A 72,089-nucleotide genomic window follows, 5' to 3' on the forward strand; every position below is an offset into this window, starting at 1 on the left:
TACTTTGAGGAGGAAGCTCTTCCCTAGTTGTAATGGAGTGCCTTCCAACCAGAAAGGCTCATCTTCCTGCACTGTACCAATGTTCCACTGATATTGGCTAATTCTTTTCAGAACTAGAATGTCAGGTCCTTCTTCCTAATCTGTCTTAGTATGGAAGCTCTGTCAGAACAAGGCCAGGCACCTACTGCAGATCAGACCATCAACACTCATATGCAAGTTCAAGTTGAAACTGAAGAAAATTAGAACAAATCTACAAGGGTCAAAGTACGACCTTGAGCTTATCCTACCTGAATTTAAAGACTATCTCAATAACAGACTTGACACATTGAACACTAGTGAAGGAAGACCGGATGAGTAGTAGAATGACATCAAGGACATCATACGTGAAGAAAGCAAGATGTCATTAAAAAGAGAGGAGAGAACAAAGATACCTAAATGGATGTCAGGAAGACTCTGAAACTTGCTGTTGAATGTCAAGAAGATAAAGCAAAAGGCAAAAATAATGAAGTAAAATAGATGAACAGAAGATTTTAAATGGCAGCTTGAGAAGACAAAGTATTATGATGACATGTGCAAAGACCTTGAGATAGAAAACCAAAATGGAAGAACATGCTTAGCATTTCTCAAGCTGAAAGAATTGAAGAAAAAGTTCAAGCCTTGAGTTGCAATACAGAAGGATTCTACAGGGAAAATACAGGAAGCACCAAAAGAAGATGGAAGGAATACAGAGAGTCACCATCCAAAAAGAAATGGTCAACGGTCAAACATTTTAGGAGGTAACATATGATCAGTAACCAATGGTACTGAAGGAAATAGCCAAGCTGCACTGAAGGCATTGGCAAAAAACAAAGCTCCAGGAATTGACGGAATACCAATTGAGATGTTTCAATAAACCGATGCAGTGCTGGAAGTGCTCACTAGCCTATGCCAAGAAATCTGGAAGACAGCTACCTGGCCAATTGACTGGAAGAGATCTATATTTGTGCCTATTCCCAAGAAAGGTGGAAATTATTGAACAACATCGTTAATATCACTCGGAGGCAAAATTTTGCCAAAGATCATTCAAAAGCGATTGCAGCAGCATATTGACAGGGAACTACCAGAAATTCAAGCTGGATTTAGAAGAGGACATGGAACCAGGGATATCATTACTGATATCAGATGGATCCTGGCTAAAAGCAGAGAACACCAGAAAGATGTTTACCTGTATTTTATTGACTATGCAAAGGCATTCAACTGTGTGGATTATAACAAATTATGGATAACATTGCAAAAAATGGGAATTCCAGAACACTTAATTGTGCTCATGAGGAATCTGTACATGAATCAAGAGGCAGTTGTTCGAACAGAACAAGGGGAAACTGCGTGGTTTAAAGTCAGGAAAGGTGTGCATCAGGGTTGTATCCTTTCACTATACCTATTCAATCTGTGTGCTGAGCAAATAACCCAAGAAGCTTTACTGTATAAAGAAGACGGAGGCATCAGGATTGGAGGAAGACTCATTAACAACCTGCATTATGCAGATAACACAACCTTGCTTGCTTAAAGTGAAGAGGACTTGAAGCACTTACTAATGAAGATCAAAGACCACAGCCTTCAGTATGGATTACACCTCAACATAAAGAAAACAGAAATCCTCATGACTGGACCAATAAGCAACATTATGATAAATGGAGAAAAGATAGAAGTTGTTAAGGGTTTTGTTTTACTTGGATCCACAATCAACCTCCATGGAAGCAGCAGTCAAGTAACCAAGCAAAGCATTGCATTGGGAAAATCTGCTGCAAAAGACCTCTTTAAAGTGTTAAAAAGCAATGATGTCACTTTAAGTACTAAGGTGTGCCTGACTCAACCACAGTGTTTTCAGTCACCTCATGTGCACACGAAAGCTGGACAATGAATAAGGAAGACTGAAAAAGAATTGACGCCTTCAAACTATGGTTTTGGCAAAATATATTGAATATACTGTGGACTGCCAGAAAAAGGAACAAATCTGTCTTGGCAGAAGTACAGCTAGGATGCTCCTTAGAATCAAGGATGGTGAGACTCTGTCTCACATACTTTGGACATGTTATCAGGAGGGATCAGTTCTTGGAGAAGGCCATCATTCTCAGTAAAGTAGAGGGTCATCAGAAAAGAGGAACACCCTCAATAAGATGCATTGATGAAGTGGCTGTAAAAATTGGCTCAAGCATACAATAGGGAAGAAGATGGAGGGCCAGGGTCATTCTATCATACATAGAGTCACTATGAGTCAGAACAACAAAAAAGTTTGGAATGTTATAGATTGAACTGTATTCCCTAAAATATATGTGTTGTAAATCCTAACCTCTATGCCTATAGTTATAATTCCATTTGGGAATAACCAAACCAAAAACCTACTGCCATGGAGTCGATTCTGACTCATAGTGACCCTATAGGACAGAGTAGAACTGCCCCATAGAGTTACCAAGGAGTGCCTGGTGGATTCAAACTGACGACCTTTTGGTTAGCAGCCATAGCACTTAACCTCTATGCCACCAGGGTTAGATTGCCTTAATAAGACAGGATTAGTATAGTGTATATCTTGGTTCCATATCTTTTTAAGATATAAAGAAATTAAATGCAAACTAGCAAGCTTAGACAGGGGAAGAGAGATGCCAAGCCACATAAAGATAGCCCAGTAGCAGAAGCTTAAATACACAAGGACCTTCCTCCAGAGGCCACTGAGAAAGAAAGCCTTCCCACAGAGCTGGCACCTTGAATTTGTACTTCTAGCCTCCTAAATGGTGAGAAAATTAATTTCTGTTTGTTAAAGCCAAGTATTTGTGGAATTTCTGTTATAGCAGCACTAGATAACTAAGACAATGCTATTTTTTCTCTCCTTCGAACAAAAAGGTTGGAGGTTTCAGTCCACCCAGAGGCACCTTGAAAGAATGGCCTGTCACCTATTACAGAAAAATCAAGCATTGAAAACCCTGTGGAGCACAGTTCTAATCTGACAGAATGCAGGTTTTCAGTATCAATGCCCATGCTTTTAACAACTATGCTCCATTAGTTCTTCCATGCAAGTACAGAGGTTTATTTTAGTCAGTGTTTTGATAAGATCCTTACATTTTTAGCTATCGTCTCATAATTGACTGATGTTTCTGTGATTTTCCAGCTTTACATTCTTTTGGCACTCAGTGAGACCGAGATAAAACAGACTTTTCTATATTAAAATATAATTTTATAAAATTTATCGTAGCATAATTTATATTGAGGAATTTTTTTCAGTGTCCATTTACAAGTGTATGGATGGGTACAGAAAAATTCAGATCTGTTAATATGGTACCGTTCAATATTAGAAAAATATACGTTTTGAGGTATGCTATGAAAATCAATATAGTAAATGTAAGGACACAGTCATTACATGACATACTATCTCAAAATGTTTGTTTCAAATATTTTCATTCAATAGATAATTCATCTAATTCACAAGGAAGGAAATTAAAGTTGTGGTAAGGATCAGTTCTCTAAATATTTAATTGAAATATAAAATAATGTCATTTCAGTCATAAATAAAATTTTGTACAGGACAGGTTTTAATAAAAATGTGGCCTTTCAATAAGATTTATGTAAATATTTTGAAAATTTAAATATTTAAGATAACTCAAATGAAGATATTAAGTATTTTATTTAAATAAAAGATAACAACATTTTCTCATTGATAATTTTTATATAAAACATGTATTCCAGGTGATATTGGTATTAGTTTCTCTGGTATCATGTCCAACTAGACTACTTTTTATCTTTTGTACTTAAATGGATTTATATCCAAATCAATGAAATTTAGAAAATAATGAAATAATAATGCAGCCATATCAGAACATGTGGGATGCATCTAAAACCGTACTTAGAAATTTAGAAATGTATGTACATACTAGGAATTTAAGTGACTGTTGATTAGTGATTTACGTTCCCATTTTAAGAAGTTATGAAAATAAAACAAATAATATAGCAAAGTAAAAGAAATAGGATGGATTATCAAAAGAAATTAAAAAGACCAGAATTCAATGAAATAGAAGACAAACATACTTTAAAGAAAATCAACAAAAGCCAGAGTCATTTCTTTGCAAAAGCTAATAAAATTTGCAAACCTACAGCAACCTTGATCAAGAAAAAAAGAGAGAAAACACAAATTATAACATCAAAATGAAACAAAGTTCATCGTTACTGATCTCATGGATATTAAAAAAGGTAAAGGCCTAATTATGATCAATTTTTTGCCAATAATTTTATAATTCAGATGAAATGAACAATATTTTTTAAAAACAATTCATCAAAACTGACTTGAGAAATAAATAGAAGCTCTGAATATTACTAAATTTAATAAATATATCAAAATGTGTAGCTAAATACCTTCCCACAACAGGATAATCAGATCAAGATGGTTACTCTGGTGATTATTTTTAGATAATTAAGGAAGAAATAATACCAATCATACATAAACTCTTCTAGCCAAAAGAAAATAAGGGAAACCTCTCAAACTTGTTACATGTTCAGTATAACCTTGATAACAAAATGAGGCAAGGATATTAAAAAATAAGAAAAAGGCTAATCTCTCACATGAAGACATCTAAACAAAATATTAACAAATCAAATTTATTTATCTTTCTATCTACCTATCTAAAAGAAAATATATCAAAACATAGTTTGCTCAGCTTCTAACTGAATGGCTGGCAGATCAAACCCACCCAGAGGCATCCTAGAAGAAAGGCCTGGCAATCTGATTATGAAAGGTTAGAGTCTTGAAAACCTATGGAGCACAGTTCTACTCTGATGCACATGAGCCAGACTCGACATTGACTGGCTTTTGGTTTGGTCTCTGTGCAGTCTTGGCTTTAGGGGCCCTCAGGGCAGCAGATGTTCCCAAAAGGATCCTTTTGCCTTTTAGTTATGTAGTCAAGTGAGACTGTCTATCCTTTTATTCCAGGTGAACAGCATGAGAAAAAGGCTGGTCCTAGAGTGACCAGGGAGGTTTTGGACTTGAAGCAGCATAACATTAATTCTACTACCCTTATACTGGCCCAGAGTCAAAGACATATGCCCAAGCATGCCCTAAGATACGAATAGAACTTTCCAAATCTAGCTGTAAGTTAACTCTATCCTACACAGGCCACCCTCTGACTCTTGGCTAAGTCTTTTTCATTATAAATTGCCCACTATCATTCCTTCTCCAGCATCTCTTACCGCACTTTAGAACACAAGAAGCAAAAAAAAAAAAACAATTTCCCAATCTAGTCTATTGATGTCATTAAATTAGGTGTGGTTACTGGTTTAAAAAAGTATTTCTGTTTACCAAATAGTCCAGCACAAAGTTCTTTATAAATATGCAAAAAGTTGACATCTCTTTTAGATCCTTATGCCACTGATATTTTGAACTTTATGAAAGGTATCAGAAGATCTCCCTCCCTTAACATATAACCAAAGCATTATAGGAGGTTCCCTAAGACCAGCAAATAGAACAAGGAGAGTCTTGTACTTGGTTCATGGATGAATGCACTTGATATATGGACTGATTCTGCACTGCAGCTCCACTCAGGGGTAGCTCTTAAAAATCCAGAGCTAACAGGAAAGCCTACTAGTTGTCAGATTCTCAAGTGGTACACTTGGTCATCTCCTTTGTGTAGAAGGAAAAGTGGCCTGAGATACAGACATACCAGACTCTTAGAGAGTGGTAGATGATTTGGTTTCTCTGTCACAGGTTTAGGGAGGGCAAGATTTGAGTATCAGACAATGATATCAGGAGAAGAGGCGTACAGGTAGACCCACTGGAATGTTGGTACAAAATAAGGAATGGTTATTTCTTCTTTGACCCTTTACTGATATTTTTTTCATTAACTTGATCCCTATACTTAAATTTTCTTAAGTGTTGTTCCTGGATTTAAACTTTGAGAAATACAATCTGTAGTAGGTTGGACAGTGGTCCCCAAAAATATATGTCCGTGTCCCTAAACCCAGGAACCTGAGACTGTTACCTTATTTAGAAAAAGAATCTTTGTCAATATAAATAAATAAAGATCTTGAGATGAGATTGTTCTGTGTTATATGGGTGGACTCTAAATGTAATGACAAGAGTTCTTATGAAAAAAAAGAAGAAAACACCAACCCAGAGTAGAAGGCCGTGTGAAGGCCAAGGCAGAGATTGGAGTGATGCAGCCACGAGCCCAGTAATGCCAACATTCACCAGAAGCTGGAAGAGGCAATGAATGGAACCTCCCCCAGAGCCTCTAGAAGGAGCACGGTCCTACTGTCACCTAGATTTTGGACTCCTGACCTCCAGAACAGTGAGAGAACAAATTTGTGTTGTTTTAAGCCACCCAGTTTGTGGTAGTTTGTTACAACAGCCACAGAAAATGAATACACTGTGTTTAGTTTGTTTTATTACAATGAGAGGAAAAATGTACTTTTCACAATTTAAGGAAATATAAAAAATACTTATGCAGAATTTAAATGATTAAAGTGCTCCAGGTTTTAATGACATCCTTAATGTTATAATGTAAAAAAAAAAAATTATAATGTAGTTATGTCTTATTAACTGCTTCAGAGACAAGTTACATGTTCCCTCCCTTTTTTTCTATTTTCTTTTATATATTTCTGAAAGGCTTAAATATTGGCAATTTCTTAGAGAATGTTTACTGTAAAAACTTGAACTCATCAGGTCAGAAACAAAATAGAGGTGTCAAGTATTAAAGAAAGATAACATCCACTGCAACTTTGGTCCCCGATGAATGTTGTAGATATATAATTTGTGTATTTATTTACTGTGACAATGGATTTTTATAGCACTGTCTCGAGTATTAAATGAGTCCATCATTCATTTGTTCACTAAACCATTGCTTATGTGCCAAAAAGAGGGGGGGAAAAAAAAAAAGATGAGAAGTGGCCAAAACAGATGGCAGCTATAATAGCTCTTTTGCTTAGAATAAATTATATATAGGAAAAGAGCACTTATTGTGTATTGCTGCAATTTGTCTGACAGGATGGGCACATCTGCAGAGCACTTTTAGTGAGGTCATTTAAAGTGATAGAAGAGAAAATATTATGATGTCTTGGAAAGGTGAGAACTATTTTCTCAGTTTTATAAATGTGATCTTAAAGTATTGCTCAATAACCCTTTGATGCAAAATATATGAATACAAAGGGGGAATTATTCTCATTTAAATCAGTTAAATAAGGAAATATTGTGTGGGCCAGGATCATTGTACACCCAATAAGGCATCATAATTCACGTTCTAACTTCATATAAAAAAATATTGACTGTAATGATTTTGTTAAAATTCCATCGAGTCTTCTTAGTTATCTTTGGTGATAGAATTTCTTCCAACTTTCCCTCAAACCTTACTCCCAAATATTTCTTTGAGACCAAGGAAAATATGCCAATGATAGCTTAAACTATCCTATGCCATTGACTACAATAGTCAAATTTTATTTAAAAAATAAAACATTAAATCAAAGGATTAATTACGAGGAGGGGAGGGATCTGTTCTAATATATAAAAGGGTCTTCATAAAACCGCAGTGTACTCAACCCTGCTCAATGGGTGTTTGAATAACAGGGTGTCTTCTCTGTTTAGCTTGATTCAAATTTACCATTTGACATTGCAATTCCTTCCTTGGCAATTGACCTATGAATAGTCAATCTGAGCAATCATGCGAACAAAAAGTCTGATTAAGTTGGTATATTTAGCTTCCTTGTAAGCATTTCAATACTACTTCATGATGGTAATAGCAGTAATAATTGCTTCATTCTGCAGGGATTATATTGACTCAGAAATGTTTTATATATCAGAAAAATACCTGCTTCCCAGAGGATAGAGAGGAAATATGTCATCCTTGGTTTGTTTGCATGTGCAGTTATGAGAAAATCTTAAGAAGACTGTCAACGATAATGATCATAATTCTGTATTGCTAACACAATATTTTACAAGGAGAATAAAAATGAGTTTTTTTTTGTGTTTGACACAAATGTACACTTAATGCCGTTAGTTATTGGGGACTTTAAGAAGTGTTTTAGCAATGCCTGAAGCTATATTCTAAGCATGTTAAAACATAAGAATTATAAAGTAAGGCATATTATAGGTGTGAAATGATAATAATCCACTCATTTTGTCATACACTTATTTTTATGGAACTAAATGGACAATCTGTTATACTACGCTCTTTTAACCAAATATGATTGACCTAAATATGTTGATAAGCTGACTCTGAGAGGGTTCATTAACTCTTTCATGAGCTTACAACGGAATTAGAGTGCTATCAGTCACTACAGTAATATGAAAAATAATTAAAAAGAAAAAAGAACATTGCATACATTTTTGATAGTCAATTAGGATTCCAAGGCAGTCTCAAATTTGAGTTTTATTGCACTAAATACTACACAGTATTTTAAAAGTCAATGAGATTTAGCAAGTTTAATTTCACCTGTGTAGAGTAGAATACGAGTTCAATTAACTCCTCCAAATCAGAGGTTGTACGTTCTGTGGGCACGGAGCAAAAAGACCCACTTCTTGCCACATACGAGGTGCAACTGTAATCCTGAAATAGCGATAAGCCAAACCTTAGATGCCTTAAGAGGATCTGATGCTACAGTGGCCTGATATTTAAAGAGAATATGATGGAGCGTGACTTTTTAAAAAATAATTTTTATTGTGCCTTAAGTGAAAGTTTACAAATCAAGTCAGTCTCTCACATAAACTTATACACACCTTACTACAGACTCCCATTTACTATCCCCCTTATGAGTCAGCTCGTTCCCTCCTTCCGGTCTCTCCTTTCGTGACCATTTTGCCAGTTTTGAACCCCCTCTACCCCCCCATCTCCCCTCCAGACTGGAGATGCCAACATAGTCTCAAGTGTCTACCTGATGCAAGTGCCTCACTCCTCATCAGCATCTCTCTCCAACCCATTGTTCACTCTAATCCATGTCTGACGAGTTGGCCTCGGGAATGGTTCCTGTCCTAGGCTAACAGAAGGTTTGGGGACCATGACCTCCGGGGTCCTTCTAGTCTCAGTCAGACCATTGAGTCTGGTCTTTTTATGAGCATTTGGGGTCTGCATCCCACTGTTGTCCTCCTGCCTCAGGGGTTGTCTGTTGTGTTCCCTTTCAGGGCAGTCATCGGTTGTGGCTGGGCACCATTTAGCTCTTCTGGTCTGAGGATGATGTAGTCTCTAGTTCATGTAGCCCTTCCTGTCTCTTGGGCTCATAATTACCTTGTGACCTTGGTGTTCTTCATTCTCCTTTGATCCAGGTGGGTGGAGACTCATTGATGCATCCTAGGTGGCCCTTGCTAGCGTGTAAGACCCCAGACGCCACACTTCAAAGTGGGAGGCAGAATGTTTTCTTAATAGATTTTATTATGCCAATTGACTTAGATGTCCCCTGAAGCCGTAGTACCCAAACCCCTGCCCCGGCTTTGCTGGCCTTCAAAGCATTCAGTTTATTCAGGAAAATTCTTTGCTTTTGGTTTAGTCCAGTTGTGCTGCCATCCTCTATATTGAGTGTTGTCCTTCCCTTCACCTAAAGTAGTTCTTATCTACTATCTAATCAGTAAATAACCCTTTCCCACCTCCCTCCCTCCTCCCTCTCCTAACCACAAAAGAATGTGTTATTCTCAGTTTAAACTATTTCTCAAGATCTTTTAATAGTGGTCTTATACAATATTTGTCCTTTTGCAACTGACTGATTCCACTAAGCATAATGCGTTGCAGGTTCCCCTCTGTTATGAAATGTTTCACGGATTCATCACTGTTCTTTATTGATGTATAGTATTCCATTGTGTGAATATACCATGATTTATTTATCCATTCATCCATTGACAGACACCTTGACTGCTTCCACCTTTTTGCTGTTGTAAACAGTGCTGCAGTAAACATGGGTGTGCATATATCTGTTCGTGTAAAGGGTTTTATTTCTCTAGGATATTCTGAGGAGTGGGATTGCTGGGTTGTACGGTAGTTCTATTTCTAGCTTTTTAAGGAAATGCCAAATTGATTTCCAAAGTGGTTGTACCATTTTACATTCCCACCAGCAGTGTATAAATGTTCCAGTCTCTCCACAGCCTCGCCAACATTTATTATTTTGTGTTTTTTGGATTAATGCCAGCCTTGTTGGAGGGAGATAGAATCTCATAGTAGTTTTAATTTGCATTTCTCTAATGGCTAATGATCATGAGCATTTCCTCAGGTATCTGTTAGCCGCCTGAACGTCTTCTTTAGTGAAGTACGTGTTCATATCCTTTGCCCAATTTTTAATTGGGTCGTTTGTCTTTTTGTGGTTGAGTTTTAGCAGAATCATTTAGATTTCAGAGATGAGGCGCTGGTCGGAGATGTCGTAGCTGAAAATTTTTTCCCAGTCTGTAGGTAATCTTTTTACTCTTTTGGTGAAGTCTTTCGATGGGCATAGCTCTTTGATTTTTAGGAGCTCCCAGTTACCTGGTTTCTCTTCGTCATTTTTCGTAATGTTTTGTATTCTGTTTATGCCTTGTATTAGGGCTCCTAACGTTGTCCCTATTTTTTCTTCCATGATTTTTATCATTTTGGACTTTATGTTTAGGTCTTTGATCCATTCGGAATTAGTTTTTGTGCATGGTGTGAGGTATGGGTCCTGTTTCATTTTTTGCAGATGGTTATCCACTTATGCGGCACCATTTGTTAAAAAGACTATCTTTTCCCCAATTAACTGACACTGGGCCTTTGTCAAATATCAGCTGCTCATATGTGGATGGATTTATATCTGGGTTCTCAATTCTGTTCCACTGGTCTATGTGTCTGTTGTCGTACCAGTACCAGGCTGTTTTGACTACTGCAGCTGTAAAATATGTTCTAAAAACAGGTAGAGTGAGGCTTCCCACTTTGTTCTTTTTTTTTCAGTAATGCTTTACTTATCTGGGCCTTCCTTCCCTTCCATATGAAGTTGGTAATTTGTTTCTCCATCACATTAAAAAATGTCATTGGAATTTGGATGGGAAGTACATTGTATAGATGGCTTTTGGTAGAACAGACATTTTTACTGTGTTAAGTCTTCCTATCCATGAGCAAGGTATGTTTTTCTGCTTATGTAGGTCCTTTTTAGTTTCTTGCAGTAGTACCCTGTAGTTTTCTTTGTATAGGTCTTTTACATCTTTGGTAAGATTTATTCCTATGTGTTTTATCTTCTTGGGGGCTACTGTGAATGGTATTGATTTGGTGATTTCCTCTTTAATGTTCTTTTTGTTGATGTGGAGGAATCCAACTGATTTTCGTATGTTTATCTTGTAACCTGAAACTCTGATGAGCTCTTGTATTAGTTGCAGTAGTTTTCTTGAGGATTCCTTAGGTTTTTCTGTGTATAAGATCATGTCTGCTGCAAATGGAGATAATTTTACTTCTTTCTTGCGAATCCAGATGCCTTTTATTTGTCTAGCCTAATTGCTCTGGCTGGGACTTCCAGCTCAGTGTTGAATGAGAGCAGTGATAAAGGGCATCCTTGTCTGGTTCCCATTCTCAAGGGGGATGCTTTCAGGCTCTCTCCATTTAGGATGATGTTGGCTGTTGGCTTTGTATAAATGCCCTTTATTATGTTGAGGAATTTTCCTTCTATTCCTATATTGCTGAGAGTTTTTATCATGAATGGGTATTGGACAGTGTCAAATGCCTTTTCTGCATCAATTGATAAGATCATGTGGTTTTTTCTTTTGTTTTATTTATATGGTAAATTGCATTAATTGTTTTTCTAATATTGAACCAACCTTGCATACCTCGTATAAATCCCACTTGGCCATGGTGGATTATTTTTTTTTTGATATGTTGTTGAATTCTATTGGCTAGAATTTTGTTGAGGATTTTTGCATCTGTGTTCATGAGGGATATAGGTCTGTAATTTTCTTTTTTTGTGGTGTTTTTACCTGGTTTTGGTATCAGGAATTTCTGGCTTCATAGAATGGGTTAGGTAGTATTCCATCCTTTTCTATGCTTTGAAAAACCTTTAGTAGTAGTGGTGTTAAGTCTTCTCTGAAAGTTTGGTAGAACTCTGCAGTGAAACCGTCCGGGCCAGGGCTGTTTTTTTGTTGGGAGTTTTTTGATTACCTTTTCAATCTCTTTTTTTGTAATGGGTCTATTTAGTTGTTCTACTTCTGATTGTGTTAGTGTAGGTAGGTAATGTGTTTCTAGGAATTCATCCATTTCTTCTAGGTTTGCAAATTTGTTAGAGTACAATTTTTCGTAGTAATCTGATATAATTCTTTTAATTTCAGTTGGGTCTGTTGTGATATGACCCATCTCATTTCTTATTCGTGTTATTTGTTCCTTTCCTGTATTTCTTTAGTCAGTCTGGCCAATGGTTTATCAATTTTGTTAATTTTTTCAAAGAACCAGCTTTTGGCTTTGTTAATTCTTTGAATTGTTTTTTCTGTTCTCTAATTCATTTAATTCTCTAATTTTTATTATTTGTATTTTTCTGGTGCCTGATGGATTCTTTTGTTGCTCGCTTTCTATTTGTTCAAGTTGTAGGGACAGTTCTCTGATTTTGGCTCTTTCTTCTTTATGTATGTGTGCATTTATCGATATAAATTGACCTCTGAGCACTGCTTTCACTGTGTCCCAGAGGCTTTGATAGGAAGTGTTTTCATTCTCGTTGCATTCTACGAATTTCTTTATTCCCTCCTTAATGTCTTCTATAACCCAGTCTTTTTTGAGCAGGGTATTGTTCAGTTTCCAAGTATTTGATTTCTTTTCCTTGATTTTTCTGTTATTGATTTCTAAGTTTATGGCTGCATGGTCTGAGAACAGACTTTGTAATATTTTGATGTTTTGGATTCTGCAAACGTTTGTTTTATGACCTAATATGTGATCTATTCTAGAGAATGTTCCATGTGCACTAGAATAAAAAAGTATACTTTGCAGCTGTTGGGTGGAGTGTTCTGTATAAGTCTATGAGGTCAAGTTCTTTGATTGTAGCAATTAGATCTTCCGTGTCTCTATTGAGCTTCCTACTGGAAGTCCTATTCTTCACCGAAAATGGTGTGTTGAAGTTTCCTACTATAATTGTGGAGGTGTCTGTCTCACCTTCATTTCTGTTAAAGTTTGTTTTATGTATCTTGCAGCCCTGTCATTGGGTGCATAAATATTTAATATGGTTATATCTTCCTGGTAAATTGTCCTTTTAATCATTACGCAGTGTCCTTCTTTATCCTTTGTGGTGGATTTAAATTTAAAATCTTTTTTGTCAGAAATTAATATTGCCACTCCTGCTGTTTTTTGATTGTTGTTTGCTTGATATATTTTTTCCATCCTTTGAGTTTTAGTTTATTTGTATCTCTGAGTCTAAGGTGTGTCTCTTGTAGGCAGCATATAGACAGATAGTGTTTTTTTATCCATTCTGAGACTCTCTGTCTCTTTATTGGTGCATTTAGTCCATTTACATTCAGTGTATTTATAGATCAGTATGTTTTTTTATGAGTTTAGTGCTGTCATTTTGATGCCTTTTTTGTTTGTTGTTGACAATTTAATTTTTGCACTTTTTTGTGCTGAGTTTTTCTTTGTAAATTGTGTGTTCCTCATTTTCATAGTAGTTGAATTTATTTTTACTGAGTTGTTATGTTTATCTTGTTTTTTTTTTTTTCTTATGTATGGAATTGTTAGACCTCTTTGTGGTTACCTTAATATTTACCTCTTTTTCTAATTAAAAACCTAACTTGTATCATCCTATATTGCCTTGTTTTCCTCTCCATATGGAAGATCTATGCCTCCCGTATATAGTCCCTCTTTTTAGATTATTGTAGTCATTTACAGAATGACCTCAGTGGTTCCCTGTTTTGAGTTTTTTTTTTTTTTTTTTTAGATTAATCTTATTTTGTTTTTGTGATTTCCCTATTTGAGTTGATATCAGGATGTTCTGTTCTGTGCCCTTGTGTTGTGTTGTTATCTGATATTATTGATTTTCTGACCAATTTCCTTTAGTAATTCTTGTGGCTTTGGTTTGGTTTTTGCAAATTCTCTAAGCTTGTGTTTATCTGTAAATATTTTAATTTCACCTTCATATTTGAGAGAGGGTTTTGTTGGATATATGATTCTTGGCTGGTAGTTTTTCTCCTTCAGTGCTCTATATATGTCATCCTATTGCCTTTCTTGCCTGCATGGTTTCTGCCGAGTAGTCTGAACTTATTCTTATTGATTCTCCTTTGTAGGAGACTTCTCGTTTATCCCTGGTTGCTTTTAAAATTTTCTCTTCATCTTTGGTTTTGGCAAGTTTGATGATAATATGCCTTGGTGATTTTCTTTTTGGGTCAATCTTACATGGGGTTCAATGAGCATCTTGGACAGATATCCTTTCATCTTTCACAGTGCCAGAGAAGTTTTCTGCCAACAGATCTTCAACTATTCTATCTTTATTTTCTGTTATCCCTCCCTGTTCTGGAACTCCAATCACACACAAGTTATTCTTCTTGATAGAATCCCACATGATTCTTAGGGTTTTTTCATTTTTTTTTAATTCTTCTATCTGATTTTCCTTCAAATATATTGGTGTCATTTGCCTTATCCTCCTGCTCCCCTACTCTGCATTCCAATTGCTCGATTCTGCTCCTCTGACTTCCTACTGAGTTGTCTAATTCTGTAATTTTACTGTTAATCTTTTGGATTTCTGAATGCTGTCTCTCTATGGATTCTTGCAGCTTATTCAGTTTTTCACTATGTTCTTGAATAATCTTTTTGATTTCTTCAACTGCTTTATCAGTGTGTTCCTTGGCTTTTTCTGTAGATTGCCTAATTTCATTTCTGGGATCAAATCCCTGATGTCTTGAAGCATTCTGTATATTAGTTTTTTATATTCTGCATCTGGCAATTCCAGGATTGTATCTTCATTTGGGAAAGAGTTTGATTCTTTAATTTGGGGATTTGTAGAAGCAATCATGTCTGCTTCTTTATGTGATTTGATATTGACTGCTGTCTCCGAGCCATCTATAAGATATTGTAATGATTTATTTTATATTTGCTCACTGAGTCTTATCTTCTTGTTTTTTTTTTTTGTTTCAGTACACCCAGATGGGCTACTAGATTGCGCTGTCTTGACTGTTATAGCCTTTGAATCACTTATGTCCTATTACCAGCTGGTTTGAGCTGTTACCAGATATATGAGCCTATGAGTCCATTCACTATTCTTAAACAGAATCAGCTTATGTGTCCTGATTGTGGAGCAGCAAGTGTAGGGTGTAGGCTGTTACCTATTAACCTAGAGGAGTAGTGGTGATAGCTGTATGCACCAGATTTAGTAGTGGCAGAGGATCACACTCCAAAGTGGGCAGGATGCTGACAGCCTTCCCCCAGGTGCCAGTGATGTAGGTGTGTCTCTATTTCTAGAGTACTTTGGTGGGTGGGCTCTGCAGCTGTACCTTAAACACCCAATGCTTGTACCTCTAAAGATTGGTAGGCATCACTATCCTCAGATCCCTTTAGCAGGTGGCTATGTGATGTGGTTGGAGCTTCAGCCCTCAGTTCCCTGCTGTGGATCAGTGAGGGCTCTGTTTAATAGGGAGAAAGGTATCATGCCTCCAAAACTTGTCTTTCTACTGCTCCACTAAAACATTAACAGTTAGATCTCTATCAGAAATGCCTTTGCATTATAATAGCCACCTGGTTCCCTGTAAGGATGAAAGCCAAAGACTGTGGATCTCTTATGCTTGGCTGGAGCTGGTTCTGTATTATTTTTCCAGTTTAGGGAAGTCAGAGAAGGATACCACCGCCCGCCCCCCCCCCCCCCCCCCCCCGCCCAGATTGTTAAGTGCTGCTTTTCTCAGGCCAGGAGAATGGGTTAGGAAAAAAAAAAAAAAAACACAGAGCACTTCACTCCCTGGCCCAGGGAATTCCAGCGTTAATGAAGCCAGCTGGGGCAGGGAGGGGAGGGATCAGAAAGAGTAGCTCTGCAATATAGACAGTTACTTATCTTGTTTTGTGAAGACCGATTTATCTGAGATTCCAGAGTGGCCTGTAGCCTGTGTGCAGGGGCTTGGTTGAGATTGCCCCCCATGGTCAGGCCTGCATCCCCTGCTTGCGCTGTCTCAGGAAGCTGTGATAGCTTCTTCGCTCCTAGTCCAAAGCCCAGCACCAAGGTTTTCTAGCTGGGACAGTGCACTCCAGGCTCTAAAACCAGTCGCTGCTTCCCTGAGGTTTCTCCTTCTCCTATCAGCCACATCAGTGTGGAGCCTGCATGTGCTGGCTGCATTTCCACAGAGGTTACTTCAGGGGGTTAGAGCTGCGTCTGTGCTTGCACCGTCTCAGGAAGCCATGATCAGCTCCTCTGAGTTTAGTCCAAAGCCCAGCGCCAAGGTTTTCTGACTGGTTCGCTGGCTCCTGGCTCCGAAAATAGTCGCTGCTTCCCCGTGGTTTCTGGGTCCCCTGTCAGCGGCATCAGCGTGCAGTCTGCTTGCACTGACTGAGTCTCTGCCAAGGTTACTCCAGGGGCTTAGGGCTGCGTCCCGTGCTTGCCCAGTCTCAGTGAGCTGCGATCAGCCCCACCATTCTGGCACCAGGGAACCACGAGGTCTCAAGGCTATGGCACGGGACGCCGATTCCAGAAGTGGTCGCTGCTTCAGCACGCGGCTTTTCACTCCCGTGTCACTCAGGGTAACACCTTAGTTCTGTGTTCGATGGTCAGGGTTCGTAGATTGTCATGTATGTGATCAATTCACTTGTTTTTCCGAGTCTTTGTTGCAAGAGGGAGCCACGGTAGCTTCTACTTAGTCAGCCATCTTGGCCCCACCTCCCTGGAGCGTGACTTTGAATGTCATGTTTATTTCTTTGGGAAAGATTCATATACTGATATGGATGTTATCCTCTCACTGATAACTTAGTACTTCAGGATAGATCTCGAAACGTTCTTTTTGACGATGAACACAACACCATTCCTCATCAATTTGTCATTTGCAGCATAGGAGACCACGTGATTGACCGATTCAAAATGGTCAATATCAATCTATTTCAATTTGCTAATGCTTAGGATATAGATGTTTATGAGTTCCATTTCATTTTGTACAACTTCCAATTTTCCTAGTTTCATGTTGCACGTTTCAATTATTAAAAGATGTTTGGAGGTGTTTGTTTTCATTTTCATTCAAGCCACATCAGCAAACCAAGGTCCCAAAAGCTTGATTCCATCCATGTCAATAAGGTCGACTCTACTTTAAGGAGGCAGCTCTTCCTCAGTCATCTTTTGAGTGCCTTCCACCCTGAGGGGCTCATCTTCCGGCACTGTATCAGACAATGTTCCTCTGCTATTCATGAGGTCTTCACTAGCCAATTTTTTTCAGAAGTAGACTGCCAGGTCCTTCTTCCTAGTCTGTCATAGTCTGGAAGCTCAGCTGAAACTTGTCCACCAAGGGTGATCCTGCTGGTATTTAAAATACCAGTGGCAAAGTTTCCAATATTATAGCAACACGCAAGCCCCCAAAGTAGGACAAACTGACAGACACGTGGTTGATCTTAAGAATAGAGAACTGCTATTTGTTCTGCAAAGGTAATATTGATTGTGACTTTTCTTCCTATTCTTAGGTAGTTTTCCATGTTGTACACATCCCTTCTTTGACTTTATTATAGCTCTCTGAAATGCCAGTTAGAAAATTAGAAAATAAAATTTTCCGAGGAAAAATTGATAAGAAGATAGTATAGGTTTTTTAAACAATTACTTTTAATTCTAGAACAGTAGTTTTTAACTCTGGCTATGCATTATACAGAAACACTGGTGACATAGTGGTTAAGAACTATGGCTGCTAACCAAAAGATCAGCAGTTCGAAACCACTAGGTTCTCCTTGGAAACTCTATGGGGCAGTTCTGCTCTGTCCTATACGGTCTCTATGAGTCAGAATTGACCCTGCAGTGATGGGGATGCAGTATACACTTATCCTTTAATCTTTAAAAGATCTGGGAATTTTTAAATAGAGGTGTTTGCTTTTGGGATTTGTGAGTGATATTATACTGTATTAAATCTTTGCAGTATGTTCTATCAACCCACATTTTTTCTCTAATTTTTAACCATGGTGATTAATGCAGTTGTAGTTTGTTTTCATTTTTGAGTCATAATTCTATTGTGTAAATATATCCCATTGTAATAATCTATTATCTACTGTATGGATTCTTGGATTGATTCCAGTTTCAGTGGTTTGATATTGTAAGTGATGGACAATCCTTCAAATATCCCTGGTATACAAGGTGGAGGTTGAATTACTAAGACAGAGCTTGTGTATAGGGTCAGTATGAGTTGGAATCGACTCCTTGGCAAAGGGTTTTTTTTTTTTTTTTTTTTAAGCTTATGTGTGTTCAATCATATAAGATAATGCCAGATGGTATTTTCAAAGGGGTTGTTACAGTTTAGCTTCCTACAGGAATTATACGTGGTGCTCTAATTCCTCCACAATGCTTGAAATAATCAGATAGTCTATCTATCTATCACTTATTTATTTTTGCAGTTCTAGTGGGCATAATATAATAACTCTCTGTAGCCCTTAATTTTCATTTTCCTGATGAGCTATGAAATTATGTATATTTTCATATGTTTTAGTGCATTTGGTAATGTTTTGTATTCAATGTTGAATTCAGGGGTATTTGTTTTGTTACTATGTTTTTTAGATGTTATATAGTCTTCAATTTATTTTCAAATAATTCAATCTTGACAGTTTGAAATTGTGTGTGGTGTTTTACACACATCATTAGGGTATATTTTATTCATTGAAATGCTTTCATTATTACTGCACTGTTTGATGAGCAAATAATATACATAAATGTCTATATATATGTATAAATATATATGTAACATCAATAAAATCAACATATAGAACATTTTAATAACTCTAGATACTCCCTTGTCCCACCGGTTTTCTTGTTGTTTACAGTGAGAGAGTTAATTCGTATCATTTTGCTCCATCATGGCCAGTGGTAGAAGTCTGTACATTACTTTTAATTTACACTCTAATCTGGGTTACCTGAAGTATGCAACTCGTTAATATACACCACTGGGGTATTTATCAGCATGAAAAAGACCATAAGCGTGAGTTCAATCAGTAGAGCTAAATAACACACGTACTTTTATTAATCACCATAAACCCAAAATCCAGTCCCGTCGAGTCGATTCCGACTCATAGTGACCCTATAGGACAGAGTAGAACTGCCCTATAGAGTTTCCAAGCAGTGCCTGGTGGATTCGAACTGCTGACCCTTTGATTAGCAGCCGTAGCACTTAACCACTCCGCCACCATTAACAACATTCATGGTGGGGGCGGGGTTAATCACCATAAATGTTGTTAATTTTCATTTTATAATAATTGGTGTTCATAAAATGGATTGTACAGGAATTTTTATCCTTGCAGGAAATGGATTTTAACATCTGATGGGCCAATGCTTAACATTTCTGAGTGTCACATTACATTTAGTGCTCTTTAGTTCTCTTTTTAGGCCTATGTTCCCCCATGGAATACTAAATGAAAGATTTTATGGCATTCTCAGACTAACACATATGGAAACTCATATATATGGGGGCCCCATGAGTCAACAAAATCAACTGAATGGCAATTGGTATGTTGATGTATACATATATATATGTATATATCAATGAAACTTACAAAGATCAACAATTATATATATATAAATTTATCAATGAAAATTATGATACCCATTACACATTACTAAAGTTCCAAAATCTCTGGAGGGGTATTAACATCTGTAATTTTCAAATCTCCAAAAGTTATCCTGATGCATAGCCATGATTGAAGAAAATAAACATTTTCAAGAGACCTAGCTGTTCATAACCTGCCACGTGTCTGTCAGTTTGTCGTACTGTGGGTGCTTGCGTGTTGCTGTGATGCTGGAATCCATGCTACTGGTATTCAAATGTCAGCAGTATCACTCATGGTGGACAGGATTCAGCTGAGCTTCCAGACTAAGACAGACTAGGAAGAAGGACCTAGCAGTCTACTTCTGAAAAGATTTAACCAGTATAAACCTTATGAATAGCAGTGGAACATTGTTTGATATAGTGCCAGAAGATGGGCCCCTCAGGTTGGAAGGAACTCAAAAGGTGACTGGGGAGGAGATGCTTCCTCAAAGTAGAGTCGACCTTAATGATGTAGATGGAGTCGAGCTTTTGGGACCTTCATTTACTGATGTCACAAAACTCAAAATGTGAAGAAACAGGAGCAAATATCCGTTAATAATCGGAATGTAGAATGTACTCAGTATGAATCTAGGAAATTTGGAAGTCATCAAAAATGAAATGAAACATATAATTAATGATATCTGAGCCATTAGTGAGCTGAAATGGACTGGTATTGGCCATTTTGAATCAGATAATCATGTAGTCTACTATGCTGGGAACAAAAAGTTGAAGAAGAATGGCATTGCATTCATCTTCAAAAAGAACGTTTCAGGACCTATCCTGAAGTACAGTGCTGTCAGTGATAGGATAGTATCCATAAACCTACAAGGAAGACCAGTTAATATGACTATTTCTCAAATTTACACACCAACCACTAAGGCCAAAGATGAAGAAATTGAAGATTTTTACCAACTTCTGCAGTATGAAATTGATCAAACATGCAATCAGGATGCATGGATAATTACTGGTGATTGGAATGCAAAAGTTGAAAACAAAGAAGGATCAATAGTTGGAAAATATGGTCTTGGTGGTAGAAACAATACCAGAGATCTCATGATTGAATTTTGTAATACCAATGACTTCTTCATTGCATGTACATTTTTTCACTAACATAAAAGGCAACCATATGTGTGGACCTCAGCAGATGGAATACATAAGAATCAAATCGACTACATCTGTGGGAAGACATAATGGAAAAGCTCAATATCATCAGTCAGAACAAGGCCAGGGGCCAGCTGTGGAACAGACCATCGGTTGATCCTAGGCAAGTTCAAGTTGAAACAGAAGAAAATTAGAACAAGTCAATGGGAGCCAAAGTATATCTCACCAGAATTTAGAGACCATCTCAAGAATAGATGTGACATGTTGAACTCTAATGGAGGAAGACCAGAAGAGTTGTGGAATAACATCAAACACCATACATGAAGAAAGCAAGAAGTCTTTAAAAAGACAGGAAAGAAAGAAAAGACCAAATTGGATGTCAGAAGAGACTCTGAAACTTGCTCTTGAATGTTGAGTAGCTAAAGTGAAAGGAAGAAAGGATGAAATGAAAAAGTTGAACAGCTCGAGAAGACAAAGTAAAGTATTACAATGACATGTACAAAGACCTGGAGGTGAAAAACCAAAAGGGAGGAACACACTTTGCATTTCTTAAGCTGAAAGAACTGAAGAAAAATTAAAGCTCGAGTTGCAATATAGAAGGATTCTATGGGGAAGATATTAGACGACTCAGGAAGCATCAAAAGAAGGTGGAAGGAATACACACTCACTATACCAAAAAGAATTGGTCGACATTCAGCCATTTCAGGTGGTCCCATATGAGCAGGAACCAATGGTACTAAAGGAAGAAGTCCAAACTGCATTGAAAGCACTGGCAAAAAACAAGGCTCCAGGAATTGATGGAATACCAATTTGAGATGTTTCAACAAATGGATTCAGCACTGGAAGCTCTCACTTGTCCATTTCAAGAAATTTGGAAGACAGCTAGCCAGCCAACTGGCTGGAAGAAATCTGCATTTATTCCTCTTTCCAAGAAAAATGATCTCACCAAATATGGAAATTATAAAACAATACCATTAATAAAACACGCAAATAAAATTTTGCTGAAGATCATTTAACAGTATATCAGCTACAACAGTATATCTACAGGAAACTGCCAGAAATTGCAGCCAGATTCAGAAGAGGACGTGGAACCAGGGATATCATTGCTGATGTCAGATCGATCTTGGCTGAAAGCAGAGAATTCCAGAGAGATGTTCACCTGTGTTTTATTGACTGTGCAAAGTCATTCAACAGTATGGATCATAACAAATTATTGATAACATTGTGAAGAATGGGAATTCCAGAACACTTAATTGTGCTCATGAGGAATCTGTACATAGATCAAGAGGCAGTCTTTCAAACAGAACAAGGGGATGCTATGTGGTGTAAAGGCAGGAAAGGTGTCCGTCAGGGTTGTATCCTTTCACCATGTCTATTCAATCTGTATGCTGAGCAAATAATCCCAGAAGTTGGCCTATATGAAGAAGAAAGGGGCATAAGGATTGGAGGAAGACTCATTAGCCACCTGCATTATGCAGATGACACAACCTTGCTTGCTGAAAGTGAAGAGAACTTGAAGCACTTACTGATGAAGATCTAAGACCACCTTCAGTATGGATTACACGTCAACATAAAGAAAACAAAAACCTCATGACTGGACCAATAAGCAACATCATGATAAACAGGGAGAAGGTTGAATTTGTCAAGGATTTCATTTTACTTGGATTCATGATCAACACCCATGGAAGCAGCAGTCAAGAAATCAAAACATGCATTGCATTGGGCAAATCTGCTGCAAAAGACCTCTTTAAAGTGTTGAAAAGCAAAGATGTCACCTGGAAGACTAAGGTGTGCCTGACCCAAGTCATGGTGTTTTCAGTTGCCTCCTATGCATGTGAAAGCTGGACCATGGATAAGGTAGACTGAAGAAGAATTGATGCCTTTGAATTGTGGTGCTTGGCGAAGAATACTGAATATCCCGTGGACTGACAAAAGAACGAACAAACCTGTCTTAGAAAAAGTAGAAGTAGAATCCTCCTTAAAAAGCAATGATGACGAGACTACATCTCACATATTTTGGACATGTTCTCAGTAGGGATCAGTCCATGGAGAAGGACATCACACTTAGTAAAGCAGAGGGTCAGCAATAAAGAGGAAGACCCTCAATGAAATGGATTGACAGAGTAGCTGCAACAGTGGGCTTAAGCATAACAATTGTGAGGATGGCGCAGGACCAGGAATTGTTTCATTCTTTTGTACATAGGGCTAGTATGAGTCGGAACCAACTCGGTGGCATATAACAACAACACACAGTTCATATAATTCAGTCCCTTTTTTTTTTTAGCATGAGAAAAATGAGTCAAAATGACATTTTAAAATCACTCACCAAGATAGTGCCAAATTTGGTTTGATTTCTAAGAACTTTCAGCCCGTTTCTTGTTTCACTACACCATGCTATTCATAGTCTTAGAATTTATAGATTTATAGATTCATTACTGAGAGAAGTGTTTAGATAAAAAGCTTCACTGTTTCTGCATGAAAATGCTATCCTTTTGAATTCAGTGTTAGAGTCCCCAACATCTTTGTCAGTTTTTTTTTTTTTTTAATATCAGAGTGACGGTAACAGTAAGAATAAAGAAAAGTAATCTTGAGTTATAAATGCTTTTTTTTTTTAAGACACAATTTCAGTTATAGCTTGCTGCTTATCCTCAATTCAAATAGCAAGGATGCATGTTTTTTTATTGTGACTTTTGTCACATAAATGTGTAAAGAATTCATCAAGTTAAATATTTTCCAGACATTTATTTGACCAGTTGTGGAAAATTTTTTCTTAGGCAGAACACATCTACTTCACATTTTAAGTAGCATGACACTTTATCTTATTGCCATATTTTCAAAAAGACACAGCATACCATTATTATGAGAACAGAATGCCAACAAACTGGTAAAACTGTAATTCTGGTTTGGAGAATGAGATGAGATGGCATGTCATTCAAAGCCCTAGTTTACTGAAATATGGTTTTAGAAAATAAATTTTCTGAACAATAACATTGAAAGGCCTGAATTTCGACAATCAAAAAACATCAGGAAATATTGTGTCTTTTTAACACTTTAAGTTAAACTTTTTGTAAATACATTTAATATTTGTTAGTAAATTATAAATCAATGCAAAAAAAAAAACTTACCGTAAACACTTCACATTAAGTCTTGAAAATATTAGAATATTCACATGGTATTGACCAGCAGGTGATCATTCTAGATATTTTACTCAACTTTCTGGGCTCTGAGTCTTTTTCACCAAGATTTAGGGCAATAATTTCTGTTCATAGGTCTAAATGTAATAAATATTGGAAAGAATGTTGATGGAAATTCAGAAAAACACAGAGCTATGTGCCATAAATGTTATGTCATTAAAATCTGGATGAATACGTTAATGAGAATAATAAAATGCATTTGAAAATTGGACAATATGTATTTGATTTCTTAAGGATAAGATTATATTTGTGACATTTATCCATACTAAGTAGTAAATTATTAATTTACCTCAGCTTGCTTTCTTGTTTTGTGTTTATTAGACTAAGCTAAAAATTATTAGTGAGAATACTTTTGTTCTTAGAATTCAGATTTTCTTTTGAAGTGTAAAATTGATAGGAAACACGAATATAAAATCTCTATAGTGAGCACATTTAAAATACTACCTACAATTCATAAGCCTTCGAAATATGTTTTTTTAAATCTAAGCAATAAAGATTTGCATATTCAGAATGTAGTCTTTTTACAATACCATTTGAATATCAACTGCAGAAAATGTTTTACATAAGTTATTTCTTTTAAAAATAACTCATCCAGAAAAATAATGCAGTCTTTAAAGTTTAAATAGATGAAAATCGTTTTTTCTTTTATAATTACTGTTAAATGATTACTTTTACAACTAAAACAATAGAAATCTTCATCAACCATTATTGTTTGTTTTTTAAAAGTGTTCAAGTAAATTACCCACCACTTGTCTGTCAGTTTGTCCTACTGTGAAGGCTTGCATGCTGCTGTGATGCTGGTAACTGTGCCACCTGTATCTCAAATAACAACAGGGTCACCCATGGTGGACAGATTTCAGTGGAGCCTCCAGGATAAGACAGGCCAAGAAGAAGAACTTGGTGGTCCACTTCTGAAAAAACTAATCTGTGGAAACAATATGAATAGCATTGGGACATCGTCTGATGTAGTGCTGGAAGATGAGCCACTCAGGTTGGAAGGTACTCAAAATACAACTGCAGAAGAGCTACCTCCTCAAAGTAGAGCCAACCTTAACAACATGGATGGAATCAAGATTTTGGGACCTTTATTTGCTGATGTAGCATGACTCAAAATGAGAAGAAACAGCTGCAAACATCCATCCAAAATCAGAATGTGGAATATATGAAGTATGAGTCTAGGAAAATTGGAAGTCATCAAAAATGAAATGGAATACGTAAAGATCAATATCCTAGGAATTAGTGAGCTGAAATGGACTGGTATTAGCCATGCTGAATCAAATATTCATGTGGTCTACTATGCCGATAATGGCAAATTGAATAGGAATGGTGTCACGTTCATTGTCAAAAAGAACATTTCAAGATCTATGCCAAAGTATAAGCTGTGAGTGACAGGATAATATTCACACATCTATAAGGAAGGCCACTAAACATAATTATTATTCTATTTACATACCAACCACTAAGACCAAAGAATTGAAGGCTTTTAACAACTTCTGCAGTCTGAAATTTATCAAGCATGCAATCAAGATGCATTGATAATTACTGGTTATTGGAATGTGTAAGTTGGAAACAAAGAAGAAGGAGCAATAGTTGGACAATATGACTTTGGTGATAGAAATGACTCCTGAGATTGCATGATAGAATTTTGCAAGGCCAACTAATTCTTCATTGCAAATACGTTTTATCAACAATATAAATAGTAACTGTACACATGGACTTTGCCAGATAGATTACACAGGAATCCAATCTGCTACATCTCTGGAAAGATATGATGGAGAAGCTCAGTATCATCAGTCAGAACAAGGCCAGGGGCCGACTGGAACAGGCCATCAATTGTGCATACGCAAGTTCAAGTTGAAGCTGAAGAAAGTTAGAGCAAGTCCAAAATATCCAAAAGTACAATCTTGAGTATAACCCACCTGAGTGAGAGACCATCTCAAGAATGGATTTGACACATTGAACACTAGTAACTGAAGACCTGACGGCTTGTGGGAGGACATCAGGGACATCATGCCTAAAGAAAGCAAAGGCCCTTTAAAAAACAAGAAAGAAAGAAAGACCAAAACAGGTTTCTGAAGAGACTCTGTTGAAATAGAATAGCTAAAGGGAATGGAAGAGATGATAAAGTAAAAGAGCTGTAAAGAAGATTTCAAAGTTTGACTCGAGAAGACAGAGTAAAGTGTTATAAGAAATGTGCAAAGACCTGGAGACAAAACCAAAAGGAAAGAACATGCTAGGCATTTCTCAAGCTGAAAGAACTGAAGGAAAAAATTCAAGTCTCGAGTTGCAATACTGAAGGATTCTCCCAGGAAAATATTAAATGACACAGGAAACATCAAAAGAAGATGAAAGGAATACAGAGTCACTGTACTAAAAAGATTTGGTGGACTTTCAACCATTTCAGGAGGTAATGTATGACTCAGAACCAATGGTACTGAAAGAAGAAATTCAAGCTGTATTGAAGGCATTGGTGAAAAACAAGACTTCAGAAATTGATGGAATATCAATTGAGATGTTTCAACAAATGAATGCAGCACGGGAAGTGCTCAATTGTCTATGCCAAAAAGTTTGGAAGTCAGCTACCTGGTCAACAGAGTGGAAGAGATACATGTTTGTGCCAATTCCAAAGAAAGGTGATCCAACAGAATGCAGAAATTATGGAACATTACCATTAATATCACACACAAGTAAATTTTACTGAAGATCATGCAAAAGTGGTTGCAACAGCACATTGATAGGAGCCTGCTAGAAATTCAAGCTGGATTCAGAAGTGGAAATAGAACGAGGTAAAGCATTGCTGAAGTCAGATGGATCTTGGCTGAAAGCAAAGAATATCAAAAAGATGTTTACCTGTGTTTTGTTGACTATGTAAAGGCACTTGACTGTGTGGATCATAACAAATTATGGATAACATTATGAAGATTATGAATTCCAGAACACTTAATTGTGCTCATGCATTACCTGTATGTAGACAGTCGTTGGAACAGAACGAGGGGATACTTTGTAGTTTAAAATCAGGACAGGTGTGTGTCAGGTTTGTATCCTTTTGTCATACATATTCAGTTTGTATGCTGGGCAAATAATTCCAGAAGCTGGACTATATGAAGAAAAGCACTTCATCAGGATTAGAGGAAGACTAAGTAACAACCTTCGATATGCAGATAACACAACTTGCTTGCTGAAAGGGAACAGGACTTGAAGCACTTATTAATGAAGATCAAAGATCACAGCCTTCAGTATGGATTACATCTCAACATAAAGAAAAAAATTCATTACAACTGGACCTGTAAACTCATAGTGACCCTATGGGGCAGAGTAGAACTGCTATAGGGTCGCTATGAGTCAGAATCGACTCGACAGCAGCGGGTTTGGTTTTTGGGTTTGGACCTATAAACAGCATGATTATAAACATAGTAAATATTAAGGCTGTCAAGGACTTGATTCTACTTGGATCCACAATCAATGCCCACGGAAGCACAGATAAGAAATCGAAGGATGGGGCCACATAAACCAGAGACTCCATCAGCCTGAGACCAGAACTAGATGGTGCCTGTCTACCACCAATGACTGCCTGATAGGGAACACAACAGAGATTCCTTGATAGAGCAGGAGAAGAGTGGGATGCAGGACTCAAATTCATGTAAAAAGACCAGACTTAGTGGTCTGACTGAGACTAGAGGAACCCCAGAAGACATGGTCCCAGACTCTCTGTTAAGACAGAACTAAAACTGTTCCCAAAGCCAACTCTTCAAAGATTAGACTGGACTGTAAGACAAAAAATGATATTTATGAAGAGTGTGCTTCTTAGTTCAAGTACATACACAAGACTAAATGGGCAGCTCCTGTTTGGAGGTGGGATGAGAAGGCAGAAAGAGATAGGAGCTGGTTGAATGGACATAGGAAATCCAGGGTGGAAAGAGGTAGTGTGTTGTTACATTATAAGGATAGCAACTAATGTCACATAACAATGTGTATGTAAATTTTTTGCATGAGAAACTAACCTAAGCTGTAAACTTTCACCTAAAGTACAATTTTAAAAAAAGAAAATCAAAGGATGCATTGCATGGGGGCAATGTGATACAAAAGATCTTTGTAAAGTGTTGCAAAGCAAAGATGTCACTTTGAGGAATAACGTGCACCTGACCCAAGCCATGGTATTTTCCCTCTAAAACTGTTATCTTTCATTTATGATGTTGTAGGGTAAAAACATCACAAAGTTTCATAAAGCAAAAAAAAAAAAAAATTATTCAGAATATGTTTAAAGAGGCAAAAGTAGGAAAGGGACAAACATGCTGCCACAGCCATGTCTGCCCAAATCCAAGGAATATTACAGAACAGACAAAAGTGGGGAAAGGGTCAAGCATGCTGCTGGAGCCATGTCTGCCCAGAGTCCAAGGAACATTACAGAATCATCAGTATATATTAACATTACAAATGGACAAAATCATTGAAAGCTTCACCCTTTCACAGATTGGCTAGAAACTGTGAATTGTCTTTTGAATTGTCTTAACAATCATTGGTACAGGTTTCAGTAATGACAAGAGTCTTAACTGGTCCAACAAATTTTCTATTCACTAAATGCTAAAAGATAAGAGTGTAAATTATTTAGTGTTCTGTTTGATGGCTTATGTGAAAGCTTCCCTAAAAAATATTTTTCAATATTATCCTAGCTATTGTCTTTATACCTCAGGGCCCAGTTGATGTGTCCTTGTGAGCCCTTGGGAGCCCAGCTCTAGCTGGATCGCGTTCTCTATGCTCAAGGGGACAGGGGATAATGATACCAATTATTTTCTAGATCAATGATCTCAACTATGATCTAAACACAAAATTCCTGGAAAACTAACAAGAACAATTCTATTCCTTTACCCCTTTATCTACCCTTCTTTTTGTTGTTTTTGCTGCTGTTGCTGCTGTTTTTCTTCTTCTTCCTCTTGCCATTCTTCTTGCTTTTCCTTTTCTTTTTCTTCCTATTCTTCCTCCTCCTCTTCTTCACATTTCTTCTTCCTCCTACTCCTCCTCTCTTTTTAATAATAGTCATTTTCCTTTCCAAAGTAAATGTTCTACCTTGTCCATCTTTTCCTGTATTTTCACATAAAAGTATTGCCTTGATCTGATAAACAAATCTGGGAGCTGCAGAGTGGAGTGAGATGAGAGCAAGCAGGGGGAATAGTTGGAGATAACACTTGAATTTTCCGTACTTGTTAATTGTGGATGGACATGAGGAGAGCATGCAGATACTTATATTTCTTTCGATGCTATACATAAGTGCTATCATATTAAACATCACTTTAATCATATTAAAATATTTGTGTAATACAAGAAGGAAAGCAACATTCTTGACCTTGCTCATAAAGGAGGGGACTATGGTGATTATATGACTGGAGTGTAAATTGTTAGGTGAAAATCATTGCTTTATTCATAATTAATTTGATGTGTGCTAAGAGAAAAAAAAAACTTTATTCACATGATTCTGCTAATATATTGGAAAATCTTATCAAATATTCCACAAATAAAGATTCATCTCCTTTGAGTCGGTAACTCAGTGCATATAAGCTATAGGTACATTTTTTCTTTAGTTTAAGTGAAAATATAATTAATCATCAAATTAGGGTACAGTGTGATATCTATAATAGGCTTGAGAGGACTTCACTGGATGTTTCTTTAGTATCTGCATTGTTTATTTGTATTTTTTTGCATATGTTTTGTTTAAATATTTGTAAGAACAATTGTCAAAAATCCTGGGAACTCTAAAAGAACTTAAAAATATTTTTTTGTTTGTTTTCTTTTGTAATAACATGACTTGGCAAATAATAACTTTTAACCTGTTCATTACTTTCAACCTAGCTTTGCTTCTATAGGAATGCCTATGTTTCTGGTTTCCTTAAAAGTAACATTGGGTCTAGGTAGAGAAGAGATACAGAGCATCCTCCAGTCTGTCCTAATGAGCGGAAACCTTACAGAACCTTCAGTTAGCAAGTGAAGAGTCCTCCAGGCAGTTTCACAAAGGGCACATCTTGTTCTTCCTTTTTCATTGCTCAGACAATCAGTTTCCTACAGAGGAATGTCTTACAGAAGGAAAGGAACAAGCAGTCAATCTTAAACTCCATTTGTATTAGATTTTCTTTATTGCAGCTTCCCTCCCCCCCCCCCTTGAGCACCTCCATGTAGCCATGGAACTTAAAAAAAAAAAATCCAATTTTCATTTTGTCATTCTTTAGCCCAGTACTCAAGCCCAGCTTTCATTTTCATGTGCTGGAGTGAGAACCTCTAATTAGTTTTAATAGAGTCAGTTTTTCCACACTTTATAATCTTCATGAATGCCATGTTTTAATGAGTACTAAAATTAACAAAAATGGTTCTTCTCATGCAAAAAAGTGATGTTGAACCCATGCCTCACACTGTATACAAAAATTAGCTCAAAATAAATCAATAATCTAAACATAAGAACTAAAACCATGAAACTCTTAGGAAAAAACAAACAACATAGGGATAATTCTTCAAGAGTTAGTTTTTCACAATGATTTTTAGATATTTTACCAAAAATATGAGCAACACAAGAAAGAATATGTTACTTGAACTTCACCAAAATTAAAAATGTTTGTGCATCAAACCAATTTATTAAGAAAGTGAAGTAACAACCCACAGAAGGGAGAAAACGTTTGGTAACCACATAGCCCGTAAGACTTATTATCCAGAGTATATAAGAACTCCTCCAACTCAATGACAAAAAGTAAAGCAACTCAATTTAAAGATGAGCAAAATAATTGAATAAACATGTCTCCAAAGAAGAGATACAAATGGTCAATAAGCACCTGAAAAGATGCTCAATGTCATTAATCATTAGGGAAACACAAATCAAAACCACAATGAAATACCACTTCACACCCTCTAGGCTAAGTATGATTTAAAAAAAAAGGAAAACAACAAGTGCTGGTGAGGATGTGTAGATGTTGGTGTCCCCATCCATTGCTAATGAGATTGTAAAATTGTACAAGTGCTGTGGAAAATAGCTTGGCGATTCCGTAAAAACATAGAACTACTATATGATCCAGCAATTCCATTCCTACTATATGCCCCCCCCCCCGCCAAAATGAAAACAGGAGCTCAAATAGATGCTTGTACACCAATTTTCATTCCAGCATTATTCACATTAACCAAAAGATGGGAACAAAACGAGTGTCCATCAACAGATGAATGAATAAACTAAATGTAGTACATTAAAACAATGAAATATTATTCAGCCATAAATAGAAATAGAGTTCTGATACATGGATAAACCTCGAAAACATTATGATGAGTGAAATAAGTCAGACATAAAAGCATAAATACTGTATGACCCCACTTACGTGAAATATTTACAATATGCAAATACATAGATACAAAAGTATATTAGCGTTTACTAAGGGTTGTGGAGGGGGACAAGGAGTTATTACTGAAGGAGTACTGAGTTTCTGTTTAGGGGGATGAAAAACACGAAAATGGATAGTAGTGATCGTTGCACAACATGGTAAATGTAATTAATGTCACTGAATTTTACACTTAAAATCATTTAAAACATCAAGTGTTCTTATATATATATAACCACAATAAAAATAGCAAATAGAAAAATTATAAAAATAGTTTATGAACTATTAATTGTCAAATTTAAAACCTGAAACTTCATCTGTGGCAAGTAAATTTCACTCAAGAATACATACATTGTGTTCCCTTTCAAAATGCTTAATATTTTTTGCTACTGAGACCTCTGTTGTCTATTACCTTTATGGACTATACTACATATTGGATATTTTTGTGAATTTCATTTGTAGTGCTAAAAAATAAAATAAAATTCAAGGTGGTATCTACGAAGCAGGCTTGTACTGATCTAGAATAACCACAATAAAGAGTACAGTTGTACCAGGAAACTGAGACTCTCCTTCACCAGTCACCTGCTAGTAAATGTCTTATTTCCCGTGTCAGTAAATAAATCAATTAATTAAAAATGTAAGCCCTTAATTTATTTGGGGTTTTTGTGTATATATGTATTGGGTATGAAATCATGTGTATTATTTGTTCCCTTCATATTTAAAAAATATATATGTCAAAACATGACAGTCAGTACAGTTAAATATTAGGTATTTCCTGACATTTTGATATTAACTACTCAATCCTTATGCTTCTTTGAAATGAAAACATTTTTCTTAGCAGTGCTAATTGGTATCTAGTGTTATCACATTGCACTGAAACAAAGTTGAAGAGGTAAAATACAATGAGTATAAGCAGAAGACAGACTATATTTACTACATGAAGGGAAACAAATGTTAAACATCATGAGACATATTAAATACAGGGCAGGTAAAGAAGGACCTAGGAAGGAAAAACTAGATAACTGTAGTCCAGGTATTTTCTTAATATAGATCTGAGAGACTACAGGTGTGGAATGTGTAAAACAGTAAATGTATATTCATATATATATATATATATATCCCATTATTAATTGGAGGTAGGCCTAAAAACTATTAAGTAGTAGATTCTCCACTTCAAATTTGAGATTGCCCGGAATATCTTTGAACTTCAGTTGTGGAGAATAACTTGTGCTATCTGAAGAAAAATGTTCTGATTTGAAAATAATTTATGTAATTCTGCTCTAACGAATAATTGTTTTTTGTAACAGGAAATCTCACATGACTTAACACAGCCAAAACATTTCCCCTTGACACCAACACAACCTAAAATTTTATTACAGTTTAAAAAAAAAAAAAAAGACCCTCACACAAAAAAGCAAAGGGACCATGAAGCTCCTGGTAATATTTCTGTGACTATACATTTGCTGCACTGTCAGCACTACCTGTAGAGCCTGTGTGTGAAAAAAAACCCACAGGGACACTTTTGTCATCATTAAAATTTATTTCTCTTTCATTGAACACCTAATTCTTTTTTTTTTTTTAAATCATTGTGAAGAATCTAAATGAGGTCAGGGCAGAATCATTTCCTCATGATCTGTATGAATCCAAAACTAGGTTTAGAATACTTTGAAATTTATGAACAAATAGAGGTATGTAGAAATATGCTGCAAAGGAGTGTCTGCGACTTTCATTTCATTCCTGAAAAGGAATTTCCATTACCCAAATTATTTCTTAAACATACTATTTTCTCTGTAAGAATATTTTTCTTCAAAATAATGACCTCTGGGTTTCTGGGAAGGTGGTGACATAAGCAGGTTTAAGTTCCTTCTCCTCCCCATATGTATACCAAGAAACACGAGGGAGAGTTAGTTTGATTTTAAGATTTATGGAGATTTTTAAAAAAGTAGATCATCATGGCATCTGCAAATGGGGATGGTTTTACTTCTTTGTTTCTAACCAATATGCTTTATATATTATTTTTCTTTCCTCATTGCACTTTCTGTAAAACCCAGTAATATGCTACATTTTATATTGACTTACCCCACTACTTTTATACCCTCACCTACCATGATGTGTTCTCAGTAGATCTGGGCTCTGAAGGGAAAAATTTTAGGGTGGATCTCTATCTTGTTTTCTTGCTGTTTTATTTGTTTGTTTTCTTCCTGTAATGAGGATGTTTATCATTTGGAAGTGAATAGAGTTGACCCTTAGGTTCATAGAAATAGTGAAGAGGATTATGGTCTAATATTTAATATATTAATACAGTATATAAATATATATTAAATATATAGTAATACAATATAATTAATATATATAATATAATTTAATATATTAATATAATTTAATGTATTAATACAGTATATAAATATATATATTATATATATAGTATTTTTATAGTAATACAGAATTTTGTAAGACCAATGACTTCATTGCAAATGCCTTTTTTTTAACAACACAAACAGCAGCTATACACTTGGACCTCACCAGATGGCATACACAGAAATAAAATCAACAACATCTATGGAAAAAGATGATGGAAAAGCTCAGTATTATCAGTAAGAAGAAGGCCAGGGGCTGGCTGTGGAACAGACCATTGATTGCTCATATGCAAGTTCAAGTTGAAGCTGAAGAAAATTAAAACAAGTCCATGAGAGCCAAAGTATGACCTTGAGTACATTTCATCTAAATTTAGAGGCCATTTCAAGAAAGATTTGACACATTGAACACTAATGACTGAACACTGGATGAGTTATGGGAATGACATCAAGGACATCATATATAAAGAAAACAAAGGTCACTAAAAAGACAAGGAAGGAAGGGCAAAAATGAATGTCAGAAGAGACTCTGAAATTTGCTATTGAACATACAGTAGCTAAAGAGAATGGAAGAAGTGATCAAGTAAAAGAGCTGAACAGTAGATTTAAAAGGTCAGATCTAAAAGACACGGTAAAATATTATAATGAAATGTGCAAAGACCAGGAGTTAGAAAGCCAAAAGAGAACACCCTCCACATTTCTCATGCTGGAAGAACTGAAGAAAAAGTTCTGGCTTAAGTTGCAGTGTTGAAGGGCTCTATGGGCAAAATATTACATGATGCCAGAAGCATCATAAGAAGATGGGTGGAATACAAAGTCACCGTGCCAAAAAGAATTGGTTGATGTTCAGCCATTTCAGGAGGTAGCATATGATCAGGAACTGATGGTACTGAAGAAAGAAGTCCAAGCTGCACTAAAGGCATTGGCAAAAAAACAAGCCTCCGGGAACTGACAATACCAATTGAGATATTTCAACAAAAGGATGCAGCGCTGAAGCACTCACTTGTCTATGACGAGCAGTTTGGAACACAGCTACCTGGCCAATCGACTGGAGGAGATCCATATTTGTACCCATTCCAAAGATAGGAGATTCAAGAGAATTTGGAAATTATCAAACAATATCATTGGTATCACATGCTAGCACAGTTTTGCTGAAGATCATTCAAAACCATTTGCAGCAGTACATCGCGACAGGGAACTGCCAGAAATTCAAGCTGAAAATGGAAGAGGACATGGAACCAGGGATATCATTGCTGATGTCATATGGATCCTGACTGAAAGTGGAGAATATCGGAAAGATGTTTACCTGTGTTTTATTGACTATGCAAAGGCATTTGACTGTGTGAATCACAACAAATTATGGATAACATTGAGAAGAATGGAAATTCCAGAATGCTTAATGTGCTCGTGAGGAACCTGTACATAGATCAAGAGGCAGTCAGTCAAACAGAACAGGGGATATTGCATGGTTTAAAATTGGGAAAAGTGTGCGTCAGGATTGTACCCTTTCACCATACTTATTCAATCTGTATGCTGAGCAAATAATCCAAGAAGGTGGACTGTATAAAGAAGAACGGGGCATCAGGATTAGAGGAAGACTCAGTAACAACCTGTGATATGCAGATGACACAACCTTGCTTGCTGAAAGTGAAGAGGGCTTGAAGCACTTACTCTTGAAGATCAAAGAGCACAGCCTTCGGTATGGATTACACCTCAATATAAAGAAAACACAAATTCACATAACTGTACCAATATCATGGTAAGTGGAGAAAAGACAGAAGTTGTCAAGGATTTCATTTTACTTGGATCCACAGTCAACAGCCATGGAAGCAGCAGCCAAGAAATCAGATGACACATTGCATTGGACAAATCTGTTGCAAAAGGCCACTTTAAAGTGTTAAAAATCAAAGATGTCACCTTGAGGGCTAAGGTATGCATGACCCAAGCCATGGTGTTTTCAATTGCCTTATATTCATGTGAAAGCTGGACAACGAATAAGGAAGATCAAAGAATTGAGGCCTTTGAATTATGATGTTAGCAAAGAATATTGAACATACCATGGACTGTCAAAAGAACAAACAGATCTGTCTCAGAAGAAGTACAGCCAGAAAGCTCCTAAGGAGCAAGGATGGTGAAACTACGTCTCACATACTTTTGACATGCTATCAGGAGGGATCAGTTCCTGGAGAAGGACATCATGCTTGATAAAAAAGAGGGTCAGGGAAAAAGAGGAAGACTCTGAAGGAGATGGATTAGCACAGTGGATGCAACAATGGGCTCAAGAATAACAATTGTGAGGATGGCACATGACCAGGCACTGTTTTGTTCTGTTGTACACAGGGTCACTATGAGTTGGCTCCTAACAATAACATAGTGATATTACAAGATTATGATACTTCACAGCTTTCATACAACCACATCATCTTGGCCTGATAAGTCTTAGATTTTTCTGTACAAAAAAATTATTTACTCAAACTGCGTTTATAGATTCCTGAATGTGCATAGTAACTATCTTGGTAATGAGGACCTACAGGGTAATGAAATAGTCACAGTTATTTATGAAATGTCAAAATGGAATAATCAGAATCATCAAGATAACCATGTGAAATATAAATATATTAAGGTTGCATGTAAGTCAATGTTAATTATTTCTATAAAAACAAAATTGTTAGTGCTAAATTATTCAGATAAATATTTTGTCAGATTAGTTTTAAATTGCTTTAAATGGGGTTGAATATGTGTGTCAATACATGTCTATATCCCATAAAAATGTTTTAATTATACAATGGGTACAAAAAGACCATAAGTTAACCCAGAGCTCACCCAAGGGATGATTTTTTATTTACAGAGTGACTACTTATTTATTCTCATCTTCATATCTCTAAGTCCCTCATTAATTTTACTTAAGCTTTCAATTTAGAGTGCAGTTGCAGTACCTTAAGTTCATCTACAGGAAGGGCACTAAGATTTTAATATAGTATACTCTATGCCTCAAGGCTATTTTCTAGGACTATTAACCACATTATTTCAATATTGCTAAAGCACATAATGAACTGTGTTTAAATGCTAATCAAATATTTAAATAAATGCATTTCACTGGTTGATGGTATTGCTAAGAACTTTGCTTAGTTTGTGAATCCATTGGTTAAATCAACTATTTTGATTAAGCTGTTTGATGGATTCTTTAATCACAAAGTATTTGTGAAAAAATATCTATTTGAGGGCCATAAAAATAATTTTCTACTATTTTAAGTGCAGTCTTGTCAGGTGGTAAAATGTTTTCTTATTAAAAGTTTAAAACTCAGAAGTGCAGACATTTAGAGTGACATTAATATTTTGTGAAAAATATATGTGATTCAAGAAATAATATAATCTCAAAATATTCAGTTACACTTATTACATGTATGGGTTTATACAAAAAGTAAAATATTATATTTTAATTGCAATAGCCACACTACCAGCTGCTGGAAGTAAAAGAAATCTAATGTGCATTTTAACTGGCCTCTGGAAAATTGCACTGATAAATATTGATTTCTTTATAATAAAGTTTGGGGAAAAGAGAATGAGGTATCCCCAAAGGACTCACTTGTTGTGTTTGGTATCAAATTGGAAATTGAGTACGTAATTCGTCGGTTAACTAATTCATCAAAATTTTGCTCCTTTTTTATTCACCCAGCCTAAAGATATTTCTTAAGAATTTCAGTTGTTCCATGCACTGAGGTAGGTCCTGAGAATAAAGACCTACGAATGACCTGCAGTTCAGATTTGAGAGAGAAATGTGAACCACATCTAATTTTATCTTGCTTATCATAAGGAATATATTTATAATTTTTTATATTATAAGGTTTTTATGTGAGGGCTAAATAAGATTTCCCTCTCTGAAAATTATACGTGACAGAATGAGCACAACGTAGCTAAGATTAATCATCTAAATGAAACTTAGACATTGTATATCTTTGACCAAGGAGGTGTAGAAATATCCTGATTGCTGTGGTGAATTCTTATGCAGGTGCAATAAGAACTCTTCAGCATCTCAGTCTTAGCACACTTCATCTTGCCTAAAATAATAAAAGTGATTTTGCTCTATAATGTAAGTTATCTGAGTACAGATTTTCTGGCACCTTGAGTAGTATTTGACATGTACTGTATGATAAATAGACTCTTATTACTTTTCACATGCACTGAGAGGTAGGATTTAGGTGGAAAGAAAGCCTTGGAAGAGTTTTATTAATCAAACCATTAATTCAGGGTCTTCCTCTTTTTGGCTGACCCTCTTCTTTGCCAAGCATGATGTCCTTCTCCAGGACCTGATTTCTCCTGATACCATGTCAAACTATTACCATACTAATGATACAAATTTGTTGATCATTGTAAACATTGTATCTGGTTTAAAAAGAATTAATTTGGTTTCAATTATGTATATCTGAAAATAAGTTCCTTTTTTTTATTCTTTTCTCTTTTGATGTTCACCACGGTGCAATCGATCACTTTTGTGTGGCCTTTCTAGCCATGATCTTGTAACTCCCACCCAAGTGATTGGGCAGGACTGTGTGATAGCGTAACTGTGACTCACCAAGAGGATTGGTCGGTTTTGCCTTAAAAGAGAGCCAATTCCAGAGCTGAGAGGAGAATCCTAGTATCACCAAGGAAGAACAGCCAGTAATTAGTGTGTCCTTTGGACCTGGAATCCCTGTACTGAGAAGCTCCTGGACCCAGGATAGCGAGCTGTTACCTTGAGGATGGTGAGAAATGGTGGCAGGAGAAACCCAAGATCAAAGGTCCAGCAGCACGAAATGGTGTGGTGGGCTTCCAGGCCCATGAAGAGAAAATATTGAGTGTCTTTAGGCAGAGGCCTAGGGCTAGGAGAGGTGTGCCTGTAGGCATGGCTGGGAAGAGGCTGTCCTGATGGCAGTACTGTGTTCTTCAGTGTTTCTGAGCCTGAATTGTAACCTGTTACTTCCCTAATAAACCCCATAATCATGAGTATTATCTGTGAGTTCTGTGTGTCCACTGCAAACCCAACAGAAAAGTAGAGAGTGCTGTGGGAGGGAGATTGGTGTCAAAATTAGTAAAGATGGTGGGGAAAGGAGGCATTCTGACCCCTACCTCATAGGAATCAGCCTTGGGCTCTTAGTCTTGTTTCTCCTTCCCCCTTGTGAAGCTAGAGGAGGTCAGACACTGCCCCCATATTTTAAGTATCTTTGAAATCACCTGTATGCAAAATATTGTTTTCTATTTTGTTTTTCAAAACAGGACAAAATCACATTTTAGTTAGTCAAACAAAAAAATAAAATGCTTATCAGCTTTAGTCATAAAATCTTTTTTTTCTGGATAAAAATATATACAATGTTATAATATTTTGCTTGGACATTATTTTGTAAATCATTCACTATTAATAATATTCAAATAATCCCTAAAAGATTTGATCATTCAATTCTTTCCTATTAAAGTCAAATAATACTTAGATTTATAAAATTCATAGTAAATGTCTTAAGATTTGTGGTTCTTTGTACAACCTAAAAATATGTGTTTGGAAACATAGACATAAACACTTTGTTTAGAAGACATTTCTCATCACTGGAGAGTTACTTGATGTGCATCGAACAGAGGCCCTGTTTAACATCCTCGCTTAGGGGCAATATTGCCATATATACTCAGACCGTTAGTTCATTTTCATTCTTTTCAACCAACTGTATTGGCTTATTAAAATTCAATCCACTCTCTGAATTGATAGGCAAAATCACCTTGCTGTGTGTATCATTAAGGGTTCCTTGTCTTCTATCTAAAAATGGTAATTCATTGGCTATAACAAATCCGATTAGCATCTAATCTCTAAATACTACAAGATAATGCAAAAACTCAACAACAAAAAGACAACCCAATTAAAAAATGAGCAAAGGATATGAATAGGCACTTCACCAAAGAAAACATTCAGGCAGCTAACAGATTCATGAGAAAATGCTCACGGTCTTTAACCATTAAAAAAAGAAAATAGAGAAATGTAAATCAAAACTACACTGAGATACTGTCTCACCCCAACAAGGATGCCATTAATTCAAAAAACACAATAATACATGTTAGAGAGGTTGTGCAGACACTGGAACACTTACACACTTCTGGTGGGAATGTAAAATGGTAAAACCACTTTGGATATTGATTTGGCACTTCCTTAAAAAGCTAGAAATAGAACTACTATGCGATCCAGCAGTCCCACTCCTTGGAATATATCCTAGAGAAATAAGAGCCCTCACGTGAATAGATAGATGCACACCATGTTCATTGTGGCACTGTCTAAAATAGCAAAAAGATGGAAAGAACCTAGGTGCCCATCAATGGATGAATGGATAAACAAATTATGGTATATTCACATGATGGAATACTGCGCAACGATAAAGAACAACAATGAATCCATGAAACATAACATGGAGGAATCTGGAAGGCATTATACTGAGTGAAATTAGTTGTAAAAGGACCATATTGTATGAAACCACTATTATAAGAACTCAAGAAAAGGTTTAAACAGAAGAAAACATTCTTTGATCATTATGAGGGTGGGGAGGGAAGGTGAGGGGTAGTCACTAATGAGATACCCAGTGCCGTCGATAAGAATTATTTTAGGTAAAGAGAAGGACAACACAATACAGGGAAAGTTAACACAACTGGACCAAACCAAAAGCTAAGAAGCTTGCTGAATACAATCAAACACTTCGAAGGACAGAGTAGCAGAGGCGGGGGCCTGGGGACCATAGTTCCAGGGGACATCCAGATAAATTGGCATAACAATGTGTTTTAGTAAAACGCTCTGCATCCCACTTTGGTGTGTGGCCTCTAGTCTCTTAAATGCTAACAAGCGGCCATCAAATGCATCAATTGGTATCAACCCTCCTGGAGCAAAGGAGAATGAAAAACACCAAAGACACATGGAAAATACGAGCCCAGGAGACAGAAAGGGGCACATAAACCAGAGACTTCATCTGCCTGAGACCGGAGGAAATAGATGGTGCCCGGCTACCACCAATGACTTCCCTGACAGGGAACACAACAGTGAATCCCTGATGGAACAGGAGAAAAGACTTTATATTTTTATTATAAAAAAAAGAAGACGACTTAATGGTTGGACAGAGTGGAGGGACTCCATAGGTAATGGCCCCTGGACTCTCTGTTAGCCCAAAACTAAAACCATTCCAGAAGCCAACAATTCAGACAAAGTTTAGACTGGACTATGGGGCATACAATGATCCAGGTGAGGCATGTGATTCTTAGCTCAAGTAGATACATGAGACTATGTGGGTAGCTCCTGTCTGAAAGGCAAGATGAGAAGGCAGACGGGAACCGAAGCTGGTTGAATAAACACGGGAAATGCAGGGTGGAGAGAGGGACTGTGCTGTCACATTTTAGGGAGAGCAACTAGGGTCACAGAACAATGTGTGTATAAGTTTTTCTATGATAACTGACTTGAACTGTAAACTTTCACTTGAAGCACAGAAAAAAAAGGTAATTCAAATTATTTTTGACATTTTGATGTATAATTTAAAAGATATAAGATGCCTGTGTTCTAGATTACTGTTTAAGTGAGCTTCTGTATAGTTTATTAGTAATATTTACTTTCTTTTCTTACCATTCTCTAGATTCAGTATTTTTCTTGTAGTAAACAACACTAAGAATTTGCATTATCATTGATGATATATTTACAAGACATATATTCAATTTTATAATCTCTTCTGGATATCACTGAATTAAATTCAGAACTTGAATGAAGTTGTACATATATTTCTTTTGATTAGCTATGCGTTGAACCTGAAATGATAACATGAGAGGTAAAGCAACTACTTAGCACTAATGTTATAATGTTTAATTTATTCTTATTTTCAGAAGAATTATAAAAATAGTTGTTCTTGTAGGATTACTTTGAAAGTATGTTTTATCCTTTGACGCAACTTAATTAATAGTATTGTGGTGCAGGTTAAAAAAAAAAAAAAAAAAAGACCGTTGCTTTCCAGTTGCTTCTGATTCCCAATCATAGCAACCCTACAGGACAGAATAGAACTGCCCCATAAGGTTTCCAAGAATTGGCTGGTGGCTTTGAACACTGACCTTTTGGTTAGCAGCCGAACACTTAAACACTGTGCCTCACCTCACACACACACAAAAATGATTTATAATTTTGTTGCCATTCAAAAAAAACCACCCATTGCCATCAAGTCGATTGTTATTAGTTATTTGTATTAATTGCTATTGAGTTAATTCCAATTCATGGCGACCCCATGTGATACCAGTGGCTATTGAGTTGATTCTGACTCATGGTGATCACATGTGTATCAGAATAGAACTGATCTCCATATGGTTTTCAGTGGCTAATTTTTTGGAAGTAGAACATCAGGCCTTTCTTCTGAGATACTTCTGGGTGGACTAAAACTCCCACCATTTACTTAGCAGCCAGTCATGTTAACGATTTGAACCAGTCAGGGATTCCTAGCAAGCTAAGCAACGTCTTTGAATCAGATCAAGTTTTATTGATAAGGTATAATATGTTGTAGTACTATTCAAATCTCAAATTCAGAACATTTATGTTTATTGTAACCTTTTATTAATATCTTTTTATTAGGATTAATAATTAAAAAACTAGTTAACATTTTTATTTAGAGAGACTAAATAGAGTAAGCAACTAAGAGAAAAAATAAGCAGTATTATGAATCAACATATATAATTCAGTAAAATTTAGTGAAAAATATAGTTAAAATCATTGAAACCAATATAAACTTAGCTTATTATGGGGCATATTGTAATATATTAGCTCAATAAAAATCTTATCAAATAATTGAAGTGTCCTCTTTTTCAATCACATCAAAAATCTTATTAAAGAAAAAATAAGAATGAATACATTTCTATTCCTGTAATTTTGAAAATGCTCTGCCTTTTACTACAAAAATGAAAGATGTCAATATGAGAACATAATTTTTCTGTCAAGAATCATTTTCCCTTGGTTACTCTGACTTTGTTGGCTTTATTACTAGGTCCTACCTAGTCAATTCTGACTTGTAACCTGATGTGACAGAAACTGCCTCATAGGGTTTCATAGGCTGCAATCTTCACAGAACAGATCACCAGGTCGTCTGTCCTCCAGAGCTGTTCAGTGGGTTAGCAGTCAAACTCAAACATTGTTCCACTAGGTCTCCTAACCGGAGTAATTTATAGAAGCATTAGCCTGACTTCTAGCATTTAAGGAATAATGTTTGGAGTTGGTAGGTATAAGCAATGTAATTGTCCGAGGAAGCCTGGCTTCAAAAACTATAGTTTGATCAAAAGTTCCATTTCAACATTTTATAATCTTCTCTCGTTTCAGCATTTCCAGCCCCTCATCATTACAATCCACATCGCATGATGTCAGTTAGGGATATTTTCCTAAGTCATGTAAGAAAAAGCATACCAATATAATTTTAATTCCCAATTCAGAGAAATGTCTTCTTCAGAAATCACATTTAGAATCACAACACTCCCTCTCCCTCCATTCCCATTTGCCCTGACATGTATATTTTTATTAAATTATCCTTCTTTTTATGTCAGATTAATTCTGATGTGCTGGGGAAGATGGAACTGGGTACAAAGAATAGAGATTCATAAACTTATAAAACTCTGTTTTCTGAAATTCTTCCAAAATACATTATTGAGTTTTTTCCGTGATATTATACTATGTGGTTTTAATGTGCTGCATTTTCATGTTAAGTAAAGTTTTAAATCTCTATTCAATTATCAAAATTTTAATTAGGAATATAGTATATTTTAGATTCAACTCAAAAACTTCCTGACCTAAAGAAAATCATATTTATAACTCTTTGTTGAGTAGCCTGAATACTTTTAAAAATAAAGCCAATGTTAAATTGATATGTTTATATTGTGTCTTTATCAGAACTATTTGTAGTTCTACACAGAGTAAAGTGTAAAAATTCTTACCACAGTTTTCAGGAATCACAGACGGTCCCACTTCTGAAAGTAGAAAAGTAACTTTTAGAAAGCATTGTACCATTCCAAGTTACTTAATTTATGAAATAATGAAAAGTGAATTTTGAGTTGAATATGGAACAATTATTTTTGAATACAGGAAAAAACAATTCCTTTATATTTTTATAGGAAATGATGAGTAATTCATACTTAGGGAACTTGCTAGTACTTATAATGCACTTAGCGTAGTTCACTAAATGAGCATTATTTTCTACTACTGATTATAAATCAGGAGATTACATTGACTTTTTAGAAAAAAAGTTTAATGTTATTTTCATTTATGTTTTTAAAGATTAAAGGCATTGAAAGGTAATTACAATAGGTTGGGGAACACTTTATGGCACCTTTAAAGATTTACAGCTGATAAAATTTATTAGAGAAGCCAAATTTTTCAAAATAAAGAAACATGAAATAAACTTTAGAACAGAAATAAATCAGGATATAAGTAAAATCTCCCCTTGAGATTCTAGAATTCTTAGTTTCTGGTTCAAGCTCATTGTCATAACCAATTTTTCCTGGGTGCCCACCATCTACTTCCTAGGTGCCCTCCTATCGATCACCATTAAAAGAGAGAATCTTTGATGTGTCTAGAAGTTCACTGTCCAGTTTGGAATCACTAGCCACTTGTGACTATTGAGCACTTGCAATATGGCTAGTTACTGCTGAGGAAACATTTTTTATTTAATTATTTAATATTAATTTAAATTCATTTCAGTTATTGGGAAACTATCTTTGGAAAAGTTTAGTGTGTAATTTTTTTTCAACTGTAAATTTTAATGAAATTTAAATACAGACTAGGTAATTATGAAGGCAATATAACATAGAAATTGAAATATACTGTAGGTGTTACAAACCAGGATTCAAAGACTTAGTATTAATAAAAAAGGTAGAAAATATTTCATTAAAGATATGTCTATTGCACATGGTGATATGATTATATTTTGGATATATTGGGTTAAAAGAAAGATTGTTATAGTTAATTTGCCTTGTTTTCTCTTTTTATGGGTACTGAACAATTTGAAATTGCTTATGTAGCTTGAATTATCTTTCTGCTGAATAATTTGGGTCTAGAGCTCAAGCCTGGTCTCTCTCATTCTACATAAAACAAAGGTTTCAGCCCCATATCAGCTGCCTCACCTGTATGCCTCACTCTCCACACTACAAGGTCCGGGTATCTTTATACAGTGCCCTGGATTTCATGCTCTCTGTCATCTTAACTACATAATGAGATCATTTATGTTCCAAATTTTCATTTGCTTAATCACTGCTGGACTCTTTCTATAAATATACTGAAACGGTTGATTATTTCAAAGCAAACAAACGAAAATCATGTCATCCTCTACCATGTGCCCTCATATGTTTTACTTTCCACCTTTCATAGCGAGGAGTTTTCAAGTAAGAGTCTACAGCTGCTGACTCCCTTCTGTCATTAAAAAAAGTTACACTGCCATGTGGTTTTTATCCCTATAATCCCATTGATATCATACTTATTGAGCAATTAATGACTCTAAAATATTGTTGTAAATGTACATTTTATATTAACTGTACATGTTGTTTTCACACAATGTACCCCAGTGCCATCGAGTCGATTCCGACTCATAGTGACCCTATAGGACAGAGAAGAACTGCCCCATAAAGCTTCCAAGGAGCACCTGGCGGATTCAAACTGCCAACCCTTTAGTTAGGATCCGTAGCACTAAACCACTATGCCACCAGGGTTACCTCACACAATGTATTACCAGAGAAATACAACTCCTCCTCAGTTGTCAACCATTTCATTATCTGACATTTCATATTTACAACAGTAAAAAAACTACTATCCAAATATTTTGCCTATTAACAACATACATCTGGCAGTAACAAATGCCGAGGTGTAAGGCATGAGTAACATTGACAGTGATGGTTAAGGTTATGTGTCAACTTGGCTGGACCGTGGCTCTCATGGTTTGGCAGTTATGTTATGATGTAATTTTGCAGTTATGTAATGATGTAGTCATCCTGCATTTTGTGATCTGATGTGATCATCCTCCATTTTTGCATAATGCTAATATTCACATAATGACCTGGTCTTTGGAACCTACTTATGTGGATAAGTGAGGAGTGAGTGTAATACTAATAATATTTTTTAAATCTGGGCCAGACACTGTGCTAAGCCCTTTATACATAATTAATTTTTCACATACAATCATCGTAAAAAATTATTTTGCAAAATCCTCACAAAATTTTCATCAATTTGTAATTCCTATTTTACAGTTCAGTCATCTGAAGCTTAAAAATTTAAGTCAATGGCCATATGTAATCAAAAGAGGTATCAGCACAATTCTATCCTCATAGGATGAGTTGGGTGTGTTATTGTTTTATTTTGGAAGAGCTTGTGAAGGGTTGATAGTAATTCTTTCTAAATGTTTGGTAGAATTCTTATGCCAAGCCATGAGGTGTTTCTCTTTACTTCTGATAGATCTATTTAGGTTTTCTATTTGTTTTGAGTCTGTTTTAGTAGTTTGTTTCTTTTTAGGAATTTTTCAATTTCACCTAAATTTTCTAATTTGCTAGTATGCTCTTTTTAAAGTCCTTATTTCTGTAATGTTGGTAGTGATATCCCTTCTTCCATTCATGTTTTCAGTAATTTGAGTTGTGTTTCTTTTCTTCATGGTCAGTCTAGCTAAATATTTGTTCATTTTGTTCTTTTCAAAGAGACAAATTTTGGTTTTGTTAATTTTTCTATTGTTAGTCTTTATTTCATCCACTTCCACTCTATTATTTATTATTTCCTTTCTTCTTCTGGTTGGAATTTAATTTGCTCATAATTTGTTGTTTCTTAAGGCCTGTGGCCAAGTAACTGATGTGAAATTTTTCATAATTTTATAGGTATTTACAGCTGTACATTTCTCTCTAAATACTCCATTAGCTTTGTTAGATAAGTATTTGTTGTCTTTTCACTTTTATTTATCTTATTTTCTTTCTCTCATGAATTATTTCTGTCCAATTACTGGCTTAGGAATCTATTGTTTAATTTCCCCAGTTTTCTTCTATTATAAATTTCTAATTTAATTACATTGTGGTCAGAGAACATACTTTGCATCCTTTATATTTTTTGGAATTTGTGTTATGATCTGGCATATGTTCTATCCTGGAGAATGTTCTATGTGTGCTTGGGAAGAATGTCCTGGTATTGTTGGTGGAGAGTTCTATAGATGTCTCTTATGCATATAGTTGGTTTATAGTATTGTTTAACTCTTCTATTTCCTTTTAATATTCAACCTAGTTGTTCTATCCATTATTAAAAGTGGGGTATTGAAGTCTCCAACAATTATTGTTCAATAGTCTCTTTTTTTTCCTTCAATTCTAACAAGTTTTGTTTCATGTATTTTGGGATTCTGTTGATAGGTAAATTATTTATTGACAGTTTAGTAATTGTAAAATGTCTCTTTTCTTTAGTAAAAGTCTATTTTGTTTGCTATTAGAATAGCACTTCTAGGCATCATTTGGTTACAGTTTGTATGCTCTTTATCTTTTTTCTAGGAACTTATTTTTTCTTTGAATCTAAAGTATGTCTCCAATAGCATATTTTTTGAGTTAATTTTTCCCCTATTTTCCTATTTCTGACACTGTTGGAGTGTTCAATCCATCATCTTTAATGCAATTACTGTAAGATAGGACATGCATCTGCCATTTTTCTTTGATTTCAATGTGTCTTTGCAAAGTCTCTGGGTAGAGCAAACAGTTTGCACCTGACTACTAATCTATAGAATGGCAGTTTGAACCCACCCAGCAGTGCCAAGGAATAAAAGAATGGTGACCTGCTTTTGTAAAGATTGTAGCCAAGAAAATCTTATGAAGCAGTTCTATTCTGTAACACATGGGATTGCTATGAGTCGGAATTGACTCAGAGGCAACAGGTTTGTTTTGGTTTTGGGGGGGTTATGTCTTTGTTCCTCTATTCCTCCATTATTGCTTTCTTTTCTGTTATGCAGATATTTTCTAGTGTACCATTTTACCCTCCCCACACACACTTTTATTTTTTACTATTGTTTCAATTTTTTTTTTTTTTTTTTTTTAGTAGTTGCCTAGGGATTAAAATATGCATCTCCAATTAAAACCATCTCGTTTTGGTTAATACCAATTTAATCTTAATAATACCAATAAACTGCCTCAATATATTTATATACCTCCTCCTTTTGCAATTACCTGTTGCTATGAGTTGATTCCAACTCATAGTCACCCTACAGGAGAGAGTAGAATTGTCCCAAAGGATTTCCAAGGGACACCTGGTGGATTCGAACTGCTGACCTTTTGGTTTCTAGCCGTAGCTCTTAACCACTATGCCACCAGTGTTTTCCTTTTGCTATTACTTTCATGCAAGTTGCATCTTTATACATTACAGTTTTACAAGTATTTTTATGTGCAGTTTTCTGTTAAGTCAGATAGGAGAAAAAAGTTATTGAAAACATATACTACAATATATAGTCACCTGTGTAGTTACCTTACGCTTCAAGCGTTTTGCTGCTAACCACAAGGTCAGCGGTTCAAATCCCTTACCTGCTCCTTGGAAACCCTGTGGGTAGTTCTGCTCTGTTCTGTAGGGTCACTATGAGTAGGAATTGACTCAGCAGCAACAGATTTTCAGATTTTATTTCTCATGTGGATTTGCCACATTTTGTTCTTTCATTTTAGCCTTAAGGAACACAGTTTTTGTCTGTTTTGTACAGCAAATATTCTACAGACAATTTTTCTCAGTTTTATCTTGGGATGTCTTAAATTTTTCTTCATTGTTAGGATAATTTTATTTAGTATAGAATGTTTGTTTGACAGTCTTTTTTTTTTCAGCACTTTGAATATGTCACCACAGTGCTTCTGACCTCCATACATTTCTTATACCAATTCAGCTGCTAATTTTATTGATAATTATTGTACATTATATGTCATTATCCACTTGATAATGCTTTCAAGATGTTCTCTTAGTCTTTTGCTTTCAATAGTTTAACTATTATATGTCTATCTTAAATATTTGAAAAGAAAACAAACCAAACCCGTTGCCGTTGAGTCGATTCTGACTCATAGCAACCCTATACAACACAGTAGAACTGCCCCACAGGATTTCCAAGAAGTACCTGGTGGATTCAAACTGCTGACCTTTTGGTTAGCAGCTGTAGCTTTAAACCACTATGCCACCAGGGTTTCCATCTTAGATATCTAATGCTGCTATAACAGAAATACCACAAGTGAATGGCTTTAACAAACAGAAATTTATTCTCTCACAGTCTAGTAGGCTAGAACTTGAATTCAAAGCTCCAGCTCTAAGGGAAGGCTTTATCTCCCTGTTGGCTCTTGGGAAAGGTCCTTGTAATCAGTCTTACCCTGGTCTGGGAGTTTCTTAGCACAGAACCCCAGGTCCAAAGGACACACTCTGCTCCTGGCACTTCTTTCATGGTAGTAAGAGGTTCCTCGCCTTTCTGCTTCCTTCTCTCTTTTATATCTTAAAAAAAAGATTGACTTAGGATATAACCTAATTCTGTAGAATGTGTACTGCCTCATTAACATAACTGCCTCTAATCCTGTCTCATTAACATCATAAAACCCAGTGTGTCATAGAGGTTAGGATTTACAATATACAGGTAAATTACACATCAGATCACAAAATGAAGGACAGCCACACAGTACTAGAAATCATGGCCTAGCCAAATTGACACACGTTTTTGGAGGATACAAAACAGTCTATATGTGAATCTCCTTGAGTTGATCCTTCAGAGTTCATTGAGTTTCATGGTTGTGTGGTTTAATGTTTTTCTTCAATTTTTTTTTCTCATGATTTCTTCACATATTTTTGCCTGTTTCTCTTTCTCATTCTCATCTCTTTCTTAGATTCCCATCAGGCATATATTGACACGCTTGATGGTATACCATGAGTGTACCATTTCTATTTATTTCTATTCCGTTTTGTGTGTTTCTTTGCTCCTCAGTTTCTTGATATGGATAATCTCAATGAACTTTTTCACATTAATTATTGTACTTTCAATTCTGGTATTTCTCTGTGTTTCTTTTGTATAATTTCTATCATTTCATTGATATCTCTGATGAGATATTGTTTATATTTTCCTTTAATGCTTTGTATACTGTTATTAATTCTTTGGAAAAATTATAACAGTTGATTTAAATTCTGTGACTAGGAAGTCTAACATTTGATACTTTCAGGTATAGTTTCTATTAAAATCTTTTTTTTTTCCATGTACGGAGTAACATTTGATACTTTCAGGTATAGTTTCTATTAAAATCTTTTTTTTTTCCATGTACGGAGACAGATGTATTTTTATGTCTCTATACATATCACATATTTTCTTGCTATTGTTGAAAACTGGACATTTTACAAAATGTAATGAGGAAACTTTGGAGATCTGAATTCACCCCCCTAAATTTTGCTGTTGATCTTGTTTATTTTTGTTTTTATTCTGGCTCTTGATTTAGTGAATGTCCTGTTTTATTTTTGTAAAGTCTGTATTCTCTGTAGCGTGTCACTACAGAAGTCTCTTCCCAGTTAGCTTAACTGGTCTGCTAATGTCTCATCATGGTTTCCTTAAATTCCATGAGCCAATAATTCTTCTACCTTTTTCCAGAGGGTTGTGTGTGTATGTGTGTGTTGGGTCACACCTTCAAAGCTCAGGCAGTTTATAACTCTACCTTAGTCTTCACTTTTGTTTTCTCAGGGCCTTAAGATTATCCAGAGGTAAGAGTTGGGGCTTCTCAGACCTTTTCTGATATGCATAAACCCTTATACATGTGCACATTCTTCTGGTTTCCTAAGAACATGTGAGAGTTTTACAAAGTCCACTTCCGAGACACATTCCACAGATATTTCTTTAAGTTGTGGCCAGTCTCTTGATTTCTTCAACTGTTGTCACAGTCCCAGGCAACTGTCATATTATACAATTACCTCTGATTATTTTTAACAAATGCCTTATAGATATGGTTTTTTTTTTTGTACAGAAGAGCTATAAGTCCAGTCAAAGAACCACAACCCTCCATGAATGAGCCATTTCCATGAAGCTGTGAGACAGGTCACAGACAATCCTCTGGACATTGGATGCTTTGATGAGCTTCAAACCTGGTATCTCAATTTCCTGTGATTGTCATAACAAAATAACAGGAAGTAGATGGTTTTAAAGATGAGAATTTGATTGTCTTATAATTCTGGAAGCTAGAAGTCCAAATCAGGGTAATGGCTATATTGATTCCTTCTAAGGACTCTGAAAGAGAAACTTCTATAACTTTCTCCCAGCTTCCAGTGGCTCTTCGCAATTCTTGGCATTTCTTGGTCCATAGATGCATCTTCTCACGACATCTTTCTTCCTTGTGTGAGACTGTCTTCGTGTCTCTTCCTTTTTTTCCCACACTCCTCAGGAAGGATTAGTACCAACCTTTCACACACTATGTTGTCGTTAACCGTTAGCATCGTCAAAGAAAAACCTATTTCCAAAGAGATCACATTCACAGGTACAGGGGTTAGGATTTCAACATATCTTTTGGGGAGACATGACTTAACCTATAACATCTGACATGCCTATCTGGTGGCTGTAAGACTTGGTTTTCACAAGTATCACAGTTATAAGGCAGCTGGCTTTAGAGGTTACTACAGAACTGGGGGAAGGAAGACAGCAAAAGGTCAAGTTAAAATGTCACAAACTGTGTGGTTCTTACTGAGGCTTAGCAGTTTTTATTTTCTGTGTGTTAGCTTTAATAAACTCTTCCCATATTGATACAAACTTTTTTAATTTCCATATTTCTGAAAAATACTTTTCTTTGACAGATTTTTTCAGTGTTTCTCTTGCTTTCATGGATGAGATTTACAGAAGTCTTTACTCTGCCATTTTGGATTTCCTACCTCTATAAGTTTTTGATTGAATATGAAGATATATGTGTGTTGTGGGTGGTGTGGGAAATGGTAAGAGATTATTGTCATGGATCCAATCATTCAGTTGACTTAAATTTTAAAATAAAAAATGCATGACAATCTGGATTCTTTGAAAACTTTTCAGATCTCTTTTTTAATATATATTACTTTCAGGGGAAATATAAATTAATATCAAAACCATTTAAATTCTTTAATGGTTGTTTTAGATCTATGCACTTAATGGTATCTAACTACATAAAAAAAAATAATCCAACAAACAATTGGCAGTCTGATATTTGCCAAATGCTCTTCCAGTTGCTAAGAAAAAATCAGTAGATAAAAATGATATAGTCTGTTCTCAAGGGATATACACTCTACCTAAGAGAGAGAAAATGAATGCATGTGTATGTATAATAGTAGATGGATACAAAAGCTCAGAGTAAAAACATAGCAGAATTAGGGGGCTGAAGAGTGATGGTAAGTGTTGCTATTTTATCCAATACTGTAATTGGCATTCTTTCTCATAAGCACATGTTTAAGAAGAGTACCTGAGAAAAGTGATCCTAGAAGTTGGACAATAATTCTAGGCATAAGGGAGAGATAATCAAAAGCCCTAGCTGGCAGGATTCTTGTCTTGCTTAATAAGCATCAAGTAAAGAAACACAAAAAGCAAAGAAAAATAAATTCAAGAAATGAGTTAATAGTAGGGGGTGAAATCGGATTGGTAGTGAATGGAGCAAATTGATGGGGACTTGTAGTTTACCATAAGAACTTCGAGTTTTACTAGAAGTGATACGGGATTATATCATAGGATTTTCAAGAGATAATATATGTAGTCTTATATTCTAAAAACATTAATCTGGCAACTGTGTAGAAGACAGACTATAGAGAGAAAAGAGAAAAAGTGAGAGAAATTACGAAGTGACTTCAGCATTCATCATGAAACTTGATGGTGTATGTGTCCAGGATGAAGGTTGTAAAAGTAGTGAAATTATTTCAAAGGACAGGATGTCCTGACAGATTGGATGTGCTTATTGAGAGAAAAGAGCACACAACAATGGTGGTTATTAGGCCTGAGCTACTGAAAGAATTGAATTACCATTTGTTGAAATAAAGAAGATGATAGAGGAATAGGTTTCAGAGAGTAGAAATTATTAATATGGTTTTGATCTATTAAGTTAAAAGTGTTTAATAAGCATCCAGTCAAGTGGAGCTGTTGAGCAGAGAGACAGGCATCTGAGTCTGGAGACAAGTATTAACAGCCCACACAAAGAGACTTCTACCTATGTTAAGAGAACTGCACGTGGGAAATATGCGATTGTGAGATTACCAGAGAAACTGTCTTCCATTTATCCAGAGACTACCAGGAACAAGGTAAGCTTATTACTCTTTTTAGAAAGGGTTAACCCACACCACAGGGAAATATGAAGTGTCTCAGTAAGAGGATATTAGAAACTATTATAGGATTTGGGCTTTGGTTAGGAAATTTTGCGGAGGATCTAAGGAAGAGGGGTTTTACTCAACATGAAATACTGTCAGAAAGTGGAAACAATTCAGTAATTATCTCAACAAATCTTTTTTAATAATAAGGGCAGATTAGATTGAGGATAAAGTAGTAATTGGTAAAGTAGTAGAAGCTACTCATTTTGGCAAAGGAAAGGTGTATTTGGCATTTTGTGGGTTGCACAGTGATTTTTTTTTTTTGTCACAGAATGACCTTCTCTGAGGTTGATGTTCTATGAGATTTTTTATGTTTACCAAGAGAACCTGACATAGCTGTCAATGCCAGGCCAGTTTATAATAACACTGAGGCCTAGCTGTGAGCATCATAGAAGCTTGTAATAAGATTGAGGCCTAAGTGGGAGTGTTAGACCAGTTCCCAGGTATAAGGGGCTGCTGTTTTTCATGTACTTCATGAGAGTAAAATAAAAAATGTTCTTTAAATACTGGCACCAAGGGATACCAGTCAAGTAAGACATTTCCTGAACTTTTTTCCTACTTCCTTCTCTTGCTCTTTGTCCCAAAAGAATTCAGAAAAATTTAGGTGGGACAGACAAAAAGGAAGACAAATAGCTGCTTCTATGGCTCAGGCTTTTGGACTTGAAGAAGTTTAAGTTTAGGAGTCTGACTGATATTGGGAGCTTTGATATTATATGAAACAGTCCCTATCAATTACTAAATTTAAACTGTATTTAAGAATGACCAACTGCATGAGATTTCAACACAGAAAGGGAAGGCAATAATACGCCCAGTGGTTTTACACATACAATAGAATATGCAGAAGATAGTTGTATTATTATTGTATTTTTTACAATAAAATGTTTTCAAAATAAAGAAATAAAATACGATTAATGCAGATTCTTATTAGGCTTTCTTACTTGGGCTGGGATTTACCTTGCAGCTTTGCTGTCTTTGGGAGTCAGAGATCATTTTCATGTGGAAACCAACGTTGGAAGACAAGAAAAATTTCCTTAAAACACTTTCACAGAAAAAACTTCCACAAATATTTATATTTTAAAATCACAATGTCTTTTTCGGTCTTCTCTTTGAAGACATAATTTCAGACTCTTAATTTGGAACATTATGTACTGTTCTTGCTTGCAAATCTAAAGGCATTCTTTTTTAATATTAGGCCTCTTTGTTATTATTCTGAGGTCATTTCAGGAGTGGATCTCTGTTAACACAGCAACAATTTTCAATAGACATGATTTTCTATGGTAAGTCTGGCAGTTACTATACTTATGCATACTCATTCTACTGTCTTAATTATCTAGGGCTGCTATAACAGAAATGCCACAAGTGAATGGCTTCAACAAAGTTGATTGTCTCATGATCTAGTAGGCTAAAAGTCTGAATTCAGGGCATCAGCTCCAAGGGAAGGCTTTCTCTCTCTGTCGGCTCTGGAGGAAGGTCCTTGTCATCAATCTTCCCCTCGTTGAGGAGCTTCTCAGATGCAGGGATCCTGGGTCCAAAGGATGTGCTCTGCTTCCACTGCTGCTTTCTTGGTGTTATGAGGTTCCCCATGTCTCTCTGCTTGCTTCTCTCTTTTATATCTTGAAAGAACTTGGCTTGAGACACAATCTAATCCTATAGGTCTCATCAGTATACCTGCCAATAATCCGTCTCATTAACATCATAGTGATATAATTTACAACACACAGGAAAATCACATCAGATGATAAAATGGTGAACTATCACACAATACTGGAAATCATGGTCTAGCCAAACTGATACATATATTTTTAGAGGACACAATTCAATCCATGACATCTACTTATGTCATGTTTATGGGGTTATTCTGAAAAAGATATAAAGAGTAAAGGGGCCCTTGCTTTTAAGGAGTCAAGCTTAAAATGATGAAGACAAAAAATTAAAATACCATGCAATAAATATAAGGAACATAAGTGCAAAGTGAGTACCTAAGAGAGGTTGACAAATTAAAAGCAAAGCTCTAAAAGTTAAAACAAAAGCAAGAATTCCTGAAAATTGTCCTTCAGTGAAGCCATTTTACGAACTTCTCTCCAATAATCCCAGTGAAACATAATATTAGAATTCCATTCTGCAAAAAGCTAAAAATACCTAAAATAACATGCTTGCACTTTAATCAGATTGAACACAGAAATGAAGTGGCAAAATATGCCAGCACACCTGGTCATTACCCCCTGTGGCTTAAACACTTTCCAAAAGGTTGGCATTGATATGTCAAAATAAGTAGCAGGTGGTCTCAAAGTCTCAGTTCCCTTTGGTGATAGATGTCAGTTGGTTCCTAATTTTTCTGAAGAAGGTGCCCTATCTAAGCAAACTAGCAAGAAAAACCCACAAACATTTTTGACCTGTTTATATGAAAGTAAGGCAAGGGAGCATTTTCACTCATCATATAAAGGTGTATTAACCCATTAAAAAGTGCTTCTACTCCTCACTGATAGGTCAAAGGACAATATCTTGAAAACCCTGCAGCTTCTAGCCTACTTTTCTATGCTACATTCAAAAATGGGCTTTGGATTTTCTGTTGAAAATCTGAACGTACTTCTCTTATAAATTATGTTGCCTATTCCATCTTGCACTGCCAAATGAATGAACAAATCTGTCTTGGAAGAAGCAGATCCAGAATGCTCCTTAGAAACAAGGATGGCAATACTACATCTCACAGACTTTGGACATGTTATCAGGAGGGATCAGTCTCTGGAGAAGGACATCATGCTTTGTAAAGCAGAGGGTCAGCGAAAAAGAGGAAGACCCTTGTGACCCTAATATTCCTCAGCATGTTTTCTTCTTTTCAAAATGGGTGACTGAGAGCTTGACATAACTAATAGCCATGATGAACCTATAAGTTTTTCTCCTTCCTCTGCCTGTCTCCTCCTTCACATGCCTCCGTTAATGACTTTTTGACCTAATGTTAAAGACTCTGTTCTTTGTTTTAATCTGGTGCAACTAACTTTGTTTCCTTCTGTCTGACCACCTGTGACTTTCAACCTCCTCACAGGAAAATCAGAGCCCAGGTGTCTGGCATGCATATCTTCAGCTTGATAAAGAGATGTCCAGGCATGTATCTCTGAGTCTGATAAAGAGTCTTTTGTCACTGTCTTGTAATGAATAACTCCTCCAGCCATCTGCAAAAACACTTCTAACCCTTGTAAGATTCTATATAAGCTTTAATGTAAAGTTGCTCTTTGGGACTCCGTAGAGACAGCCTGTGTTGCTCCCAGGTCCCCGGTGATGTATACATCCCCTTAATAAACTTTCTTACTCTTTCTGACTTGGAGTCTGTTTCATTCACTCAACTGCTCCAGGGCATGGACCCTAATCAGGTACACCTCAGGAGATATGCTATCAAGAAGAATCAGTGCAAAGAGAAGGACATCATGCTCCCTAAAGTAGGGAGTCAGTGAAAAAGAGGAAGACCCTCAATGAGATGGATTGACACAATGGCTGCAACAATGGGCTGAGTCATAGCAACAATTGTGAGGATGGCCCAGGACTGGGCACTGTTTCATTCTGTTGTGCATATGGTCCTTATGAGTCTGAACCAACTTGACTGCACCTAAGAACAACAACAACATTCCATCTTGTCTAAGAGAGACCTGATTTTTTTTTTTTTGGTGGGGGGATAAAACAATTATATAACATGATATATCTGAAACTATTCAAAGTGTTCTACAAATTAACTCATTTATTCACTTAACAAACTTATGAGTTAGATGCGAGTATTGTTTCCATCATACAAAGCCGGAAAAACTATAGTGCAAAACATTTAGGTAACTAGCCAATTGTCACACCATTATTAAGATACAGAACCGGAATTGGAAACCAAGCTCACTGATTTAAATCTGAACTTTAGTGTCATATTGCACTTGCACCAATTTAGTTCATCTATTAGCAGACGGGCAACTTGCCGTTAGATACTGCCTCCACAAGTTAAGCTAAGCGTAAACCTTGAATGACAAAGCAAACTGACTGGTGATCTCCTTTTTCTCATACCAAGGATCCTCTGTCTTTTTTTTTTTTTAATAATTTTTATTGTGCTTTAAGTGAAAGTTTACAAATCCAGTCAGTCTCTCACATAAAAACTTTTATACACCTTACTACATACTCCCATTTACTCTCCCCCCAATGAGACAGCCCACTCCATCCTTTCAGTTTCTCTTTTCGTGACCATTTTGCCAACTTCTAACCCCCTCTACCCTCTCATCTCCCCTCCAGACAGGAGATGCCAACACAGTCTCAAGTCTCCACCTGATGTAACTAGCTCACTCCTCCTCAGCATCTCTTTCCAACCCATTGTCCAGTCCAATCCATGTCGACGAGTTGGCTTCGGGAATGGTTCCTGTTCTGGGCAAACAGAAGGTTTGGGGACCATGACCGCTGGGGTCCTTCTAGTCTCAGTCAGACCATTAAGTCTGGTCTTTTTTTAATGAGAATTTGAGGTCTGCGTCCCACTGTTCTCCTGCTCCCTCAGGGGTTCTCTGTTGCATTCCCTGTCAGGGCAGTCATCGGTTGTGGCCAGGCACCATCTCATTCTTCTGGTCTCAGGATGATGTAGTCTCTGGTTCATGTAGATCTTTCTGTCTCTTGGCCTCGTAATTACCTTGTGTCCTTGGTGTTCTTCATTCTCCTTTGATCCAGGTGGGTTGAGACCTATTGATGCATCTTAGGTGGCCGCTTGCTAGAGTTTAAGACCCCAGATGCCACTATTCAAAGTGGGATGCAGAATGTTTTCTTAATAGATTTTATTTTGCCAATTGACTTAGATGTCCCCTGAAACCATGGTCCCCAAACCCCTGCCCCTGCTTCGCTGACCTTCAAAGCATTCAGTTTATTCGGGAAACTGCTTTTGGTTTAGTCCAGTTGTGCTGCCATCCTCTGTATTGAGTGTTGTCCTTCCCGTCACCTAAAGTAGTTCTTATCTACCATCTAATTAGTAAATACCCCTCTCTGCCCTTCTTCCCTCCCCCCTCTCGTAACCACAAAAGAATGTGTGCTTCTCAGTTAATTTCTCAAGATCTTATAATAGTGGTCTTATACAATATTTGTCCTTTTGCAGCTGACTAATTTCACTCAGCATAATGCCTTCCGGGTATCTCCATGTTATGAAATGTTTCACAGATTCCTTATTGTTCTTTATCGATGTGTAGTATTCCATTGTGTGAATATGCCATAATTTATCCATTTATCACTTGATGGCCACCTCGGTTGCTTCCATCTTTTTGCGATTGTAAACAGTGCTGCAATAAACATGGGTGTGCATATATCTGTTTGTGTAAACCCTCTTATTTCTCTAAGATATATTCCGAGGAGTGGGATTCCTGGATTGTATGGTAGTTCTATTTCTAGCTTTTTAAGGAATCGCCAAATCAATTTCCGAAGTGGTTGTACCATTGTACATTCCCACCAGCAGTGTAGAAGTGTTCCAATCTCTCCAAGGCCTCTCCAACATTTATTATTTTGTGTTTTTTGGATTAATGCCAGTATTGTTGGAATGAGATGGAATCTCATTGTAGTTTTAATTTGCATTTCTCTAATGGCTAATGATCAAGAGCATTTCCTCATGTATCTGTTAGCTACTTGAATGTCTTCTTTAGTGAAGTGCCTGTTCATATGCTTTGTCCATTTTTTAATTGGGTTATTTGTCTTTTTGTGGTTGAGTTTTACATGAGTCATGTAGATTTTAGAGATGAGGCGCTGGTCGGAGATGTTGTAAGCTGAAAATTTTTTCCCGGTCTGTAGGTGGTCTCTTTACTCTTTTGGTGAAGTCTTTAGATGAGCATTAAAAAAAAAAAAAAATAGGTGTTTGATTTTTAGGAGCTCCCAGTTATGTGGTTTCTCTTTGGCAATTTTAGTAATGTTTTCTATTCTGTTCATGCCTTGTATTAGGGCTCCTAACGTTGTCCCTATTTTTTCTTCCATGATCTTTATTGTTTTAGATTTTATGTTTAGGTCTTTGATCCATTTGGAGTTAGTTTTTGTGCATGGAGTGAGGTATGGGCCCTGTTTCATTTTTTTGAAGAAGGATATCCAGTTATGCCAGCACCATTTGTTAAAAAGACTGTGTTTTTCCCAATTAGCTGACACTGGGCCTTTGTCAAATATCAGGTGCTCATATGTGGATGGATTTATATCTGGATTCTCAGTTCTGTTCCACTGGTCTATGTGCCTGTTGTTGTACCAGTACCAGGCTTTTTTGACTACTGTGGCTGTATAATATGTTCTAAAATCAGGTAGAGTGAGGCCTCCCACTTTCTTCTTCTTTTTCAGTAATGCTTTACTTATCTGGGCCCTCTTTCCCTTCCATATGAAGTTGGTGATTTCTTTCTCCATCACATTAAAAAATGTCATTGGAATTTGGATTGGAAGTGCATTGTAAATATAGATGGCTTTTGATAGAATAGACATTTTTACAATGTTAAGTCTTCTTCTCCATGAGCAATGTATGTTTTTCCACCTATGCAGGTCCCTTTTGGTTTCTTGCAGTAGTACTTTGTAGTTTTCTTTGTATAGGTGTTTTATATCTTTGGTAAGATTTATTCCTACCTATTTTATCTTCTTGGGGGCTACTATAAATGGTGTTGATTTGGTCATTTCCTCTTTGATGTTCTTTTTGTTGATGTAGAGGAATCCAAGTGATTTTTGTATGTTTATCTTGTAACCTGATACTCTGCTGAACTCTTCTGTTAGTTGCAGTAGTTTTCTTGAGAATTCCTTAGGGTTTTCTTTGTATAAGATCATGTCCTCTGCAAATAGAGATAATTTTACTTCTTCCTTGCCAACCTGGATGCCCTTTATTTCTTTGTCTAGCCTAATTGCTCTGGCTAGGACCTCCAGCACAATGCCGAATGAGAACAGTGATAAAGGGCATCCTTGTCTGGTTCCTGTTCTCAAGGGAAATGCTTTCAGGCTCCCTCCATCTAGGATGATGTTGGCTGTTGGCTTTGTATAAATACCCTTTATTATGTTGAGGAATTTTCCTTAAATTCCTATTTTGCCAAGAGTTTTTATCATGAATGGGTGTTGGACTTTGTCAAATGCCTTTTCTGCATCAATTGATAAGATCATGTAGTTTTTGTCTTTTGTTTTACTTATATGGTAGATTACATTAATGTTTTTTCTAGTATTGAACCAACCTTGCATACCTGGTATAAATCCCATTTGGTCACGGTGGATTATTTTTTTATGTTGTTGACTCTATTGGTTAGAATTTTGCTGAGGATTTTTGCATCTATGTTCCTGAGGGATATAGGTCTGTAATTTTCTTTTTTTGTGGTGTCTTTGCCTGGTTTTGGTATCAGGGATATGCTGGCTTCATAGAATGAGGTAGGTAGTATTCCATCCTTTTCTATACTTTGAAATACCTTTAGTAGTAGTGGTGTTAACTCTTCTCTGAAAGTTTGGTAGAACTCTGAAGCTGTCTGGGCCAGGGCTTTTATCTTGTTGGGGGTTTTTTGATTACCTTTTCATTCTCTTCCTTTGTTATGGGTCTGTTTAGTTGTTCTACTTCTGTTAGTTTAGGTAGGTAGTGTGTTTCTAGGAATTCATCCATTTCTTCTAGTTTTCAAATTTGTTAGAATACGATTTTTCATGGTAATCTGATATGATCCTTTTAATTTCAGTTGGGTCTGTTGTGATATGGCCCATCTCATTTCTTATTCGGGTTATTTGTTTCCTTTCCTGTATTTCTTTAGTCAGTCTGGCCAATGGTTTATCAATTTTGTTAATTTTTTCAATGAACCAGCTTTTGGCTTTGTTAATTCTTTAATTGTTTTTCTGTTCTCTAATTCATTTAATTCTCCTCTAATTTTTATTATTTGTTTTCTTCTGGCGGCTGACAGATTCTTTTGTTGTTCGCTTTCTTTTTGTTCAAGTTGTAGGGACAGTTCTCTGATTTTGGCTCTTTCTTCTTTATGCATGTGTTCATTTATTGATATAAATTGACCTCTGAGTGCTGCTTTCGTTGTATCCCAAAGGTTTTAATAGGAAGTGTTTTCAGTCTCGTCACATTCTACGAATTTCTTTATTCCCTCCTTAATGTCTTGTATACCCAATCTTTTTTGAGTAGGGTATTGTTCAGTTTTGAAGTATTTGATTTCTTTTCCCTGGTTTTTCTTTTATTGATTTCTACTTTTATGGCTTTATGGTCAGAGAAGATGCTTTGTAATATTTCGATGTTTTGGATTCTGCAAAGGTTTGTTTTATGACCTAATATGTGATCTATTCTAGAGAATGTTGCATATGCATTAGAAAAAACAGTATAAAAAAAAGTATACTGCTGTCTTCGAGCCATCTATAAGATATTGTAATGACTTATTTTATATTTGCTCACTGAGTCTTATCTTCTTGTTTTGTTTTGTTTCATTATACCCGGATGGGCTACTAGATTGCGCTATCTTGATTGTTGTAGCCTTTGAATCACTTATGTCCTATTACCAGCTGGTTTGAGCTGTTACCAGATATATGAGCCTATGAGTCCATTCACTATGCTTGAATAGAATCAGCTTTGGTGTCCTGATTGTAGGTCACCTAGTGTGTACTGTAGGCTTTCACCTATTAACTTAGAGCAGTAGTTGTGATGGTTGTATGCACCAGATTCTAGTAGCGGCAGGGGGCCACATTCCAAGGAGGGCAGGATGCTGACAGCCTTCCCCCACGTGCCAGTGAGGTAGGTGTGTCTCTATTCCTAGAGCACTATGGTGGGTGGGCTCTGCAGCTGTGCCTTAGGCACCCAATGCTTGTACCTCTAAAGAGTGGTAGGCCTCACTATCCTCAGATCCCTTTAGCATGCGGCTAGGTGGTGTGGGTGGAGCTTCAGCCCTCAGTTCCCTGATATGGATCAGTGAGGGCTCTGTTTAATAGGTAGAGAGTTATCAGACCTCCAAAACTTGCCTTTCCACTGCTCAGCTAAAACAATTACAGTCAGATCTCTATCACAATTGCTTTTGCATTATAATAGCCACCTGGTTCCCTGAAGGGATGAAAACCAAAGACTGTGGATCTCTTCAGCTTGGCTGGAGCTGGTTCTGTATTATTATTCCAGTTTAGAGAAGTTAGGGAAGGATTTTTCCTCCTGATTGTTAATTGCTGCTTCTCTCAGGCTAGGAGAATGGGTTAGGGGAAAAAAAAAAAATCCCCGCAGAGCACTTCACTCCCTGGCCCAGGGAATTCCAATGTTAATGAATTCAGCTGGGACAAGGAGGGGAGGAATCAGATAGATATGAGAGAGTAGGTGACAAGATAGACAGTTACTTATCTTGTTTGGTGAGGACTGTTTTGTCTGAGATTCCAGAGGGGCATGTAGCGTGTGTGTGCTGGCTGGGTCAAGATTGCCCCCAAAGGTTAGGGCTGCGTCCCGTGCTTGCACCGTCTCAGGAAGCCGTGATCAGCTCCTCCACGCTTATTCCAAAGCCCAGCGTCAAGGTTTTCTGGCTGGAACGCTGCGCTCCAGGCTCCAAAACCAGTCACTTCTTCCCCGTGGTTTGTCATTCTCCTGTCAGCCGCGTAGGTTTGCAGCCTGCATGCGCTGGCTGGGTCCCTGCCGAGGTTACTTCAGGGGGTTAGGGCTGCATCCCATGTTTGCCCTGGCTCAGTAAGCCAGGATCAGCCCCACCACTCTGGCTCCAGGGAACTGCGAGGGCTCAAGGCTGTGGTGTGGCACGCCGGCTCCAGAATTGGTCGCTGCTTCAGCGCGTGGCTTTTCACTCCCCTGTCACTCTGGTCAACACCTTAGTTCTGTGTTTGATGGTCAGGGTTCGTAGATTGTCATGTATGTACTCGATTCACTTGTTTTTTTGAGTCTTTGTTTCAAGAGGGATCAGCAGAAGCTTCTACCTAGCCAGCCATCTTGGTCCTGCCTCTTTGGTCTTCCATCTTGGTTTAATGCTAAACAAAGGCATCCTAATGAAACTGGTTCAGGACATCCATCCAGTGTACCACTATAAATTAATCTTAAAACTATAAAATCAGTGGTAGCCTTAAATTGGTGTGTGGTAGTCTTAAACTGACGTGGAATTTGATATTCTACTTATGCCATGTTCAGTTTCCTATGTGGCTTTGATCATTAAATTTTCTTGTCTTCCTCTGATAAACAGCATATAAAATAAATTATAAACTTTCCAACTTATCCTTATGAATCCCATGGAAGTTTACCAACATAATTTATTATGAAACCCATACTTGGAATTCTTGTGTTCTGATGCAATGACACAGGCATTGTTGTTTTTATTAATCTTATGGTTGTTAGGTGCCTTGGCATTAGCTCTAACTCACAGCCACCCTATGTACAACAGAATGAAGCGCTGCCTGGTCCTGCACTATCCTCATAATTGTTGTTATGCTTGAGCCCATTGCTGCAACCACTGTGTCAATCCATTTTTTTCAGGGCCTTCTTTTTCCCTGATCCTCTACTTTACCAAGCATGATATCTTTTTCCAGGGACTGATTCCTTCTGGTAACATGTCCAAAGTATGTGAGATGAAGTCTAGCTCTCCTTGCTTCTAAAGAGCATTCTGGCTGTCTTCCAAGTCAGATTCATTTATTCTTTTGGAAGTCCATGATATAATCAATATGCTGTGCCGGTGCCATAATTCAAAGGCATCAATTCTTTGATTTTCCTCATTCATTGTCCAGCTTTCACATGAAAATGAGGCAACTGAAAATATGCCTTGGGTCAGGCACACCTTAGTCCACAAAGTGACATCTTTGATTTTTAACACTTTAAAGAGGTCTTTTGCAATAGGTCTGCCCAATGCAATATGTCCTTTGATTTGTTGACTGCTGTTTCCATGGGCATTGATTGTGGATCCAAGTAAAATGAAATCTTTTTTCCATTTATCATGATGTTGCTCATTGGTCCAGTCGTGAGGATTTTTGTTTTTGTTTTTATATTAAGGTGTAATCCACACTGATCTTCATCAGTAAGTGCTTCAAGTCCTCTTCACTTTCAGCAAGGAATGTTGTATCATCTGCATATTGCAGGTTGTTAATGAGTCCTCCACCTGTCCTGATGCTAAGTTCTTCTTCATATAGTCCAGCTTCTCAGACTATTTGCTTTGCATATAGATGGAATAAGTACGGTGAGAAGATCACACTTTTCCTAATTTTAAACCATGCAGTATTCCCTAGTTCTGTTTGAACGTCTGCCCCCTGTCTATGCATGGGTTTCTAATGAGCAAAATCAAGCGTTCTGAAATTTCCATTCTTCACAATGTTATCCATAATTTGTTATGATCCACACACTTGAAGGCCTTTGCATAGTCAATAAAACACAAGGCAACATCTTTCTGATATTCTCTGCCTTCAGCCAAGATCCATCTGATATCAGCAATGGTATCCCTTGTTCCATGTCCTCTTCTCAGTCTGTCTTGAATTTCTGGCAGTTCTCTGTGAATGTACTGCTGCAACAATTTTTGAATGACCTTCAGCAAAATTTTACTTGTGTGTGATATTAATGATATTGTTCAATATTTTCTGCATTCTTTTGGATCACTTTTCTTTGGCATGGGCACAGATATGGATCTCTTCCAACTGTCTTCCAAATTTCTTGGCATAAATGAGTGAGCACCACCAGCACTGCATAGTTTTGTTGAAACATCTTAATTGGTATTCTGTCAATTCCTGGAGCCTTGTTTCTTGCCAGTGCCTTCAGTGTAGATTGGACTTCTTCCTTCATTACCATTGGTTCTTGATCATATGCTGCCTCCTGAAATGATTGACAGCCTACAATTCTGTTTGGTACAGTGACTGTGTATTCCTTCCACCTTCTTTTGATGCTTTCTGTGTTGTTCAATAATTTTCCCATAGAATTCTTCAATATTGCAACTCTAGGCTTGAATTTTTTCTTCGGTTCTTTCAGCTCGAGAATTGCTGAGCAATTGTTCTTTCCTTTTTGTTTTCTAACTCCACGTCTTTGTGCATATCTTTATAATACTTTACTTTGTCCTCTCCAGCCACTCTTTGTAATCGTCTGTGTATCTCTTTTACTTCCTCATTTCATCCATTCACTTTAACTGCTCTATATTCAAGAGCAAGTTTCAGAGTCTCTTCTGACATTCATTTTGGTCTTTTCTTTATTTCCTGTCTTTTTAATGATTTTTTCCATTCTTCATGTATGGTGTCCTTGATGCCATCCCACAACTCATCTGATCTTCAGTTGTTAATGTTCAATGTGCCAAATTAATTTAACTTACTACATGTAATTTAACTTATGCACACTTCTGCTTTTCTTCATTTTATGCTTTAACTTCATCACTTGATTTCAATATGGTCTTCATCAAGTCAATTCTGAAAATATCAGTCCATAATGACTGAAATGCTGATGGCAGCTTAATAGTAGAGGATGATCCTAAAACACCCATATTCAATGTCACTGTTAGCTAATTAAAGTCTTTTTATTGCTACTTCTCTTTTATATAAAATTCAATGACCTTCAGTAATGTAAAGTGGGCCTCTTTCCCAATAGTTAAAATGGCAGGAACTAAAGAGTAGAAGTTACCAGGCAAGAAACCATGATTTGCACTTTTCTAAACTTGAAGAGAGCCCAAGATATTATTTTATTGTGCTCTTTATTGATTTTGTATCTCCTAAAGTAATATTTGACTGCTAACTAAAAGGTTAGGTGTTCAAGTCCACCCAGAAGTGTGTCAGATGAAATGCCTGGCTATGTACTCTACATAATAAAACATTGAAAACACTAAGGAGCACAATTTTACTCTGACACACATGGGCTGACTATTAGTCAGAGTCTACTCAACAGCAACTATTACCTGGTTTAAAATACTATTTTTAAAAAGTTGTCATTTCAGAAAAACAGATGAAGAAAATGGGTGATCCTTCTTTTTCTTGTTTAACATCTCTAACTTTTTCAGTGTCAAGACATTATATACATAAATCAAATACTTGCTAGTTTGTTTTTACAGATGATATATTTGAGAATAACCATCAATGCTAATAATTTTCTGAAATTGAAGTGCATGTATATTTTCTTGCTTATACGTTAATGAAAAACTTACAGAGCTGCAATAATATAAATTAAATTTTATTTATGTCAATGATTTAGCAGTAAAAGAATCATTACCATTTCCCTACAATCTCATATTCCTTATAAAGTACTATAAACAATATTATAACACTACTTTCCAATTACAATTTTTTAAAGGACATATTTGATCTTAAGAAATAAGACAGATTTTAGTGAGTTATTAACACACAGCTATTTAAATTATTGCTTTTTCTTTTTTTTAAAGAATTTTCATTGTGCTTTAAGTGAAAGTTTACAAATCAAGTCAGTCTCTCACACAAAAACCCATACACAATTTGCTACATACTCCCAATTTCTTTCCCCCCCATGAGACAGCCCACTCCCTCCTTCTACTCTCTCTTTTCGTGACCATTTTGTCAGCTTCTAAGCCCCTCTACCCTCGCATCTCCCCTCCAGGCAGGAGATGCCAACATTGTCTCAAGTGTTCACGTGAACCAGGTAGCTCACGCCTCACCAGCATCCCTCTCCAACCCATTGTCCAGTTCAATCCATGTCTGATGAGCTGGCTTTGGGGATGGTTCCTATAGTGGGCCAACAGAAGGTCTGGGAGCCATGATCACCGGGGTCCTTCCAGTCTCAGTCAGACCATTAACTCTGGTCTTTTTATGAGAACTTGGGGTCTGCATTCCACTGTTCTCCTGTGCCCTCAGGGGTTCTCTGTTGTGTTCCCTGTCAGGGTGGTCACCGGTTGTGGCCGGGCACCATCTCATTCTTCTGGTCTCAGGATGATGTAGTCTCTGGTTCATGTAGCTCTTTCTGTCTCTTGGGCTCGTTATTATTTTGTGTTCTTGGTATTCTTCATTCTCCTTTGATCCAGGTGGGTGGAGACTCATTGATGCCTCTTAGATGGCTGCTTGCTAGCGTTTAAGACCTCAGACGTCACACTTCAAAGTGGGATGCAGAATGTTTTCTTAATAGATTTTATAATGCCAATTGACTTAGATGTTCCCTGAAACCATGGTCCCCAAACCTCTGCCCCTATTTCGCTGACCTCAGAAGCATTCAGTTTATTCAGGAAACTGCTTTGCTTTGGTTTAGTCCAGTTGTGCTGACCTCCACTGTGTTGAGTGTTGTCCTTCCCTTCACCCAAAGTAGTTCTTGTCTATCTATTTAGTAAATACCCCTCTCCCACCCTCCTTCCCTCCCCCATCTCATAACCACAAAAGAACAAGTTCTTCTCAGTTTAAACTATTTTTCAAGATCTTATAATAGTGGTCTTATACAATATTTGTTCTTTTGCAACTGACTGATTTCACTCATCATAATGCCTTCCAGGTTCCTCCATGTTATGAAATGTTGCAAATTCCTCACTGTTCTTTATCAATATGTAGTATCCCACTGTGTGAATATACCATAATTTATTTATCCATTAATCTGTTGATGGGCACCTTGGTTGCTTCCATCTTTTTGCTATTGTAAACAGTGCTGCAATAAACATGGGTGTGCATATATCTGTTTGTGTAAACCCTCTTATTTCTCTAGGATATATTCCGAGGAGTGGGATTCCTAGATTGTATGGTAGTTCTATTTCTAGCTTTTTAAGGAAGTGCCAAATCGATTTCCAAAGTGGTTGTACCATTTTACATTCCCACCAGCATTGTATAAGTGTTCCAATCTCTCCACAGCCTCTCCAACATTTATTATTTTGTGTTTTTTGGATTAATGCCAGTATTGTTGGAGTGAGATGGAATCTCGTTGTAGTTTTGATTTGCATGTCTCAAGAGCATTTCCTCATGTATCTGTTAGCTACCTGAATGTCTTCTTTAGTGAAGTGTCTGTTCATATCCTTTGCCCATTTTTCAATTGGGTTGTGTATCTTTTTGTGGTTGAGTTTTAGCAGAGTCATGTAGATTTTAGAGATCAGACTCTGGTTGGAGATGTCATAGCTGAAAATTTTTTCCCAGTCTGTAGGTGGTCTTTTTACTCTTTTGGTGAAGTCTTTAGATGAGCATAGGTGTTTTATTTTTAAGTATTGCTCTTTCTTTTGTTAATTTCTATTGGACATTGTGTTTATGAAGAAACATTCCAATCAGTGGTTTTTAATACCCTTTTGCATTCATTTATGTGGAGACCAGAAAGTGGTTTTGGTAGATATTTCCCTGCATGAACTTCTATTTTCTCTTTATGAGAGATTAAACCAAGACAAATTTTATAGTGTAGGGCCATTCTCCTCCCACTATAAGGCATTTGTATGGTAGAAATTCAACTAACATGTGCATGTGCTTCCTTCTTTCACCTTGGACACAAGTTCCAGGGTAAAACTGAAAGTCTAGTATGGTGCAATGAGTTACCTAATATGGCCTTTTAGCCATGGTCTTTATGACTTACACACAATGATTGGGTGGGACCATGTAAATAAGGTATGTGGAACCTCTAACGGTTGGACTTATATGTCAACTTGGCTAAGCCATGATTCCCAGTATTATATGTTTGTCCCCCATTTGGTGATCTAATGCAATTATTCTCCATTTTATGTGTTGTAAATTCTTACCTGTACATGTTAATGAAGCAGGATTGGTGTGTGTGTATCTTGAGTCACCGCCTTGCAGGAAGGTGTGACTCAAGTCACTGTTACTCAAGATATACCCTTCCCTGTCATGTGGCCTGCATCCAAGGTATATATGTGGGTGCCCTGATGAGGCTCTCACTTTGGACCTGGAGTCCAGTTCATGATCATCTTACCTCCAGTTCTGGGGACTTGAGGCAGCAACCTGCTGTCTAACCTGCCAGTTCTGGGATTCACTGGCATCTGCAGCTGCATGAGACATTGGACTTTCATTTGACCTGATTCACCAGCTTTGGCAGCTTTGTGAGCCAGCAGCTTGTGATCTGATCTGCCAGTTTGGGTTTATCAGCCCCAGCAGCCATATCGCTTGGGAGCAACCTACACCTGACATACAGATTTGGGACTTGCCAGCCTCCACACTGTGTGAGCAAATTTCTTGATATAGTTCACGAGTTCTGTGAGATGTTGCAGAAAATTATGGAACCCAAAGATGGGAGGGAGAGTACTGAGGAGAGGAGGAGTAGTTGATGTTAGAGATAATGGCAATTTGGAAAAGTTGGACATTTGGGACATCTCTAACCTCTGCATCATAGTAACCATTTTTGTGCCGATCCTTGTAAATTGTACCAACTGTAAAAAAAGCATGGGGATGGCATCTGACCTCCTTTACCTGCATAAGGAGGAAGGAGAATTAAGATCAAGATCAGCAGCCCAAGGGTGATTCCTATGAGGTAGAGGTCAGGCATGCCTCTTCACTCTGCCATCTTTACCAATTCTGACACAAACCATCCCTCCATGGCACTCTCTACTTCTTTGCTGAGTTCAATAATTCATTGCAACAGCAACACGGAACTCACAGACAATACTTAAGATGATTATGGAGAAATAAACCCACTACTATCGAGTTGATTCTGACTCACAGTGAACCTATAGGACAGAGTAGAACTGCCCCATAGGGTTTCCAAGGAGCGCCTGGTGGATTTGAACTACCGACCTTTTGGTTAGCAGCTGTAGCACTTAACCTCTACACCACTGGGGTTTTCTGTTAGGGTTCAATATACCTTATTAGCGTGGCCCCACCCAATTATTTGATGGGAGTTACCAATACTATGGTTAGAAGGGCCATATTAAGTAAACCATTGCAATATAGGTCACCCCTTGGCTCTCCTAGCCATTCACTCTTTCATACTTGAAGGATTAATTTCCCCCTCCCAATTATTTTACCAGTACAAAACGGTCATTAACACTTAGTCCTTCAGTAGGGCAAAAGAATCCTAAGGGTGAGGTCACTAAGATACCAGCCATTCAGGTCTGCTGCAGGTGTTCATCTGGCTTGGTTAGGTTCTCCAGTAGTTCATCTCATCATCACCCTTTCTTGCCTATGATAAAATTTAACTGAGAGAAGATTATTCTCTTGCTCTGAGTCTCTCTTGAGGTATCAGTGTAATGTTAGATGTCCCCCGCTGCATAACCCATTTATTCATTTCTTTACCTTCAGGTATTATTTCACTTTCCTTCCATCTGTCTTTTACTTTACCCAAACTTTTTCATCTTGAGAAGGGACATCAGCTTTAGCTGCTGTGGTTGTCCAGATTGTTGGTAGCAAGACCAGTCTAGAAAGTGCTTCCCCCTCAGTCCACTCATATTCCCGTTGGGTAGGGTTACATAGGTACAACACTAGTGGGCTATCTCACCCACTAGGCGATATGACAGTATTCACTGTCCATCCCCATTTTACCAGATGGGAGAAGGTACAATCCACCCCATCAGGCCCTTGAGAATTTTGGCATACAAGTTCAGGGATATAATTACAGTCTCTTGCTTAAGGAACACCCCAGCTTCTGGTACAAGCAGCTGCATTGCTTGTCCTGAGACCATAGCATTTGGCAGAAAAAAAAGAAAAAGCAATTTTTGGTGATGTGGGGCATAACTGTACAAAAACTACATGGGAGAGCATTCACACTATTCCTTATATATATTTAATGCTCAATATATATTTATGGGATTAGACTGATTTCAAAGCATGGGGAAATTACCATGCTCTTGAGGAGGTTCTTGGTTAAAAGCAGTTAAACTATGATATAGATAAATGAAGCATCCCAGGTTGATATGAGGAGGAAGACAAGGGTAAATAAGTGAATATTTTTTGGTTTAATTATACAACCATGGGGAAAACCACGTTTGAAAACCCTAGTGACTTAGTGTGACATATTCCTAGATAATTAATATCTTTAACACAGTCCGTTAGTTACCTTTGGTATTATCAACATTTGATTGCAAGCCAGTGCCTCTGGATAGCATTTGTATACCTATAACCTGGCCTTAAGAAGAAATATCATAAATTAATTTTATATAGATGTTTATGAGTATTTTTCCACCACCATGGAAAGGTAACAGTTTGATTTTTTATGTAAGAAGCACAACCCAAAAACCCGTTGCCGTAGAGTCGATTCTGACTTATAGTGACCCTATAGGACAGGGTAGAACTGCCCCATACGGTTTCCAAGGAGCACCTGGTAGATTCGAACTGCCGACCTTTTGGTTAGCAGCCATAGCTCTTAACCACTATGCTACCAGGGTTTCCTGTAAGGAACATATTTCAGAAAATTAAGCTCTCAGAATCCTTCAGAGTTATTTTGGCCTAAATTACAAAAGCCCATCATTTTTGATGATGTGAACCTTAAATTTCAATATATAGATTCAAAATATAACCAGATAATACTGAAATTCTAAAGTCTATTAATTTTGCTTTGTATTTTTTTTTTTTTTATGTGTAACTACTTACGAACATGGTAATAAAACACTACACATTCACTATGTACAATTTGTTCAGGCATTTGCAGCACACAATTGTAGGCAGCTGGTATTTTGTAAAGCTTGGGGATCATCAAAAATATTATGTTACAGTTGAAAAATTGCAAAAAAATTGTTCTAAGTTTTTTTTTTAGCACCTGGTATTTACTGTACAAAGAGATTTTTCATTTAGAGGGAATATAGAATATCATATTTTTATTTGCTGTCCCATAATAAATACTCTCATAAAAAATAGCAATCTTGTATGTTCTTAACTTATAATTCCTAATCATGAACTCCTAGTGACACAATGGTTAAGAGCTCGGCTGCTAACCAAAAGGCTGGCAGTTTGAATCCACTAGGTGCTCCTTGGAAACACAGAGATGAGTGGGGCAACATTTTTTATTTTCTTTTTTCTTTCTGATAATCAACTTCAAAGATTAAGAGAAAGAAATCAGACTAATATAATGGCTAGCTCCAAATTTTGGTTATAAACAATATATTTCATTGATGTTAAGTTTTTATTTAATTGATATTATCATTCTGAATGGATTTGAGCTAAACATCTAATAAATATGTAACTTTTTGCAACTCTTGCAATAAAGGTGAAGTGAATTAGAGGTGGCTATTAGCTAACAGAAGCAACACAAATATGTAAGAATACTCATTCCTGGTTAATTGTGGCATACTATTATAACACAATTGTTCAAGTACAAGTACGGAGCTCTCAATATATATGTGATCAATA

The sequence above is a fragment of the Elephas maximus genome, chromosome 2 (genome assembly GCF_024166365.1).
Source record: "Elephas maximus indicus isolate mEleMax1 chromosome 2, mEleMax1 primary haplotype, whole genome shotgun sequence".
Taxonomy (NCBI): domain Eukaryota; kingdom Metazoa; phylum Chordata; class Mammalia; order Proboscidea; family Elephantidae; genus Elephas; species Elephas maximus.